This window comes from Bos mutus, chromosome 2 (assembly GCF_027580195.1).
Source record: "Bos mutus isolate GX-2022 chromosome 2, NWIPB_WYAK_1.1, whole genome shotgun sequence".
NCBI classification, from domain to species: Eukaryota; Metazoa; Chordata; class Mammalia; order Artiodactyla; family Bovidae; genus Bos; species Bos mutus.
In genome coordinates, this window is record NC_091618.1 from 128,640,989 (window position 1) to 128,701,936 (window position 60,948).

Here is a 60,948-nt window from a genome sequence, read left to right on the forward strand (position 1 = left end):
AACTGGTGGAGGTATTAAGTACATCACATACTGTCTTCAGAATTTTAGCAAGACTCGGATCTCTCTAAGCCTCACTTACCTCATCTGTAAAATGGTGATAATAATAGCTGCTTCACTGGGTTGTTCTGAGGATTGTATAAGATAGTCACATATGATAAAGCCAAATCAGCACTGCAGTACAACTATAAAAAGGTTAGATTTGTGTATGAAATTAATGATAATGTATAAGATAGTCACATATGATAAAGCCAAATCAGCACTGCAGTACAACTATAAAAAGGTTAGATTTGTGTATGAAATTAATGATAAAAGACCACTGTTTAGATATCCCTGGTGAAATATTTGTGGTTCAACAGTAAAGAAAATCAGAGACTTCTCTAAAAGGACAAAATAATGTGACCTACACATATAGAGTGCAGAAGGAAATGGCCACCCAATCCAGGATTCTTACCTGGAAAATCCCCTGGGCAGAAGAGCCTGGCAGGCTACAGTCCATAGTGTCACAAAGAGTCAGACGTGACTGAAACAGCTTAGCACACAACATGCACACAAATAGAAAAATAAGAATCATCTCATCTCTAAATATTAAATGTGGGAAGACACCTTCCTGATGTGTGCTGAGTTTTCAACTGAAAAGTTTAGGACCCAGGACATTTTTACTCATGCAATACAAACAATAGAAAGAACTCAAATATTCAAGTACCCAGAGTGCAGCCCACACAGTCTTCACCGGAAAAAAAAAAAAAAAAAAAAAAGTTATTCAAAACATACTCTATCCAAAGAAAGCAGCCAGTGTCATCCTCTTAAAATGTAGGTCAGATCATGTCACTGTTCTGTTCAAAACTCTGCGTCCCTGTCCATTCACCTTAGGGTGTGATGGCATTGGTCGAAAAGAAACTCTGGCAAGAAATTTTGGCCCCAGTTACTTTTCTTATCACATGTCTGACTCTCCTCAGTATTGGTCACTCAGCTCTGCTTGCAGTAACTCTCTTGCTAGTCCTCAAATAAGCACGCAGATCCCTAACCTCTGGGCCTTCGCAGAGCCAGTCCTCTCTGCCTGGAATGCAAGACTCCTTCTCTCATTTTCTTGCACAAATATCCCTTTTCCCTGTGGCCTCCTCTGACTAAATATTTACTTGATCAGCCTTCTCCTTATTCCATTTTCCCTGTTCTTGCCAACTACAGCATGTTCTAGAATGTGCTTCTCTGTGTCTCCCATATCTATTAATTTGTTTCCACCTTTTTTCTCTTCTTACTGAGGTCTGAGCCTTTTGCTCAACTTTTTCTAAAATAAGCTCTATATTATTTAAATTTTTTTGCATTAAAAAAATGTTAAGACTTCTTCTTGGTCTATGATTACTCCTATTCCTTAATAACTTCCTTTTCCTTTATGGATGATATAATCTCAAATGTCTCTAAGAATATGTATTAGAATTTTTAAATTCTCTACTATTTCTTGCACTATTTCTATACCTGGGATCTGTTGTTTGTCCATCTTCGTCTTCCTTTCCCAAGGTTTTTAAGTATTCTCCAAAGTTCTAATAACCTTTCATTAACAATTCATATTTATGAATAAAATTTGATTCGACTCAGTATAAATAAATTGCTATCCTTTACAGTATTATACATCAGACTATGTATGTAGGAAGTACTGACTAAGTATCCCCTTGTAAGTTGATAGTTCCCATTGAAACTAAACTTTCCTTTAAGCTACACACCTGAGAGTTGGAAGGCTAGCTCAAAAACTCCACAAATGTCAAGTAAGTCATACGCTACTTTGGAAGTAGACAACTTTCGTCAATACCCTTCTGACGGGCACTATCTCTTCCTATGTGTGGGCATGTTCAGTCATGCCTGACTCTTTGCAACTCCCAGGACTGTAACCCACCAGACTCCTCCACTCATGGGATTCTCTAGGCAAGAATAATGGTGTGGGTTGCCATTTCCTACTCTGTGGATCTTCCCAACCCAGGGATCAAACCCACATCTCTTGCATCTCCTGCACTGGCAAGTGGATTCTTTACCACTAGTGCCACCTGGGAAGTCCTTTTCCTGTAATATTGTGGGAAATGGTGTCCTTTCAGGTCCTTTGCCCTCATTATACAAGCACCACTGGGAAGCCCAGACTGTGACCAACCCTTCCCCAAATCTGTTACTCTATATAGAAGGCAAGTCTGGGATTTCCATCTGTGAACAAGTGTTCTAGAATGCTGTTCCCAAAACGCATAGGAGGATGAGGAGCCAAATTAGACCACATACATTTGACTCTTCCCAGTCCTGCTTTTTCATTGTCCCCCAGCTCCAAACTGAATTTCTCTGCAGCTCAGCTAGGAAGAGCTCCACAATATCTTCCCTCTGTTCTAATCTGTGTGTTTTTTCACCCATCTGCTTTATCTATTATAGAATCCCTTCCACTTTCAGAATTCTAAAAGCTTGTTAAATCTCTGGTTTCCTGGAGGAATCCTCTCTGGTTCGCAGTATTAAACGGAAGTCATTATGTTGACATTTTTACCACCATTTAGTGGGATCTGTGGATGGAAGAGAGGTTCATATGTGTGCCCAGTGTACCCCCATAGACTGAAAAACAGGGTGAAAGGGTTAATTATACAGTGGCAAGAAGCAAATTTCAGATGAATAAATTAGAATAGTAGGAGTAGGAATGTGAATCAAGGATTTTGCTAAAAGAAGTCTCCATGCCATTCCCTATTATCCACTTTTTAACCCCCAATAAAAGGAACTTTACTATGTCTTTATATCCTTACTTCTCATGAAAGGTAACAAAATGATCGGCTGGAGTGGACACCTAACGTTTTAGTCTGTACCTAGGAATTTCAGAGAGGGTACCTGTGGGAGTCAGCCAGAAGTCTGGACTCTGGTCTTAAGTCTTACAGCAAAGATGGCAATAAACTTCACTAAAGAAAAGGATGGCTCAGGCCCCAAACAATTTTTTTAAATATGACATTAGTTTTATAGAAAACAATCTATAAAATGTCATGGATGAAATATCTTTTAAACTTATTTTAATATATGCTCACTCTTACATCTTTTTGCTTTTCTTAATTTGGCCATTTGATTTATTCTTTATTCTCTTCATCTCTACCTCCTCTGTAAAATTCTGTAAGAAAATAATTCAAGATGATAGACAAGCAACATCTTAACTTCATTAGAGTTTTCCATCCCTTAACAATTATCATGACTAGAGAATGACAGAGGCAATTGGCCCAGGAGCCTAATACTAAAACTGAGTTTTTGAGAACAAAAAGTAATGATATCAAAGCCAGCAGGACAAAGGAGGGAGGCACAAATCCCCTACATTCTCTAATTTAAAACAAAGGAAGGAAAATCCTTGTTTTTATTTTAAATTGATGACTCAAATTTGGGCAAGAGACAGTGGGATATGATAGGATTGTCCTGTTTAATTCAAATGTTAATTTACCATTGTTCTCATATTTGCCTTAGTGACTGCTGAGATGTACAAATGTCTATGATGGCTGTCACTTATCATCTGAAGTTTCTTTAGATGGTGGAAAATCTCCCTTGGAAGGCTTTATATAATTAGCATAGCCAACCATCATCTGTTTTGTATGATTTTGGAGACAGAATTTTCAGGTCCTTTCCAGCTCTGAGCCTGTGTCTGGGTCTAAACAAAATGAAACATTTCCAAACAATTTTCCCAAATGCACACATCAGCACTTCCTGGTGCTGCCTTGTCTCAATTATTAGGGAGAATTTGCAACCGCTCACCATCCTTTGTCTCAATACCACTCACCCCGAAACACACTTCTGACTGTTCAAGTATGCTCCAGTCCCACCTTGTCACGTCTGCTTCCTCTTCGCTCCACTACTGCACTCTCTCTACACGAGTACACACACCTGCTTACTCTCTTTAGCTCATCAACTAATCCCTCATTTCCCCTCCAAGTCAAGCTGCCCAGCTGCAGAGAGCATCATCAAGTCAGAGTTTGTATGTTCTTCTTCCTGCTGCAATGTGAAGTAAATCACGGTTTCAAAAGGTGTTTTTTCTGGAAAGTTCCTTTCTGCTTTTGAAGAGCCAAGTTTCTACATAAATAAGATAATTAAAACTTTTGGCCTTTGTAGGTAAACAGGTGTCACATCTGCATGCAATGATCCATCACTCAGCAATATTACTTATCAAGGTCAAAATTACCCAATTTTGATTTGTTATAGTATTAATCCATCCCTGATATATATTACAAAACTTCTAAATAAAATTAGTGTATTTAACAAAACTACTTTAGAGTCAAAGTAGATTTATGAGTTCTATCTTTCCACTGCCTTCTATTATAAAAATAAAATCAGGAAAAAATAGAAATGATAACAATAGATAATGTTTCTTGACTTCTTATCATGTCCCATGCTCTATTCTCAGCATTCCCAATAGAAAAAATTTCTTTACTCCTCACAACATCCTTATAGAGTGCATGTTATTCCTATGCAGATTTTATGCATAATAAAATGAGATACAGAGACTTTCACATATCCCACACAAAATCACTGCTATCATAATGCAAAGTCAAGATTTAGTCCTAGTTCCATAATTCATGGTCTTAAGCAACATATTGAAATGCCACAATATAATGAAATAGTCCTATATACTAAGAAGGCCTTGAAAAATAATTTATGAAAAATAAAACTGATGGAGCACCAATGATGACATCAAACCTTTTAATAATAATGTAGCTACATGCTGGGAGATTTTAACAAAATATGTTAAAAGAAATAGTTGCTTACAGCCAAGAAAAGAAACCCAAAGCCTTTTCTGTAGAAGAGTTATACCATGCACACGCCACATTCACATACTCTACTCCACGATGGAGGGAAGGAAGAGTATGCCTGGAATAAAGGGGAACTCTTCAAGTGTCTATTGGGTCACTTGCTGAAAGCAAAGGGAATATAGATGAGTATCAAAAGGAGGTGGTTATAAACACTAGCTATGACATTGTGACAAGTTACAAAAATTAGAACTATAATTGTCATCAGCATTTCCTCTTCATTTTGCTATGAATGTGTATGTACAGAATATACATAAACACACACACATACATATATATGTATATCTTTTTATTTCCATATTTTCTTATGATATAACATAAGATACACTTACTGATTTTGTAACATGGTATTTAAGTATGGTTAATTCTACATCATATAATTTAATTTATAGGACATCAAGAAGAAGAGTAAGCATCGCTCAAGGACTTAACCTTCTCTTCCAGGGTCAGTTCAGTTCAGTTCAGTCACTCACAGTTCAGTAAGAATATACTTAGTCATCTAATATTATCCCTACATAATAGTTCAGTTCAGTTCAGTCTCTCGGTCATGTCCAACTCTTTGTAACCCCATGGATTGAAGCACACCAGGCTTCCCTGTCCATCACAAACTCCCAGAGCTTGCTCAAATTCATGTCCATTGAGTCAGTGATGCCATTCAACCATCTCATCGTCTGTTGTCCCACTCTCCTCTTGCCTTCAATCTTTTCCAGCATTAGGGTCTTTTCCAATGAGTCATTTCTTCACATCAGGTGGCCAAAGTATTGGTGTTTCAGCTTCAGCATCAGTCCTTCCAAAGAATATTCAGGATTAATTTCCTTCAGGGTTGATTGGTTTGATCTCCTTGCAGTCCAAGGGACTCTCAGGAGTGTTCTCCCACATCACAGTTCAAAAGCATCAATTCTTTGGCGCTTAGCTTTCTTTATAGTCCAACTTATACATCCATACATGACTATTGGAAAAACCAAAGGTTTGACCAGATGGATCTTTGCTGGCAAAGTAATGTCTCTGCTTTTGAATATGCTGTCTAGGTTGGTCATAGCTTTTCTTCCAAGGAGCAAGCACCTTTTAATTTCATGGCTGCAGTCACCATCTGCAATGATTTTGGAACCCAAGAAAATAAAATCTGTCACCATTTCCATTTTTTCCCTGTCTATTTTCCATGAAGTGATGAAACCAAATGCCATGATTTTTGTTTTCTGAATGTTGAGCTTTAAGCCAACTTTTTAACTCTCCTCTTTCACTTTCAAGAGGCTCTTTAGTTCCTCTTTGCTTTCTGCCATAAGGATGGTGTCATCTGCATATCTGAGGTTATTGATATTTCTCCTGGAAATCTTGATTCCAGCTTGTGCTTCACCCAGCCCAGAGTTTCTCATGATGTACTCTGCATATAAGTTAAATAAACAGGGTGACAATATACAGCCTTGACATACTCCTTTTCCTATTTGGAACCAGTCTGTTGTTCCATGTCCAGTTCTAACTGTTGCTTCTTGACCTGCACATAGATTTCTCAAGAGGCAGGTCAGGTGGCCTGGTATTCCTATCTCTTTCAGAATTTTCCACATTTTTTTGTGATCCACACAATTAAAGGCTTTGGTGTTGTCAATAAAGCAGAAATAGATGTTTTTCTGGAACTCTTTTGCTTTTTCGATGATCCAATGGATATTGGCAATTTGATCTCTGGTTCCTCTACCTTTTCTAAATCCAGCTTGACTGTCTGGGAGTTCATGGTTCATGTACTGTTGAAGCCTAGCTTGGAGAATTTTGAACATTACTTTACTTGTGTGAGATGAGTGCAATTGTGCAGTGTTGTTTGGCATTGCGTTTCTTTGGGATTGGAATGAAAACTAACCTTTTCCAGTCCTGTGGCCACTGCTGAGTTTTCCAAATTAGCTAGCATATTGAGTGCAGCACTTTCACAGCATCATCCTTTAGAATTTGAAAGAGTTCAACTAGAATTCCATCACCTTCCCTAGCTTCGTTCATAGTGATGCTTCCTACATTACTTAGAAAAGTATTACTTAGAAAAACGTTACTTAAAAAGAGAAAATATATCTGAGGAACTAAAGCACTCCTCCTAACTTATTCCTTTTACAGTTTGGGAAACTGCATATAAGTTTAATTATAGTCAAAATGAGATTCAAGAAACAAACAAAAAACCTCCTTTCATAACCTATTGGTTCTGATTCTCTGGAGAACTTCTAATACAGGTATTATTTTTAATCATGTAAACAAACTAAGCCAGCCGCTACTCAAGATTTTAAAAGAAAGAAAAAGAACAATGGCCTGATTTCTCACACTTTTTGTGAGTTGGTTCTGTTGTTGGTGTTTTGGTTGCCAGGAAACTGATGATTGCATGCTTTCTGCAGTACTATTGGTAGGCAACACTTTGTCAGGCATCTGGAGAATGATCTCGGCAGACATCTGGAGCTTGTCCTTCTGTAGCATTTTTATTTCTCATCTTAACTTTCTTTATCATAAAGTGATATCTATCTATTCAAGCCTAGGAGAATGCCAGTGCTAAGTATAATGTGAGAAGCATAATCTCACAGCCATCTCTTGGCTGTCTTGCCCACCTAGCAGCTGTTAGATATTACGAGAAAATGCAAATATCTATCACTCCATCTGAACAGAATCATCTATTAACTCCTTACAACCATATTTATCCATATATTTACTAGCATAATTAGTTACAAATTTAATTTGAATAACAACTGTGGTTGACACCCCAAATCTAGTTTACCGAGCACCGAGTAGCATGAATACAATCTTGTGACCAAGGTTTGACTCATTTTTTTAAGTACTCCTAATAATATCAGCCCCTTTGCCTGTGATTGTATTAAAGGATGAGTCCATTAATCAACTTGATCTGATAAGCATAAAAGAAGGTATGAAGTCCCGAAAACAAGTTCAGAAAAGTAAGTCCATCCCCCTTTCCTTTCTTACCACTGGATATAAATAAACATGTAGCCTTATTGCTACTGAAAAAATTATTCAATGAATTCCCTGGACTACTTGGGCCAGATAATTTTTATTGTAGGGAATTGTAGAATGTTTAGCAGCATCCCTGTCCTCTACAACTAGTTGATAGTAGAAGCCTTCCAGCTGTGACAAAAGTTTTAGATATTTTCACATGTCCCCTTGGGGGTAAAATCTCTCCTAGATGAGAAATGCTGACTTAGAAGCTGGAGAAATGGACGGCCATGGGGGCTGGGAGAAGAGACCAAAATAAACTAGATTCACAATTACATCATTGAGTTTCAAGGTCGGCTAATTCTGAAACCCTCTTAACATCTGGACTACTAGGCAAAATAACAAACTCTTTTATCTCCTAACCGTGTAAGTTGATCTATCATCTGTACTGTGCAGCTTAATGTAGTGAATGCAAGACCTGGAATGAATGGGATAGTGGTAGGAAGAGAGAGAATGATACAGCCTTTCATTTTAAACATTTTTTAGTAAATCCAATGCAATTTTTAAATCTTGTTTATTTATTTTTGATTCCGCCAGGTCTTTGTTGCTGCGTGGGCTTTCTCTAGTTGCCAAGAGCAAGGGCTACTCTGTAGTTGTTGCTGTGGCTTCTCTTGTTGCTGAGCACTCTCGGGAAATGCCCAGGCTTCAGGAGTTGCACCTCCTGGGCTCTAGCATACAGGCTCAATAGCTGTGTTGCACAGACTCTGTCGCTGTCTGGCATATGGGATCGTTCCGAATCAGGGATGGAACCCATGTCTCCTGTATTGGCAGGTGGCTTCTTTACCACTGAACCACCTGGGAAGCCCTAGAATGATACAATCTTAAAGCAAAGATTTGTGAAAGAAAGTGAGAAATATGGGGTATGAGGCACGTGATAGTTATTAATTCAGAGAAGGAAGTACCACCATTGGTTGTTGTAAAGAGAAAAGGAAAGGCCTAAGACAAAAGACAGAATTACTCTGTTAGAAGATATTTTATATGATGCTAGCTCTCATTTTTTATTCTCCTATGTACTTGTCTCAGCAGTAAGCCTAATATGCTTGCAGAGTGCCTTGGCTCTCCCACTCCCGTAAGTGATTACTTCACATATCCCATCTCCTCAAGCCAACATCTCCGCATCTTCATTGTTAGCCAGTGACATTGCTCCCTACTTCCACTATGAAAAATTTGAAAAGTGGAGAGTACACATCTTTTGCATAAGTAAAAATTACAGTAAGGTTATGTGTAAACATAAATTTATCTACACATACAATTAACATATGTGTCAGTATATATGTACCCATTTATTTTTCCACAAAGCTGGTGGTTAAACCTTTAGCATCACATCACTGAACTCTGGGAAAATCCCTTAAACTGTGAAAATTTTATAAACACAATTTCGCATCTCAAAATTAGATGTGACCAAGAATTATCTCCGGAGAAGGCAATGGCACCCCACTCCAGTACTCTTGCCTGGAAAATCCCATGGACATAGGAGCCTGGTGGGCTGCAGTCCATGGGGTCGCTAAGAGTTGGACACGACTTCACTTTCACTTTCACTTCTCACTTTCATGCATTGGAGAAGGAAATGGCAACCCATTCCAGTGTTCTTGCCTGGAGAATCCCAGGGACGGGGGAGCCTGGTGGGCTACCGTCTACGGGGTCGCACAGAGTCAAACACGACTGAAGCGACTTAGCAGCAGCAGCAAGAATTACCTCAGAGTTTCAGTGTAAGAATTAATGATATAACCTAAAAATTACTAATATTTTTTTTATTATGTTTAAGAAGGTTTCTTCTATTATTTCTTTATTTACCAAGACAAGATGCTGCTGATGTTTAGCAAATGCTTTTTTTGGAGGCTAGCATTTTCTGATATAATAGATTTTTCTCCTTTATTTATTTTATTTCTCTGAGTCTTTGTTGCCACCTGTGGGCTTTCACTAGCTGTGGTGAGCAGGGGCCACTCTCTATTGCAGTGTGCAGGCTTGTAGTAGCGATTCGCTGCAGAGCACAGGCCCTAGGTGTACCGGCTTCAGCAGTTGTGGCTCACAGGCTAAGTTGCCCCACAGCAAGTGGGATCTTCCTGGACCAGGGGCTGAACCCCTGTTTCTTGCATGGCAGGCAAATTCTTAATCACTGAACCACTGGGGAAGTTTGATTTTTCTCATTAAATGTTTTAATGACACAAGTTATTATGGTAAATTTCCCAGTATTGAATTACCTTTTCATTCCTGAGATAAGCCTGTTTAGGCAGTAGATAAAATGCCCTGATTTATTCACTTTGTTTTATACTTGGGTTTTCTTTAAGGACTAGAACATGTATAGCAAGTGCCTATTTGGCCAATGTGCATAATGGAGTGGTCATAAGATGTCAACTCTCAGGGAACGGGAATCAAATTCTGACTTCATAGCTTACTAACTATGACTTAGGCAAATTAAAATCACTGAGTCTTAATTTTGTCATCTTTCCTCAGAAGTACTGTTAAGTTGCTGCACTGAAACTCTTAAAGGATAAAATGTGAAAAGATATGTAAAAACCCTAGCCAGGACCTTTGCTCTCAGTAAACATCAATTACCTGTCCTGTGAGCTAACAAGGCAACAGCATAGCACATATATATATATTTTCATGTGGATCAGGGTGGCCTTCTTCCTGAATTACACTGGAAAAGTCCAACTGTGTATCCATAAATAGTAAGGGCAATATAAATACCACACTAAGTAAAATATTTTTGGCTATTACTGCTTTAATAAGAACAGTCACTAGTGAGTGAATCTCCTGGCTGGGGTTACCTTTCCAGCAATCTGTCTTTTGCATAATAGGACTGTTTGATCCAAACATGTGTTCATGTTGAACCTTTCGCAGTACTCCTTATTTATAACTACACCGTAGCCAGTGTAGTTCTTCTTACATATAATCTCTAAAACATATTTGCCATTGAATAATTACTGCCATTTCCTTCTCTGAATTTCTTTCTAGGACACATGGAAAGGAGGAAAGCCACTGTTTGCACAGCCAAACATCTTCTGTGTCCAGAAATTTCCTTTGGCAGTCAATGCAGTAGGTTTCTAAGTATGATGAGAATACACACTGCATTGTGAATTGTGAAAGCAGCTACCAGTGCTGTGCCTGGCATAAACCAGGTTTTAAATAAATATTAAATGAATGAATAATCGAAAGGATAAGAATCCAATTTTTTAAGTCATTTTTTTGGAGAAATATCTTAGGACCTTAGAGAATTGGGAAAATGTTTCAGTAGAAAATATAACTTATCCATCTACCCACTCATTCATTCAATAAATATTGACTGAGAGCTTGCTATTTTCCAGGCAATCACTGTGAATATTGTGCTCAGTACTCATGCTGGTCCACTTAGAAAGACTGCAGTCTGCTGAGGAGATGAATATTGAATATAATTCTAAAAGACTGACTGATGGAAATGTCCTATTATGCAAATATATAATAGAGAATAAAAATAGAAATATTTCATGTTTTATCTAAAAATTACAGGATTCAGTGCATTAAACCTCCTTTAATCTACATTTGTGCTGTTATTATTCAAGAATAACAATTGAATATATCATGATCAAGTTCTAAATACTGAATAATTCAAGCTGTAGTTCAAGGTCTAATGTTAAATAAGCTAATTATAAACTCATATTCACTATTGGAGGCTGGGCCAGTCTTCTTCCTGTGCTAAACATTTCTGTCCTGACTGTTAGCAAAACAACAGTGAAAAATACTTCTACCTAAAAACAAATAGCTAAATCTTTGAGTACACATCTAGTATAAAACATAAAATCTTGACTAGACAGAAGTAACAAAAATGAGAGAGCAAAATATGTCCAATAATCAAACTAAAAATTTACTGTGAAAAAAGCAGATGAAAAATAACAGATGAACTTCACAAAAGATGAAGAAAGGTCCTATTAGATAATTAAGAATGCTTTCAGACAAATCTGAATCTACAAGCTGAACACGGGTAACTTTTGCTTATGGCGAGATAAAACAGCAAGCCAACAATTAACAATGGCAACCCACCCCAGTACTCTTGCCTGGAGAATCCCAGGGACAGTGGAGCCTGGTGGGCTGCCGTCTATGGGGTCGCACAGAGTCGGACACGGCTGAAGCGACTTAGCAGCAGTAGCAAACAATTAGCATGCAGTATGCTTATCCTTGACAATAATTGCCAAATCATTTGTTGGCTCATTCCCATAATTTTCTGGCAACAGTCATAGAACTCTCAAGATGTCAGCTCCTACCCACACAAACTCCACTATAAATGCTTGAGGAGCTCTTGATAAGACCCCTAAAAGCTATGAAAGCCTTTCTCACCCTCCTCCCACTTGATATAGTAGGTAGAGCCCCTCCCATCAACTTTCTACCCCTATAAAATGATCCTCTCAAGGAGCTTTAGGGAAAACAATATTCTAAAAGGCAGAATTAACTTTCCCCTGGGGAAAGGGACTGCCAAGGCCTGGCTATCTCCTTATAAGGGGAAATGGAAAAGTACAGTGAACACCAGATTGAACTCCTGAGCTCCCTGTGCTATACAGCACCTGACTTAGAGGGATGGAATGGAAGGGGTAAGAAGGAGGCTCAAGAGGAAGAGGATATATGTACACATATGGCATGGCAACCCACTCCAATACACTTGCTTGGAGAATCCCAGGGACAGAGGAGCCTGGAGGGCCCCAGTCCATAAAGTAGCAAAGTGTCAGACAAGACTGAAGCGGATCAGCACACACATGGCTGATTCCCGTTGTTGTACAGCAGAAACTAGCCCAACATTGTAAAGCAATTATATTCCAGTTAAAAATGCACTGTGAACACAAAATAGATACATAGAAATATTCTAATATAGTTGACACACTTTCTCACTTGGATCCCTCTCACTAGAATGTAAAATCCTTAAGTATACTCCACCAACCTAAAAAACACAAATAAAACTATCCTCACCCCCAAGGACATCTACATTGTTAAATTGATCAGTCAGACTTTCTTTTCCAGACTTCTGAGTTATTGGGCAGATTTTATATTGAAATAATCTTAAAAAAAAATCATTATCACTGTAACCTCTCAAATGTGTCAACATCTTTTAGTCAGCTCCTCCTTCAAGCATTCTCTTTCCTTTGCCTATAACAGTACCCTTTTGGTTATACTCCCAACTCAGATCAACTCTCAGCCTCCTCAACCCATTATTCGAGTTCTTCATGCCTAGACTGTAAGACTTCTTATTCTACACTCTCATCTAAATCTACAGATTCAATTATTGATCTAGTCAACTGGTGATTAGATACACAGGTCTTCCAAACCTATGTTAGTACCTACTTTTGCTAACCAAAAGAAATCAAAAAGGATTTTTACTTTTACTTAAAAAAAGGTGAAAAGTGAAAACAGTGTTCAGCATTGATATTATAGCAAGCCAGTTACAAAGGCAGCCTACACTCTGAGCAATGAGAGTGGCACTGCCAACCTCCTTCCCGATCTACACTCAGCATCTCAGCATTAAGACACCACAACTCTGAACTGAGCTTGGGAGCATCTGTGCTTTATCTCAATTTGTTGTGTGCATCCATTAGCAAGACGTGTCCTAAGGTAATTGTGTCTTTGCTTTATGCCATTTCAGCTTACAAAAGCTTTCATAGGAATGTTCCACTTTCAGACAGCAGAGGGAAAGTATACAGTATAGAACTACAATGAAAAACCATACAGCTCCTCATACCCTAGATGCACCTCAAACTCAACATGCTGCTGCTGCTAAGTCGCTTCAGTCATGGCCGATGCTGTGCAACCCCATAGACGGCAGCCCACCAGGCTCCCCCGTCCCTGGGATTCTCCAGGCAAGAACACTGGAATGGGTTGTCATTTCCTTCTCCAATGCATGAGAGTGAAAAATGAAAGTGAAGTCGTGTCCAACTCTTAGTGATCCCATGGACTGCAGCCTACCAGGTTCCTTCATCCATGGGATTTTCCAAGCAAGAGTACTGGAGTGGGGTGCCATTGCCTTCTCCCAAATTCAACATAGCCAAAGCCAAATCCCCAATTTCTCCCTATCAAAACAAAACTATACAAATGAATGAATAACAAAGTAAATTCCCCTCTACAAAAACAACTACCTGATTGTCTTCTGGTGTTTTCTATCTCAATTCAATTGATAATCCATATCCTAGTCATATAAATTTGAAACTTAATGTAGTTCTTTTCCTTACTTCCATATTCAATGAATTATTTAGTTTCAGTCTTTAAATATATCTTAAGTGGATTCATACTTCTTTAACCTGCCTTTCACCACCTTGGTATAGGTCTCCATTTGCCCAAGACAATTTCTGAATTGCCTAATGATTGGTATCTTCACATTTACTCTTATTCCAATCCAATTCTTTCTTCAAACTACCATCAAAGTATGTTTTCAAAGTTAAAATTTCATCACTGTTCTCTTCTTTGCTTAGAAACTCCTCAATGGCTTTTCAGCCCATGGAGAACAGACTTACAGCCTTCATGTAGCACACAATACCTTACATGGTTTCACCATCACCTACATCTGCAGCTTCATCTTACACCATCCACCCTTGATTTTTGTTCCAGCTTCACTAGCATTTTCTCTCTTTCTAAAAATGCCATGCTCTCCAACTGCAGGGCCTTTGCTAGAACTCTTCTCTCTGCCTAGGGTATTGTCTCGGCTTTGAAGAATAGGCATTCAGGTCAAATTTTACTTTTGGAGTAAGAATTCTCAACCACCACAGAGCAGGTCAAGACCCTCATATTATGTGCTCTGGTAGCTGAATATGCAATTTCTACATACCACTTATCATTGTTATATATTAAATAAAAATTGGTGCCATAGTCCAAAGAACATCTGTCTTTCCCCAATGCGTCATGGTAACAGCAGGCACCATGGCCACCTTTCTCACTATTGTACACCTAGAGGCAATCACTGGGCCTGCCGTATAATTAATGTCTAGTGAATTTTCATGGGATAAAAAACCAAGTGAACTGATTCTGTAAAGAAGAAAATTGATTAATTTGATACAGTGAAATAATTAAATGCCTTTTTTTTTTCAGTTTTATACCTTTGATCTACATGAGTACATCTTGATCAAGTAAAATTTGGCTCCAAAAATGCCAATTTTCTCACCCATGTACATATTAATGTTTTTGAATGACTAGATGGCAGCCAAGTAAGAATGATGTAGAACGTCTAGCTCTTTTTATTGATCATTAATTGAAACATATTGTTGATATATATATTTATAAATATATTTTTTTACCATAAACATAAAAATGAAATATTTAAGGGAGCTGAACTCTCCCCATCTCTAACAGTGAAGCTGAGATTTAGGGTGATCTTTTTTAAATTCAGGAAAAGTTATTTTTGACATCTTCTTGATACTAGTAAGCCCCACAGCGATAGAACATTATACTTAGTATGACTGGAGAGAAGTAGTAGGAATTCTCTGGGCAATGCTTTACTACTCTCTTAAGAAAGCATCTGATTTTAATTTTGAATGGTAAAACTTTAGTATAGTTGGCTAAATTACCCCTCAAAGAAAGAAAAGGCATCATTTTAAGTGGTTTATACAATCTGTGATGATTACTGTCAACTTTGAGCTAAAAAAATTAGAGGCCACTGACTGAGAATATATATTCACAAACTATATAGTTAATATCCAACCATAATCAAGTTTTTGGAAATCAATATATAAATCCAATACATATATAATATTAAAAAGCCAATATGAATTAAACTATCACAAAAATATCAAATTTTATTTTTATTGTATTAGGTATTCATTGAATTTAAGATTATCTATTGGTCTTAAAATATTCAGTTCAATGTGTCCTATAATTCAATAAAGACATATTACTAATTTTAATTACTAATTTTACTGCTAATATCATTGGATCTGACTTTGTATAAGTCTCCAACTTTTTTCTAGAAAGCTATAAATATGATTACATAGGAAGAAACACTAAAACCAGATTCTGAGCACTTTCAAATGAGAAAAATGGCAAATGCACATTGAGCTTACAAACTGAAGATATCTCCTCATTCATTCAACAAATAAATCTGCCAGATGCTATACTAACAGTTAAGAATGTTTCTAACTTCAGAGAACTTAATCTAGTACCTTTTCCAAGAATTTTAATTTTGGTAAATCCCCATCATGCACAGATTTATTCTTTAAACTCAAGCTTGTATGTGAAGTTGATGTGTAATAGTTCATATTGTACATGCATGCTTGGTCGTGTCTGATGCTGGGTCCCCATGGACTACAACCCAACAGGCTCCTCAGTCCATGGAATTTTTCTGGCAAGAATACTGGAGTGGGTTGCCATGGCTTCTTCCAGGGGATCTTCCCAACCCAAGGATTGAACTGGTATTTCCTGCCTCTCCTGCATTGCAGGCAGATTCTTTACTGCTGAGCCACCAGGGAAGCCCCAATAGCTCCTATAATATACACCAAAAAGAGAAAATAAAATTTTCATTTATTGTGTTATTTTTTCAAATATTTTTTAAACTTTGCTTCTTATGTATATACAATATAATAAAATAAAATAAATAGATTCTGTGCTTCAAAGTGAAATTGTTTCTTTGATTCCTTTCAGTAGCATAGACTTCATATTTTAAATTACTCTAAGTCATTTATGAAAACAAGGTTTTTCATCTGTTTCTCATAACTATTTATACACCTTCTAGATCCACCCCAAAGGCTGGCAGGAATCTGCCTGGTTATGTTGTTGGAGAGAAGTATTCAAGCTGCTGGAGGGAAGCATGAATGAATGGGGTGTGTTCAGGAATCGGCAGAAGTGTTTTTCTTGAACTGCATTGACTGTTCTTTAATGCCAGTTGACTCATCGACTCATACAAATTCACACACGCTTCCAGCATGATGAGGGAGAAAGGTGTCTATTCTCCATCCGTGTTATTTGAGTGAATTTGGAAAACCAGCCGTCCTATCCAAGGACTGTTTTAATTGTTCATCACAAAATGATATCCTGCATTCAGATGAACTGTGTCGCAATAGAATGTTCCATGCACAACTATTACTATAAATAAATAATGTCAGTGGGCAAAATCAGCCATGCAGGCCTCATCTTGACACTTTTCCCCGTGTCTTATAATCTTCAGTAACATGATTCCCTCCTCATCTGACCCTACCAGGACAGGAAACTCCTTAAGGACAGGGAATATGTGTTATTTGTATTTATATTACCAGTATTTAGCAAATACTTAGATTTTCAGTAGACTAAAGTGTTTGTAAAAGTAGGCGCAAAACAAACAAACAAAAAAAAGTAAAAGCAAAATGTGCCAATTCTCCTTTTAACATTCTAATCAATTAATAAAGGAACTCACAACAGACAGAACAAAGACATCCGAATTGTATCACTGGAGAGCCTAGATTCTTGCTACCAACCCTGTCTACTTTGTTGATCTTGCAGTGGTTCAATTTTAGCTAGAATCACTTAGGGAACCTTTTAAAAGATCCCTCCTCGATCGCAACTCAGAATAAATAAATCAAAATCTCTGAAAGTGAGAAGCAAGCATCTGTCTTTCTTGAGGCTCCCATGATGATTTCAATGTGCAATTGAATCTGAAAAACACTTTTGTAGAGAAACCTGAAGAATACAGTTATTTTATAGATATATACATTTTAAAACAGCTAAGCTAATTTCTAGATTGATAATAATGAAAATAATTTAAACAGAATTTCTTGGGGTAGAATGATTTTAATATTTCAGTTCCTCAATCCTAAAATACAGGTTATTTTCAGATCCACAAATGAAAGTATATGTACTTGAAATTTTGCATGATGTGATAAAAAATACATTAAACCTGGGGGAGGTTTCCTGGATTTTCAAGACTCTCATCCATAAATTAATCTGTTGTTCTTAGTTTCCTCACCTGTAAAAGGATCAGTTTACGATAAATGATCTCCAAGATTCTCCCCAGCCCAAGATTGTAGAGCTGGTTTGAGGAGCATTCTGAATAATTGTTTTAATGTTTCTAAAAGTAAAGCTTTTCTTTTAAGGGAGTATCCTTTATAACTATGATGAAATAGGCCTTTTGTGGCAATGAATATTCTTTGTGTTATACTTGAAAGCTCTATTAAATAAAAAAAAATAATAAATATAGAGTCCTTTGATTTTGATGAAGGGTTTTCCTTGGCTTGGATTTTTTAAGCTTGAGTCCAGATACCAAAATCCCTGCCCACAGTCCACATGAATAATTCCAACACTGCTGGCTATCATCTGCAAATCAGAGTCAATGTAGTAAGGTTGATTCTGAGCAAGAAAGTATTTTGCCAACTAAAGAGAACTCTGAGGATGAATTCTAGTTGTCACCAATGTGTGGAGAAACAACAGGAAGTATATTATGATAAATACCTCAGAGTTAGGCATAAAATTAAGCCTATTGTTAAAAGTTTTATTCTGAAGCTTAATATCATATTTAATCTTTCATCTTTCCTTCATACTTTCATAATTGTCCATGGGGTTAAGTGCCAGTATCTGTGTCCAAAGTTAGTCCATGGCAGAGCCAAAGGCTTGTATTCTGTGCTCTTGACTCAAGTCCTGGATGTTTCTTGTTATGCCCAGCCATCATAACCAGACACATTGTTAGTCGTGCTGTTCTTTTTATTTTTATGTTAAATAGACTCAGTTTTTAATTTGGTTTACAGTGGCTACTTCAATTTTTTTCAAGGCAGAAGGAGGGACTAAACAGATTCTCACTCTTGTACTTGGAGTCCAAATGGGGAAATGGCATAAGAGACAATGAGGGTGTCAGTTCTCATAAGGGTAGCAGAAGAAACAAACTTCTGAGATCAGAGATAGAAACTGTAGTCTCAGTTCTGCCATCAAATGACTGTATCATCTTGGGAAAATCACAGTCTTTCTGGATCACAATTTCCTTAACAGTTAAATAAGAATGTATAGATTGAGAATTTCTTGTACTTTCTTCTTGAATCCGTAAGTAAAAATCATTAGTTGATCACCATGTCTGACTGTTTGCAACCATATGGCCCATATGGTTGCAATATAGCCCACCAGGCTCCTCAATCCATGGGATTTTCCAGACAAGAGTACTGGAGTGGGTTGCCATTTCCTTCTACAGGGGATACTCCCAACCCACAATCAAACGTCTCCGGCTTTCGGGCTGATTCTTTATGACTGAGCCACCTAGACTTTAATAGAGATTATTGAGGTAAGCTTGATCTAATCACAAGGATCTTTTACAAGCCTAGAATTTTCCAGGGATTGTGTGCCAGTCCAATGGTTAGAACTCTGTGATTTCTCTGCTGAGGGAGAGGGTCCAGTCCATCACTGGGAAACTAAGATCCCACAAGCTGTGTGGTGTGGCCAAGTTAAAAAAAATAATAAATAACAATTTTCTGAAGCTAATTACAGAAGAGGAAGTCAGAGATCCAAAATCCAAGAATGATCTGCACACCACTGTTTGTCTGAAGATGGAAGAGGCCACTTGAAAAAGAATGTGAGTGACCTCTAGGACTGAGAGTATTTCTCTGTTGATGGCAAGGGAATGAAGACATCAACACCTCCAATTGCAAGGGCCAAGAATGAACTGGAAGTAATATTTCCACTGAGCCTCCAGGTAAGAACTCAACCAGCCAACATCTTGATGTCAGCATTGTGACAATCTGCTACCAGACACACCAGATCGAACTGTATCTGAAAAACCTGAACTAATAAATGCACATTGTTTTAAGTCATTAAGTTAGTGACAATTTATTACATGAAACAGCCAACTAATACATTCCAGCTTGACCTCAATTTTCTTTAGGTAAAGTAAACAATTATAGATGCATGCTATGTATAAAGCTATCATTCAAAAATAAACCAAACATATTTTTTGTGGGTGAGCTTTGCTATGGCATTTATTTATACTTTCCTTAGCAAACATAAATCTCCCATATGATAAACCATTTTATTTCTAAGCCATTGCAAAAAGTCTAATACATTCTGTGCTAAATAATTCGTCATTATGAAATTTGTTCTTGGTCTTCATTTCCTCCAGATAGCAAAAACTAGTGTAACTGGTTCACACTATCTGCTGTCCATACCGAGGCATAGTATCCCTTACACAATGATTTATACATACTGTTGTCAAAAAATAAACTCCTTGAAGTTGTTAGAGACGCAAAGGGAAGGACTCTACTAGGATTCAGAATGGTGTTAAGGACACAGGGAATCTTGGCAACAACTTGTTTCTCTCATGAGCTACAGATTTTTCTCTGAATGCATTTCTCACCACCAGTTTGCTCTGATTTCTCATCATTTTAGTTTCATCTTTGTATGTGCTCTGCCCACATGCATAGCATTTTTTCAAGTTTAGCCCCTTTTCTTAGTTGGTAAATCATTTCCATAGTCTGATTTAGAGTTTTAAGAGGGAACCTGATTGGATTAGTACACTTACACTATGTCAGTAGTCCATGGTTAAGGTTAGTAGCCAGCCTAAGGATGGCTGCTTCTGGATCCCTGAGGCAGGAGAGGGTTGGGATCACAAATTGTAGCATGGTTGCTTAAATAGACAGCAGAGGTATCAATGTGTAAGAAGAGATTTTGCCCAAAGATTACCAACTCTAGTAGAAGCCTCACTTTTCTTCCTCTGACTTTCAGGTGGTGATAGTGATAAAGAACCCACCTGCCAATGCAGGAGACATAAAAGATGCAGCGTTGATCCCTGGAACAGGAAGATGCCCTGGAAGAGGAAATGGTAACCCACTCCAGTATTCTTGCCTGGGAAATCCCATGGACACAGAAGCCTGGTGGGCTACAGTCCATAGGGTCGCAAAGAATTGGACATGACTGAAGCAACTTACCGTGTGTGTACAAAATAAAATGGATGAAAATTTACCTTATCTCCTCTTACTGGGATAAAAGGAAACCATATTTATCTGGTAGGTGGAAAGTATAAGTACAAAAGAACAATCTTTTGAGAAATTACTTTGCAACTAGTTTTCCCATAGAATATGTTACTCAAAAAAAAAAAAATCTTGAATGTTACCGTAGCTATACTATGATTATATATCTATGGAAGAAGATGAGAAAGAATACTAAGACAAAGTCAATTTTGAAACCAGCAGATAATCAGAACTGAGCAGGGAATAAAGTTACTAAATTGTGCCCACAATCCTTCAAAAGATATTTGCCAACAGACAAGAATTTTGATTTTTACACAGTTGATATTAAAGTCACCAATTTGGCCTGACAGATGCTCTAATCAGACCATTCTAAATTTGAAGAATATAGTCAATACCCTATAAACTCAAAGGAAGATATCACCGCTTTCTAAGATTCTTGGATGCATGCAAATAGGTGAAAAATGCATTGCCGAATGGATCATAGTTTGAGTAAAAGGATGACAATTAAGAGAATAACAATGCCAATTGACATAATATCAAGACCTGAATGGGCTTCTCTGGCTCATGGTAAAGAATCTACTTGCCAAGGCAGGAGACATGGGTTCAATCCCTAATCCAGAAAGATCTCACATGCCATAGAGCAACTAAGACTATGCACCAGAAATATTGGATCCATGCTCTAGAGCCCAGGATCTGCAACTACTGAGCCCACGTGCCACAACTATTGAAGCCTGCATGCCCCAGAGCCCCTGTTCCCCGACAAGAGAAGACACCACAATGAGAAGCCCAGGCACCACACTAGAGAGCAGCCCCCTTGCTGCAACTAGAGAGAAGGCCCAGCACAGCCATAGATTAATTAATTAGTATCAAAAGAAAAAGGCCTGGAGAGAAAGCATTCCTAAAGTGTTTTAGAAGTTGATTTGTTGTGGGCGGCCCTAAGATGGTAGAGGAATAGAACGGGGAGACCACTTTCTCCCCCACAAATTCATCAAAAGAACGTTTAAACGCTGAGTAAAACCCACAAAACAACTTCTGAATGCTGGCAGAGAACATCAGGTACCCAGAAAAGGAGCCCATTGTCTTCCAAAGGAGGTAGGAAAAAATATAAAAGACAGAAAAAGAGACAAAAGAGGTAGGGACAGAGCTCCATCCAGGGAAGGGAGTCTTAAAAAAAAAGAGAGAAGTTTTCAAACAACAGGAAACACTCTCACTGCAGAGTTTGTGGCGAGCCTTGCAAGCACTGCTACTGCTAAGTCACCTCAGTCATGTCCGACTCTGTGCAACCCCGTAGACAGCAGCCCACCAGGCTCCCCCGTCCCTGGCATTCTCCAGGCAAGAACACTGGAGTGGGTTGCCATTTCCTTCTCCAATGCATGAAAGTGAAAAGTGAAAGTGAAGTCGCTCAGTCATGTCTGACCCTCAGCAACCCCATGAACTGCAGCTCTCCAGGCTCCTCCATCCACAGGACTCTCCAGGCAGGAGTACCGGAGTAGGGTGCGAGGGCAACATAACAGGGAGGAAAAATAAATAAATAATTAAAACCCACAGATTACAAGCCCAACGGTAACTGCCCTAGTGGAGAAGCAGCGCAGATGCCTGCACCCACCACTAGCAAGTGGGGGCTGGGCAGGGAGATGCGGGCTGCATTGCTTAAGAGTAGGACCGGGCCTGAATGCCCCGAGGGCAATCTGAGGGAACTAATGTGGGCTAGCAAACCAGACTGCAGGATACCATGCAAAAAGCCCTAACCTAAGAAACTGCCAGGCCTGCGCACAGACCAAAGGACTGAACAAAACCAGCCAGCTGCAGAACATCCCCCTCCTGTGACAGGCAGCAGAGCCAGAGGGGGCAATCGCTGCCCTAGAGAGACATTATCTACCAAACTGCAAGCAGGCTTCTTTGCTAACTAAGACTTCTTGGGCTTCTGGACAGTCAACATCTGCCTGAGAATGTGCACTGGGTGTACACCCAGAAAACCGAGCGGCAGGGACAGGGGAGGCAATAAGTTGCAGCAACCGCGCTCACCAAACACCTCATCACCTACACTGAGCTGCTCGGACCTGGGAAGGGCATAAAACTCAGGCCCAACCGAGTCTGCGCCTCTGAGGACTACCCGAGTGCCTGAACCTGAATGGCTTAGACCTGGGAGGTGCATGCAGCCCAGGGCAGGCCTCCGACGGTTCCTGGCAGAGCAAACTAGAGCCTGAGCAGTGTGGGAAGGGAGGGCACACGAGCCGTGAGCGGGGCAGGCCCAGTGTGGCTGAGACACTATGAGCACACGCCAGTGTTATTTGTTTGCAGCGTCCCTCCCTCCCCGCAGCGCGACTGAACAAGTGAGCCTAAAAAAGTGTCCACCACCGCCCCCTTGTGTCAGGGCAAAAATCAGACACTGAAGAGACCAGCAAACAGAAGAAGTTAAAATAGCAAACAGAAGTTAAAACGGAACCGCCTTGGAAGTGACAGGTGCAATAGATTAAAACCCTGTCGTTATTACCGACTACATAGGAAGGGGCCTATAGATCTTGAGATATATAAGCTGGACCAAGGAACTATCTGAAAATGAACTGACCTCACACTGCCCACAATAGCACCAGAGAAAGCCCTAGATATAATTTTATTGTTTTTACTATCATTCTTTACTTTTTAATTAAAAAAAATTTTAAGTCCTCTATTACTCCTCTAATTTTCGTTTTTATAACATACTATTACTTTGCAAAAAAAAAAAAAGACCCTATTTTTTAAGGCAAACTTCATATACATATTTTTTTTATAATTTTTGTGACTTTGTTTTTTCTTCTTCTTCTCCTTCTTTTCTTTAATATTGTATTTTTGAAAATCCAACCTCTACTCTAGATTTTTAATCTTCACTTTTTGGTACTTGTCATCAATTTTGTACCTTTAAGAACCCAATCTTCAGTACCCATTGTTACTTGGGAACGAGATTACTGGCTTGATTCCTCTGCCCCCTTTGGACTCTACCTTTTCTCCTCCAGGTCGCCTCTGTCTCTTCTCTCCCCCTTCTCTACCCTACCCAACTCTGTGAATCTCTGTGTGTTCCAGACCGTGGAGAACACTTAGGGAACTGATTACTGGCTGGATCTGTCTCTCCTTTTCATTCACCCCTTTTATCCTCCTGGCCACCTCTGTCTCTTTCCTCCCTCTTCTCTTCTCTGTATAACTCCGTGAACATCTCTGAGCGGTTCAGACTGTGGAGCGCACATAAGGAAGTGATAACTGGCTAACTTCCTCTCTCCTCTTTTGATTCCACCTCATCTCGTTCGGGTCACCTTTAACTCCCTCCTCCCTCTTTTCTTCTCCACATAACTCTGTGAACCTCTCTGGGTGTCCCTCACTGTGGAGAAACTTTTCATCTTTAGCCTAGAGGTTTTATCAATGGTGCTGTATAGAAAGAGAAGTCTTGAGACTACTGTAAAAATAAGACTGAAAACCAGAAGCGGGAGGCCTAAGTCCAAATCCTGAGAACACCAGAGAACTCCTGACTCCAGGGAACATTAATCGACAGCAGCTCATCAAACGCCTCCATACCTACACTGAAACCAAGCACCACACAAGGGCCAATAAGTTCCAGAGCAAGATATACCATGCAAATTCTCCAGCAACACAGGAACACAGCTCTGAGCTTCAATATACAGGCTGCCCTAAGTTACTCCAAACCCATTGACATCTCATAACTCATTACTGGACACTTCATTGCACTCCAGAGAGAAAGAATCCAGCTACACCCACCAGAACACCGACACAAGCTTCCCTAATGAAGAAACTTTGACAAGGCCTCCGTACAACCTCACCAACAGTGAGGAAATTCCACAATAAAGAAAATTCCACAAACTGCCACAATACAGAAAGGCCACCCCAAACTCAGCAATATAAACAAGATGAAGAGACAGAGGAATACCCAGCAGGTAAAGGAACAGGATAAATGCCCACCAAACCAAAGAGGAAGAGTTAGGGAATCTACCTGAAAAAGAATTCTGAATAATGATAGTGAAAATGATCCAAAACCTTGAAATCAAAATGGAATCACAGATAAATAGCCTGGAGACAAGGATTGAGAAGATGCAAGAAAGGTTTAACAAGGGCCTAGAAGAAATAAAAAAGTCAATATATAATGAATAATGGAATAAATGAGATCAAAAACACTTTGGAGGCAACAAATAGTAGAATAACAGAAGCAGAAGATAGGATTAGTGAAATAGAAGATAGAATGGTAGAAATTAATGAATCAGAGGGGAAAAAAGAAAAACGAATTAAAAGAAATGAGGACAATCTCAGAGACATCCAGGACAACATTAAAGGCCACAATATTCAAATGATAGGAGTCCCAGATGAAGAAGAAAAAAAGAAAGACCATGAGAAAATACTTGAGGAGATAATAGTTGAAAACTTCCCTAAAATGGGGAAGGAAATAATCAACCAAGTCCAAGAAACCCAGAGAGTCCCTAACAGGATAAACCCAAGGTGAAACACCCCAAGACACATATTCATCAAATTAACAAAGATCAAACCCAAAGAACAAATATTAAAAGCAGCAAGGGAAGAACAACAAATAACACACAAGGGGATTCCCATAAGGATAACAGCTGATCTTTCAACAGAAACTCTTCAGGCCAGGAGGGAATGGCAAGACATACTGAAAGTGATGAAAGAAAATAACCTACAGCCTAGATTACTGTACACAGCAAGGATCTCATTCAAATATGAAGGAGAAATCAAAAGCTTCACAGACAAGCAAAAGCTAAGAGAATTCAGCACCACCAAACCAGCTCTCCAATAAATGCTAAAGGATATTCTCTAGACAGGAGACACAAAAACAGTGTATAAACTCGAAATAAATAAAGTATATGGTAAACAATAAAGTAAATGGCAACGGGATCATACTTATCAATAATTACCTTAAATGTAAATGGGTTGAATGCCCCAACCAAAAGACATAGACTGGTTGAATGGATACAAAAACAAGACCCCTACATATGTTGTCTACAAGAGACCCACCTCAAAACAGGGACACAACCAGACTGAAAGTGAAAGGCTGGAAAAAGATATTCCATGCAAATAGAGACCAAAAGAAAGCAAGAGTAGCAATACTCATATCAGATAAAATAGACTTTAAAACAAAGGCTGTGAAAAGAGACAAAGAAGGACACTACATAATGATCAAAGGATCACTCCCAGAAGAAGAGATAACAATTATAAATATATATGCACCCAACATAGGAGCACCACATTATGTAACACAAATGCTAAAAAGTATGAGAGAGGAAATTAACAATAACACAATAATAGTAGGAGACATTACTACCCCACTCACACCTATGGATAGATCAACTAAACAGAAAATTAACAAGGAAACACAAACTTTAAATGAGAAAATAGACCAGTTAGACCTAATTGATATCAATAAGACAATTCAACCCAAAACAATGAACTTCACCTTTTTCTCAAGCGCACACAGAACCTTCTCCAGGATAGATTATATCCTGGGCCATAAATCTAGCCTTGGTAAATTCAAAAAAATTGAAATCATTCCAAGCATCTTTTCTGACCACAATGCAGTAAGATTAGATCTCAATTACAGGAGAAGAACTATTAAAAATTCCAACATACGGAGGCTGAACAACACGCTGCTGAATAACCAACAAATCACAGGAGAAATCAAAAAAGAAATCAACATATGCATAGAAACGAATGAAAATGAAAACACAACAACCCCAAACCTGTGGGATACTGTAAAAGCTGTCCTAAGGGGAAGGTTCATAGCAATACAGGCATACCTCAAGAAACAAGAAAAAAGTCAAATAAATAACCTAACTCTACACCTAAAGCAACTAGAAAAGGAAGAAATGAAGAACCCCAGGGTTAGTAGAAGGAAAGAAATCTTGAAAATTAGGGCAGAAATAAATGCAAAAGAAACAAAAGAGACCATAGCAAAAATCAACAAAGCCAAAAGCTGGTTCTTTGAAAGGATAAATAAAATTGACAAGCCATTAGCCAGACTCATCAAAAAACAAAGGGAGAAAAATCAAGTCAATAAAATTAGAAATGAAAATGGAGATATCACAACAGACAACACAGAAATACAAAGGATCATAAGAGACTACTATCAGCAACGATATGGCAATAAAATGGACAACGTGGAAGAAATTGTCAAATACTTAGAAAAGTACAACTTTCCAAAACTGAACCAGGAAGAAATAGAAAATCTTAACAGACCCATCACAAGCACGGAAATTGAAACTGTAATCAGAAATCTTCCAGCAAACAAAAGCCCAGGTCCAGACGGCTTCACAGCTGAATTCTACCAAAAATTTAGAGAAGAGCTAACACCTATCCTACTCAAACTCTTCCAGAAAATTACAGAGGAGGGTAAACTTCCAAACTCATTCTATGAGGCCACGTCACCCTAATACCAAAACCTGACAAAGATGCCACACAAAAAAAGAAAACTACAGACCAATATCACTGAAGAACATAGATGCAAAAATCCTTAACAAAATTCTAGCAATCAGAATCCAACAACACATTCAAAAGACCATGCACTATGAACAAGTGGGCTTTATCCCAGGAATGCAAAGATTCTTCAATATCCGAAAATCAATCAATGTAATATACCACATTAACAAATTGAAAATAAAAAAGCCATATGATTATCTCAATAGATGCAGAGAAAGCCTTTGACAAAATTCAATATCCATTTATGATAAAAATTCTTCAGAAAGCAGGAATAGAAGGAACATACCTCAACATAATAAAAGCTATATATGACAAACCCACAGCAAACATTATCCTCAATGGTGGAAAATCGAAAGCATTTCCCCTAAAATCAGGAACAAGACAAGGGTGTCCACTTTCACCACTACTATTCAACATAGCTTTGGCAGTTTTGGCCACAGCAATCAGAGCAGAGAAAGAAATAAAAGGAATCCAAATTGGAAAAGAAGGAGTAAAACTCTCACTGTTTGCAGATGACATGATTCTCTACATAGAAAACCCTAAAGACTCCACCAGAAAATTACTAGAGCTAATCAATGAATATAGTAAAGTTTCAGGATGTAAAATCAACACACAGAAATCCCTTGCATTCCTATACACTAATAATGAGAAAATAGAAAGAGAAATTAAGGAAACAATTCCATTCACCGTTGCAATGAAAATAATAAAATACTTAGGAATAGATCTACCTAAAGAAACTAAAGACCTATATATAGAAAGCTATAAAACACTGGTTTCACCAGAGGACACTAATAGATGGAGAAATATACCATCTTCATGGATCGGAAGAATCAATATAGTGAAAATGAGTATATTACCCAAAGTAATCTATAGATTCAATGCAATCCTTATCAAGCTACCAATGGTATTTTTCACAGAGCTAGAACAAATAATTTCACAATTTGTATAGAAATACCAAAAGCCTCGAATAGCCAAAGCAATCTTGAGAAAGAAGAATGGAACTGGAGGAATCAACCTGTGTGACTTCAGGCTCTACTACAAAGCCACAGTCATCAGGACAGTATGGTACTGGCACAAAGACAGAAATATAGATCAATGGAACAAAATAGAAAGCCCAGACATAAATCCATACACCTATGGACACCTTATCTTTGACAAAGGAAGCAAGAATATACAATGGAGAAAAGGCAATCTCTTTAACAAGTTGTGCTTGGAAAACTGGTCAACCACTTGTAAAAGAATGAAACTAGAACATTTTCTAACACCATACACGAAAATAAACTCAAAATGGATTAAAGATCTAAACGTAAGACCAGAAAGTATAAAACTGCTAGAGAAGAACATAGGCAAAACAGTCTCCGACATAAATCACAGCAGGATCTTCTATGACCCACCTCCCAGAATATTAGAAATAAAAGCAAAAATAAACAACTGGGACCTAATTAAAATTAAAAGCTTCTGCACAACAAAGGAAACTATAAGCAAGGTGAAAGGACAGTCTTCAGAATGGGAGAAAATAATAGCAAATGAAACAACTGACAAAGAACTAATCTCAAAAATATACAAGCAACTCCTGCAGCTCAATTCCAGAAAAACAAACGACCCAATCAAAAAGTGGGCCAAAGAACTAAATAGACACTTCTCCAGATGGCTAACAAACACATGAAAAGATGCTCAACATCACTCATTATCAGAAAAATGCAAATCAAAACCACTATGAGGTACCATTTCACGTCAGTCAGAATGGCTGCGATCCAAAAGTCTACAAGGAATAAATGCTGGAGAGGGTGTGGAGCAAAGGGAACCCTCTTACACTGTTGGTGGGAATGCAAATAAGTACAGCCACTATGGAGAACAGTGTGGAGATTCCTTAAAAAACTGGAAATAGAACTGCCATACGACCCAGCAATCCCACTGCTGGGCATACACACTGAGGAAACCAGAATTGAAAGAGTCACGTGTATCCCAATGTTTATTGCAGCACTGTTTATAATAGCCAGGACATGGAAGCAACCTAGATGTCCATCAGCAGATGAATGGATAAGAAAGCAGTGGTACATATACACAATGGAGTATTACTCAGCCATTAAAAAGAATACATTTGAATCACTTCTAATGAGGTGGATGAAACTGGAGCTTATTATACAGAGTGAAGTAAGCCAGAAAGAAAAACACCAATACAGTATACTAATGCATATATGTGGAATTTAGAAAGATGGTAACGATAACCTTGTATGCGAGACAGCAAAAGAGACACAGATGTATAGAACACTCTTTTGGACTCTGTGGGAGAGGGACTCTGTTTTATTGACTATGCCAAAGCCTTTGACTGTATGGATCACAACAAACTGTGGAAAATTCTGAAAGAGATGGAAATACCAGACCACCTGACCTGCCTCATGAGAAACCTGTACACAGGTCAGGAAGCAACAGTTAGAACTGGACATGGAACAACAGACTGGTTCCAAATAGGAGAAGGAGTCCGTCAAGGCTGTATACTGTCACCCTGCTTATCTAACTTATATACAGAGTAGATCATGAGAAATACTGGGCTGGAAGAAGCACAGGCTGGAATCAATATTGCCAGGAGAAATATCAATAACCTCAGATATGCAGATGACACCACCCTTATGGCAGAAAGTGAAGAAGAACTAAAAAGCCTCTTGATGAAAGTGAAAGAGGAGAGTGAAAAAGTTGGCTTAAAGCTCAACATTCAGAAAACTAAGATCATGGCATCGAATCCTGTCACATCATGGCAAATAGATGGGGAAACAGTGGAGACAGCGGCTGACTTTATTTTGGAGGGCTCCAAAATCACTGCCGATGGTGATTGCAGCCATGAAATTAAAAGACGCTTACTCCTTTGAAGGAAAGTTACGACCAACCTAAACAGCATATTAATAAGCAGAGACATTATTTTGTCAACTAAGGTCTGTCTAGTCAAGGCTATTGTTTTTCCAATAGTCATGTATGGATATGAGAGTTGGGCTGTGAAGAAAGCTGATAGCTGAAGCATTGATGCTTTTGAACTGTGTTGTTGGAGAAGGCTCTTGAGAGTCCCTTGGACTGCAAGGAGATCCAACCAGTCCATCCTAAAAGAGATCAGTCCTGGATGTCCATTGGAAGGGCTGATATTGAAGCTGAAACTCCAATACTTTGGCCACCTGATGAGAAGAGCTGACTCATTTGAAAAGACCCTGATGCTGGGAAAGATTGAGGGCTGGAGGAGAAGGGGATGACAGAGGATGAGATGGCTGGATGGCATCACCGATGCAATGGACATGAGTTTGGGTAAACTCCGGGAGTTGATGATGGATAGGGAAACCTGGCGTGCTGTGGTTCATGGGGTTGCAAAGAGTTGGACACAACTGAGGGTCTGAACTGAACTGAACTGAACTGAATATATTTTCTTCCAATGATAGGTTTATACTCTTTGTTGAAAGAGAAAAGTTTTCATTATCTACTTCTATACTGAATTTAACTGAAATTTGGAAAGATCTCAAAGAAGTAAGACCAACAAAGCTTGCATAAATATTTAGAGGTACTGACCTATTTAAATGACAGTGGTTTTTGATAGTAGATTAATTTTTTATTTTAAAAAATCTATGGAAATGAGTGAATTGTATTTAATTTTTATTTCTCAAATGAAGCTCTTTGAACATAAGAACTTCTATAACTTGTTTGAATATGATGGTTTTCCTTTGATTCAGGAAGCCCCTCATGTGGTCTTATGTTTGCATTGTCTTTAAGTTCACTAGAGAGGTCTAATTGAACCAAAGAATTCAGCAAACTTGGAGGAAACCACCAAGGTTTACATGGCTTTATTAGACATTCCTCTGAAGTTGTTTCGTTTCTAATGACCCTTTCTGTATAAGCTCACTTTCAAAAGGCTTATTTGTTTTCTTTCATCTTTCTCTGTCTTCTTAAAGGTTTTAGTTTGCTAAGACGTATACCTAGAGAATAAATTACAATCCAACACTTTAAAATGAAAGTTTTAATGCTTTAGACTTTCAATTTCCTGCAAAGATTGGAAGTAACTAGTTCCTTATACAATTAAATATCTAATTTTACTTACACAGTGTTCAGTAAATATCATCTAAATGACCTCTCAACTATCTGTGTGAATGTCAGTAACTCAATTTGGAATATTTACTAGCATTCAACAACATTTCCAGTTGTTGTTTTTTTTTTTTTTCCTGGAAGTTTTCTTCTGAGGGCACATCTCAGGTCATGTTATTTTCTTTAATCCATGAAAGACTGGCATTCCAATTACTAGTGAGAACACTTAAAAGTTGTCTGATTCTTCATATTCTTTTCAGTTGACAGGGGGAAACTTGTCACTTATCTCTGCTTTATATAACAGCAGAGGCTCCATCAGTCTGATTCCAAGAGTGACCATGGTTAGCAAACCCCCTATCAATCCCCATTGACATGTAGCATAAGTATGAAACAAATTTGTTGCTTTTTGAGTTCTTTGTCTACTCTGGATTCAAGTCTTTTATTGAATATGTGATTTGCAAATATTTTCTCTCAGCCTGTGGCTTGTCTCTTTACATCCTTAACAGTATCTTTCATAGAGAAAAGTTTTTAGTTTTAAGAACTTATTTTTAAGTGTTTTTTTTTTTCCATGAATAGTATTTTTGGTGTTGTATCTGAAAATTCATCACCAAATAAAAAGGTCATGCAGATTTTCTCCTACTTTTTCTTCCAGAAGTTTTATAGCATTGTATTTTACATTATGGGCTTCCCTGGTAGCTCAGTTGGTAAAGAATCTGCCTGCAGTCCAGGGGACCTGGGTTCTATCCCTGGGTCAGGAAGATCCCCTGGAGAAGGAATAGGCAAACCACACCAGTGTCCTTGTCTGGAATATCCCATGGACAGAGGAGCCTAGGGGGAGGCTATGATCCATGAGGTCACAAAGAGTCGGGCATGACTGAGTGACTAAGCTCATATTTTTGCATAAAAGCATCCAATTATTTCAACACTATTTGTTGGAAAGACCATCATATCTCCACTGAAATGCCTTTGAATTTTTGTCAAAAATCAGTTAACTATCTGTATGGGTCTACTTTTGGCTTTTCTATTCTCTACCACTAGTCAATGTGTCTATTTTTTGTCAATACCAGGCTGTTTTGATTCTGGTTGCTTTATAATAAATCTGGTTTTCAGAGTATTCCAACTTTATTCTTCTATTTTAGAACTGTGTAAGCTCTTCTAATCCTTTTGCCTTTCAACATAAATTTAAGAATATTTTTTTATGCCTACAAAAAAGTTTGTAGGGATTTTGATTGGGATTATGCTTAATCTTTAGATCAGACTGGGAAGAACTGACATCTTAACTTTGTTGAATTTTCCAATTCATGGACACGGGAATATCTTTCTTTTCCATTTACTCAATATTATTGGTTTCTTTCATCAATAACCTGAAATATCCCACATGTATATTGTAGACATATAATTGCTTCATTTTTCTTTTTGGTGCTGTTGTAAACACATTTTTTCTTTAATTTCAAATTCTAGTTGTTAATTGCTGGTCTATAGAAAAGCAACTGCTCCTTGCTTCTGTTGCTTTGAACCATTGAAATTTTGGGGTTATTTGTCACCAATTAATCATCATGATGAATATTAAAGTTGCACCTAAAGCATGCTAGTTCCCTAATGAAAACCTAAAATGTGTATTACTGGCCTTAGGAATCCAATAGCCGGTGGGGAGAAGAAGTACTGGAAATTGAAAAGATGGAGATTTGTGCTCCACAGCATGGTGAAACATTTGCTTAGACCTATAATAACATGAAAGGTAGATCATGTTCCCAATGCACTTGCAGCTCTAGGGGACTATATTGGAAAGCAAAATGTTGGTTGTGTGTTTTGGTTACCACTGGACGGTTTGGCAATAAATTGTAAGAAACAAATGAACTCAGAAAAGGACTAGCCAGTTTCCAAAACATAGAGAAAAGGGAATAAAATGAGTCCAGAAACTACTTTTCCTTCCCAAACTATGAAAGGTAAGGTTGAGAAATACTTTGTGAGATCAAAATCCATTAAAACCTTTCAGTTGATTAAATTACCTCTGGGCCAGTAGCAAATTAGGAGTATCAAGTTCATAAGTCTTTTTAGTTAGGAAAAAAAGTTTTATTAGATTCCAAGGTCTCACAGCACTTGACACCAAAAAGAGAGAGAGAAAAAGAGCATGGAAGAGAAAACAAAATAATGTAGCATTCTGGGAACTATGTCTTAAAAAATGCCATTGGTCTGGTTACTGGCCCAAGGAGCTGACTAAAGATGATAATCTTACTGAGTTTCTAAGGAGTCTGTTCCTCTTCTAGACTTTAAATGCTCTTTGGGCAACCAACCATATATAGACAGGAAATTATTTAAGAAAACAGAAATGCATATTCCCCAGTGTCCACTTCAGATGTGGCCAAGAAATATATTGGAAAAGGAATACTCTCCCAGAGGGTGTAGCTAGTGACTTGAAAAACAGTGAACAAAGAAGTTCTTCCCAAGGAACAGAATCAGGGCATAAACAGGGAACATTCCATACCCCCAGGGAAGGGAGCCTCATAATATCTTCCTATCGGAATTTTAGAATTGCTGTGAGCCAGAGTCTGTAGAAAGTCCCTCATTCCTCCTCTTTCTGAATGGGAGTTGTTTTTTTCTATCATTGCATATTGTGTGTGTATCTGGTTAGGAAGGTGGTGCATTTTAGCTCCTTTTAGCTCACTATTCTCCAGATCAAGGGAAGCCACCTTATGACCTGATGAACATATTAATACACATTATTCAGAGATCTGGATTTTAAGCTTCATACCATGACTGGAATAGATTTTTGGATTTCCTTTTTTGAGGTGATCATGTGTAAGTTCTACAAGTGGGAAGGAGAGTGAACATAATACTTGCCGATCAAAAAAAAAAAAGTTAACTCTGATAAATACTACTATTATTCCCAGAGATTTCTGGTTCTTCTCTCCTTCCATAAAGATTCACTCTAAATTATGCATTGCTGTGGGACTTGTTTTGGCCAATGGAATGTAAATGAAAGTGATGTGTAATTCCTGAGAGGAAGCACTTAAGAAGTTCAATTATACACATTCTTTGATCCTACAATGACTGAAATCTTACATTCATATGACAATGCCTTGATCAAGGTAGTCTTCTGAGAAACTTCAATAAGCCTGTTTTCCATTGCCAACCTGGATAACACATGCAACATGAAAAAGAAATAGATGCTGGTCTTTTAAACCACTAAAGTGTGGTGACTTTTTGTTTTGCAACCTAAGGTAATCTATCCTGATCATTGCATCAAGTAAATTGCTTAATAACATTTGACACTTTGATGGATTAAAACTCAACAACTTTGTAGATAAGCTAAACCGTCCAGATTCTGCATGACTTTCTCAGGAAAAAAAAAAAAAAAATTCATGATTTTTAGTTAAGTTTCTGTATCCCTCCAAAATGCAGTAGCCATAAGTACATAAAAAGAACAAGATGTACAGATCTGAAACAAGGCAACCTTGTGAAATTTGTTTTGTGAATCCTTCTGCTTTCCTTCTTTATGGCTATTCAGTCTCCGGAGTTCTTAGCTCTACCAACCGACTCCAACCTCTAAATATGTAATTGTACACAACTTAGAGCACAATAATGTAAAAGTGGTGCCATTTGGAGTTAGTGCAAATTATCTCTATTATTTTGTTTGGAAAGCTTGGAGAAAATGATATGGGACATGAAAAATAATGAACAGGTTTATATACATCTCCAGCAGAAGCAGTATTCAACTGTACTAGGTCCACCTTATTTTCTTACCCTCTTTTCTCCTCCTTTTTTCTTTTTTTCTATCTTTCTCCTCTCCTTTTACTATGCCCAAAAAAGATAATTTTAAAATAAAAATCAATAGCTGATTTGATATCAGGAAAATATGTGTTGATGTGTTCACCTACGGTTATTTTTCACAGAAACATACATTTTAAGACATCTCCATTTTATATAAGAATCAGAATAAATTCTATTTTAGAATTTGAAAATTGACAGAGAAGTTCTTTTGTCTGGAGTTTGGTGGTAACGGGGAACTGAAGGTACTCTAACTGGTGGAAACAAATGCAACTCAATAGGAATGTAGGATCTCAAATTTTATAAGCATGAAGTATGCTACTCATTATACAGAGCATTTTCACTAAATGTTAAAGGAAATAAATATTAGCATTTTATTCTGAAATGAAGGCAGATATTTTAAGACATGCATCCCAGTTCTCCTATTTCCCAAGATCTATTACTACCCACGAAAACATTTCTTGCAAGTTTTTTAATACCTAGATACAGTCTAAAGTTCCCCATGTCCTTTGGGAATAAGAAATTCAATGCATAATGTGCAAATTTTCAGTGACAAGAAATTAGCAGACACCTGTTTGTGAACAGTATTTTTTTCAACAACATATCAACATTAAATGGAGTACATATTGATTTCAAGAAAATAATTTTAAAAGTATGAATTTAAAGAGCCATAAAGTGTCAACTCAAAATACACAAAATAAAGTAAGACTTTTAGTGTAGAAGGCGTTTTGAGTCTCTCAGGACTTTGTTCCCAGGACCAGACTATTGACTGAGGGCTTTTTTCCATGGCTGTGATGAGACTCAGCTGGGCTGTTAACAATCCCCTCCAGGAAGCTGGCAAGTCCAGAGGAGATTGCGGCAACTGGCTCCCCTGCCCCCACCCTTACCCTGCTGCCCTCAGTGAAACTGACTGTCTGGGAAGACAAAAGTGTACAGACAGGGAATTCGACATCAAGTTTAAAGCAGTGCCAAAACCCACTTTATTTAATGTAGACAGTGGCTTTCCACCCACAGCTTCCATCTCTTTAAATGTTCCAGTCCTGTCGGCTCATGAACAATCTTTTCCTGTGGACCACTGCCAGTTTCTTGATTATTATATTTTCCTTTCTAACTTTGAATTGAATTATCTGTCACCGGTTGGAACTCTTTCTGAATTGTCCCTCAATAAAAGTGAACACATTTCTTTTAATCTTTCTTCTTGTGTATGGTAAATGTAAGAATATGAGGCTAGCTAGCAGTAAGTGAAGTTAGGGTTAGAAAACTATAAATCTATATAATTTTATTGACACTGGGAACAGATGGGTTGATGAAAGAAAAGTGATGCATATTTTATTTATATATATATATATATATATATTTCTTTTTTTATTGTAGACCTCAAACTCTGATACTATACTTTTTTTCTGACTTTTTGGAAAGTTGCTTTTAATTTATTCTCATATTCACTAGTACAGCCCCAGAGAAGCTGGTTTTCTCTAATCTATTTTTTTCTTAGTATTTCTCATTATAGTTCATTGAACTTGACTAGAAGTTAGTATATGTGACTTTATACATAAAAATACAATATGGCTATGAGAATAGAATAGGATAAAAAAGTTTAACCAAACTCAATAACATCTTGACAATAAAGGACATGGAGTGGTAATGAGAGACTTCAAACACTGGATATATTATCAAATCAAGACAATACACACAAATGTTCTTGAATTCTCAACCTTTATGAAAAAGTACTATAAAACTAATTGCCAGTTCTAGTATACGTAGACCAAGTGGTTTTCTATAAAGAGAAAATTACAAAATTTTAAACTATATATCATTAGAAAAGTATTGTTTGAGGTGCATTTCTCAGGAGGGGTTAGTAAATTGTTGTTTTTGGGGGGGTATGGGTATAAAAATTGATCCATATAAAAATATATCCAACTCATTTGAAAGGTAGTCTCACTATGTCCTAGTATTTATGTGGAAAAAATTTAAAAGATAATTCTGCAATAGCAAAGGGTATGCTTTTTTTGGGATAAGCAACATTTCCCCCTCCAAAAAAGCACTCTCTGGCTGTCACAACCTAATGACACACACCATTTTTTGTTCCCTTGTAAATGCTTCCACTTCATTTGAGGACAGGTGCCATATGAGGTCAAGAGTACAGTGGTCAGAACACGTATTACACATTGGCAGTGGTAGTCATGACTTCTGGGTAAAAGAATGAAAAGTTAATATATTTCCATTCATAGTGTCAGTCTTAGGTGATGACGACCAATGGGTGGGGAGGACCTTGTATGGTTTTCTTTGTCTTGCAATGATTTTAGAATGTTTCAAAAATATGTGCACTGTTCCAAAATAAATCACTTACTTTTAAATAAGTTAATTGGAGAACTTTACAACCTTTAGTGGTGCTATTGACTTTGATATTAAAAAAAAAACTCAAAGGAAAAAAGCACAACTTTCTATGGGTAATTGAGGCATTAAAGTGGTAGTAGTGGTAATAATAATCATAATAATGTTATATTTGGCAAACAGAAGCATCATGAAAATTCTAAACAAATTGCAAGTGCCACAGTAGCATATCTCTGTCCAGTTGGGAGGTAACAGCAAGATTTATTTTTCATTAAAAGTTAAGCCTTCTCTCCATGTTTACTAAAGCCCCTTTGCCAAAATCCACCATACTATTAAGCAAGACCATTAAGGGTAGCACTCCTGTTAGTTAATAAATTAAAGGATTTCTGAAGTGATATTGATTACTTGCCATTTTTGTCTCTTCTTTCTCTTAGCTCATACATTTTAATTTGAAGTAACTGATTTAATCTTTACAGGTATAGAGAATATTTAGTTTATTTTGTGACTTAGAGAAAATTGTCATTCCATCCACTAATTCTTGTAACATCAAAACCCAGGATGATAATGTCCTGGTAGGCAAAGCCACAGTCTTTTATACTGATGGAAAGCTATGGCAAAACTAGACCACAGATAGCAGAGACATCACATTGTCGACAAAGGTCCATATAGCCAAAACTATGGTTTTTCAGTAGTCATGTACAGATGTGAGAGTTGGACCATAGAGTAGGCTGAGCACTGAAAAACTGATGCTTTTTAATTGTAGTGCAGGAGAAGACTCTTGAGAGTCCCTTGGACAGCAAGGAGATCAAACCAGTCAGTTCTAAAGGAAATCAATCCTGATTATTCAATGGAAGGATTGATGCCAAAGCTGAAGCTCCAGTACTTTGGCCACCTGATGCCAAGAATCAGTTCATTGAAAAAGACCCTGATGCTGGGAAAGATTGATGGCAAAAAAGAGAAAGGGGCAGCAGAGCAGGAGATGGTTAGATAGCATCACCAACTCAATGGACATGAATCTGATTAAACTCTGGGAGATAGGGAAGGATAGGGAAGGCTGACAGTCCATGGGATCACAAAGAGTCAGACACAACTTGTCTACTGAACAACAACGTGGAGATTGTATTAGGTTTGTATTGCTGCTGTAACAAATGACCACAAACTTAATGACTTAAAAAAACATGCATTTATTAGGTTGCAGTTCTGGAGATTAGGAGTTGAAAATGGATCTCACAGGCTAAAATCAAGAACAGCTTGCATTCATCTCAGGAGTCTCTAGAGGAAAAATTTCCTTGCCCTTTCCAGTTTCTAGAGGTTGCCTGCATTACTTGATTTGTGGTTTCCTTTCATCTTCAAAGCCAGCAGTAGCTGGTGGAGTTTCTTCATATGGTATCACTGTGACGCTAAATCTTTCACTTCCCTTTTTTGCATTTCAGAACCCATGTGATTACCTTGGGCCCACACAGATAATCCAGGATAATCATCCTATTTTAGAGTCAACTGATTAGCAGCCTGAATTCCATCTGCATGTTTAATTCCTTTGTCATGGAAACCAACATATCAACAGGTTCTGGATACTAGTATATGACATCTCTGGTAGTCTATTTTGCTGCCTGCTACAGAGCTATTCTATACACATTTGTGAAAAAGAATATCTTAAGAAGGTGATTTTCAATGTGAAAATTGTGCTCATTAATATAGTTTCATGAACTTTCCCAGGAATAAAAACCATCTGCTTCTTTTCTGAAGGCCACATTTTCATTATATCTAACATATTCTTTCTTTGGATAAAATAGTTATTTCTAAAAAAATTTATTTTCATCAAATGAGTTACTTGTTAGAAATATATTCAAGCCTAAAATTAACTGAAAGCTATGTGGAAAACATTATGAAATTTCCATATTTTTTAAATGGCATGTATCTCAGCAATAGTTTCAATAGAGTGAGTGATTTTTTTTTTTTTTTTTTTGGCCATACTACATTGTCAGATCTTAATTCTCCAACCAGGCCTCTTGCAATGGAAGCTGGAAATTCTAACTACTGGAGCACCAGGGAATTCCAGAGTCTTTAATAATGACTGATTCATAAGGAACCCTCAAATCTACAGTACTCTCCTTGAAAAATTTGCCTAATGTACTAAAATACATTTTCACAGAGAGCTTTCCAGCCCAGGGATTCTGACAACTTATGGTGAACGGTGCTTCAAACCGTGGCATTTGTTAACCTGGTAAAATCTGATAGGAAAAATTCTTTTCAAAATACAAACAAGATTAGATTACATAATCATAAGGCTGAATTTCTGAATGTTCAGTAAAAATGAATTTATTAAGCTCAGTCACTTGGCATTATTTCTATAAATTTGCTTATTATTATTGTGTGACTTAAATCTGTTGTGAACCACTGTATTTAAATATATATGTATCTTATCTCCTTATATTCATAATTGGTATGAGTTGCAGTACAAACACAGTAAAAATAACACTGATTTAAAATTTAACTTCATGTTTAAAAAGACATAACTAATGTTAACACGTTATACAAAATAGCCTTAGGAAAACTGAATATTAAGGAGTTCTTCTGAAAACCTCAGATATGCAGATGACATCACCCTTATGGCAGAAAGTGAAGAGGAACTAAAAAGCCTCTTGATGAAAGTGAAAGAGGAGAGTGAAAAAGTTGGCTTAAAGCTCAACATTCAGAAAACGAAGATCATGGCATCCGGTCCCATCACTTCATGGGAAATAGATGGGGAAAGAGTGGAAACAGTGTCAGACTTTATTTTTCTGGGCTCCAAAATCACTACAGATGGTGACTGCAGCCATGAAATTAAAAGACGCTTACTCCTTGGAAGGAAAGTTATGACCAACCTAGATAGCCTATTCAAGCAGAGACATTACCTTGCCAACAAAGGTCCATCTAGTCAAGGCTATGGTTTTTCCTGTGGTCATGTATGGATGTGAGAGTTGGACTGTGAAGAAGGCTGAGCGCCAAAGAATTGATGCTTTTGAACTGTGGTGTTGGAGAAGACTCTTGAGAGTCCCTTGGACTGCAAGGAGATCCAACCAGTCCATTCTGAAGGAGATCAGCCCTGGGATTTCTTTGGAAGGAATGATGCTAAAGCTGAAACTCCAGTACTTTGGTCACCTCATGCGAAGAGTTGACTCATTGGAAAAGACTGATGCTGGGAGGGATTAGGGGCAAGAGGAGAAGGGGACGACAGAGGATGAGATGGCTGGATGGCATCACTGACTCGATGGATGTGAGTCTGAGTGAACTCCGGGAGTTGGTGATGGACAGGGAGGCCTGGAGTGCTTCGATTCATGGGGTCGCGAAGAGTCGGACACGACTGAGTGACTGATCTCTGATCTCTGGTCTCTGAAAACATTGGTAGAAATCAGTGAACTGAACTGCAAAGTCACAGATACTAATTTTTTGTCCAATGGAGATATTTATTTTGAATTTCAAAAATTTTGCCTAAGCTCAAAATTAAATTTTAAGTCACTTATGTTTACTTGCTTTTTCTCTGTAACTGTACAATTTTCTTTTGTATATCTAAGAAAAAAAAACCTGCCAAAGTTGCTGTTCACATTTTATCCATGTCCTAATATTTCTAGAAGTTATGAAAAATAATCATGACCTCTTCTCAATTTCTGTAATCCTCTTCCCTTCTGTTTTTGTTCTAATTTCCTCAAGAACTGGAAAATTCAGTTTTCTCATATAAAGAACATTATTCACCTATAATGCTTTTGTAGCACTCTTTCCATATATCATGGGCTTCCCTGGTGGCTTAGGCGGTAAAGAATCCACCTGCAATGCAGGAGACCCAGGTTCGATCCCTGGGTTAGGAAGATCCCATGGAGAAGGAAATGGCAACCCAACCCAGTATTCTTACCTGGAGAATCCCATGGACAGAGGATCCTGGCAGGCTGCAGCCCATGGGGTCACAAAGAGTCGGAGACGGCTAAATGACTAACACTTTCACTTTCACCTCCATATATCATATACAACTAATATCAGTCAAAGAGATATGTCTTGGTGGATATATTACTTCTCTTGAACTCATATTACCAACCAGCTGTCACACACAAAATCAAATCTATGTCTTCATGTGTACTCATTTGCTTCTAATACCTATTATATAGGGTATGCATACCCTCACACTTTTAATAACGTGAAGACTTAATTATAAAACCAAAACAAAATGTAAGAAATAAATAGTCTAACTTCAAATTAAAGTAAAACTAAACCTGCACTGGAATTTAGCATAGGCACCATAAGGATCTATTCTAAAGATTAACGAAGAAATCTGAAAGAGGGAGAGATTGTGATTTTGTCCAGAATATTTAATTATCCACCACTGCAGTTTTACTTTTTCACTCTTCATTGATTTCCCATCCCTTCAAGAGTAATGTGTGTATCACAACAATGAGATATTTCACTAAGATTAGTCAAAAGTCTCCCTCACCTCTGTTTATTTGCTAGAGAGTGTACAAAATTAAAAACTAGAACACTGGGATGAGAAATAGAGGCCAAAAGAAACTAAGAAGAATCTAGGATGAGATTCAAAAGAACTGTTTTCAGAGTGCGAGAGGCTCATTTAAATTACTGATTTAAATTGTCATGTGCATTTAGACGTCAATGTGATAGACGTAATCTCCTTATTCTATCAGTTGCTCAAAATCACATATATTAAAATTTTGATCCATGACTTTCTAGTGAGCATTATATATTTCTCAGTTTCTAAACTGCCTTCATATTTTTGACATAATAATAATAAAGCGCCCTTTCAACTGGTAGTTTTTCAACAAAATTGTCGTGTTTTCTTGAAAACATATCTCCTGGAGGCCTCTAAGTTGTTTTGCATACAGACACACATACACACAGATCTCAACTGTTCTGCATAATAGCCCCACAAATCACTCTGCTCTTTGTATCTTCAGACACTAAGTCTCCTTAGGGCATTTCTTGGACAGTTATGTTCTCATCTCTACCAGCACCCTCAATTCTGTCACTTGCGGAGCCCTAAGCATGAAACTTCCCTGGTAGCTCAGACAGTCAAGTGTCTGCTTACAATGAAGGAGACCCGGATTCAATCCCTGGGTTGGAAAGATCTCCTGGAAAAGGAAATGGCAACCTGCTCCAGTATTTTTCCTAGAAAATCCCATAGACGGAGGAGCCTGGTAGGCTGCTTTCCATAGGGTTGCAAAGAGTAGGACACAACTGAGCAATTTCAATAAGCATGAGAATGGGGCTTCCCCAGTGGCTCAGCAGTAAAGAATCCGCCTGCAGTGCAGGAGACTTAAGAGCTCCGAGTTTGATCCCTGGGTTGGGAAGATCCCTTGGAGGAGGGCATGGCAGCCTACCCAAGTATCCCATGGACAGAAAAACCTGGTGGGCTATAGTCCACAGGGTCAGAGAGAATTGGACACAAACTGAAGTGACTGAGCACAGCACAGCACAGCAAACATGAGAATAAACAGAGGTCCATGAAGCATATGGCTAAATATTTAAAGATTATAAACCAAGTAACAAACTGCAAATAAATTATGACTTATCCCTGTGCCTAACAAATATACATTCATAAAAATATATTTAAAGAAATACGTGTAAAGCTATGGTTTGGGGATTCCCTGGTGGCTCAGTGGTAAAGAAACAACCTGCCAATGCAGGAGATGCAAGAGACACAGATTCTATCCCTGGGTTGGAAAGATCCTCTGGAAAAGGAAATGGCAATTCACTCCAGTATTCTTGCCTGAGAAATACCGGAGAGTTACAGTCCATGGGGTCATAAAGAGTCAGGCACAACTGAGCATGCATGCACAATGATTTGTATATTCAATTCAGTTCAGTTCAGTCGCTCAGTCATGTCCAACTCTTTGTGATTGCATGGACTGCAGCATGCCAGGCTTCCCTGTCCATCACCAACTTCCGGAGCTTACTCAAACTCATGTCCATCAAGTCAGTGATGCCATCCAACAATCTCATCCTCTGTCATCCCCTTCTCCTCCCGCCTTCAATGTTTCCCAGCATCAGAGTCTTTTCCAATGAGTCAGTTCTTCTCATCAGGTGGCCAAAGTATTCGAGTTTTAGCTTCAGCATCAGTCCTTCCAATGAATATTCAAGACTGATTTCCTTTAGGATGGACTGGTTGGATCTCCTTGCAGTTCAAGGGACTCTCAAGAGTCTTCTTCAACCCCACAGTTCAAAAGCATCAATTCTTCAGTGTTCAGCTTTCTTTTTTTTATTTTTATATTACTTTATTTGTATATTATATTGCTTTATTTGTATATTATATTATTTGTATATTACTGAAAGTCAAAATAATATCAACGGTGACTGGAATTGATTATTACTCTGCATGTAGGCATTCTGCTTATGACCTGAAATTTTTGGAGAAAAAATAAAATAAAAATATAATAAATGTTCATACATTTAGTCCAGAGCATTTGCTTTTACTTATTTTCATTTTGGCATAATGTTATTATATGGTAATCTTAAAAATATATAAAAATGAAACTATTAAAAAGCAAATATAAAACATCAAAATGACTAAATTATACTTACATATTTTTCCAAAAAGTTATTTTTCTAAATTATTTTAAATTGTCTATTAGAAATTAGAGGCAAATACACTTAGAGTCAGGAAATATAAAAAATTTGAATCAAAATTATTTACGTCAAGCTAAATTTGTCATAAAACTTTGTAAATTAAATACTGTTATACTACTTAATGTCCATCTAGTTGCCAATTCAAAGAACTAATACATTTCTATTATGGTTTGGCTAGGTCCTAGAAAGGGGCTTCTTATGTGGCTCTAGTGATAAAGAACCTGCTAGTTGATGCAGGAGACATTGAGACGCCAGTTTGATCCCTGGGTAGGGAAGATCCCCTGGAGAAAGCAATGGCATCCCACTCCAATATTCTTGCCTTGAAAATCCCATGGACAGAGGAGCCTGGAGGGCTACAGTCCATAGGGTGGCAAGAGTTGGACACAACTGAAGTGATTTAGCATGCATGCAGGTCCCAGAAAAAAGTAAAAATGATATGTTTAATATTGCAAAAAAATGATATGTTAGTTGTTTAAAATTGCACAGTATCCTTCATTGTCATGAGCAATACCAATGAACATCATGCTAATTTGCGAGTGTCTCCAAAACCACAGAATGGAGCAAAAAGAAAAGCAAAATAAAATATATATTAGCACAACTGGGAAAGTATACCTCATTAGGCAAGAATCTATGGTAATGATGCTCTTTTAATGGAATCATATGATGCATTAATTTGTCTTTTCTCTTGCGTAAGCAGTTCTATCACTCAAATCCTCTGGGCACTTGTAAGCATTGTCAGTTCCCAACTTTAGTCTAACACAAACTAAAATTTTCACAGGATTAAGACTGGATTGACTTTAGTTTCTGAACATTGGGAAAGGGAAGCAGAAGAGTTTCCTAGGAGTCAGAATGGCTTTAGTTCACAGACTGTGGGTGCTCAGACTAAGCTTTGTTTGGGTTGCTTTGCTGGGGTGCCAAGTGCTGAATCCTGAGTGACAGAAGTCCATGCATTCTTCACTGTAGTGAAGAATTAACTTTATCCAAAGGAGGTCTGGTCTTCATCCTTAGCTACTGGGAAATGATTCCAAGCTACAAGAATGCATTGCTGATAAGCACATCTTTGTTATCAGAGGCTTTGGTCACCAGACAGCCCAACAATGTAATTCATGAAGGGGCTTTAAACCACACCATATTAGTTTGGACTTTCAAGAGAAAACTGGACATTAAGATATTGGCTAAACCTCTGGAATGAAGGCTGCCCTGGAGTCTAAAGGATCACCGATATGGGTAGTATGTGAGCTTCAGTTAAAATTCTGTACACGAAAGACTAGAGTGAACTTTTCTGATTGAAACACTCTGAGCAGCATCACTCTACAACGCCATCATGCCATCACACTGTCCATGAGGACAGTGGGAACTTCATGTTCAACACCCTCTCAGATTTGACCTGTGTGTCTCTTTTTCAGTTAGTTCTAATTTATACACTTTCACGTAAAAAAATAGTATAATTGTAGGTATAGTGCTTGCTCACATTCTGTGAGCTATCTAGCACATTCTCAAACCTCAGTGGGGTTCTGGGAACACCTGAACCTATAGTCAAGTTGGTCCAAAGTGAAGGTGGCCTTGGGGTCTCCAGACTTGTGGCTGGTGCCTAAAGTGAGGACGGTGTTTGGGGTATCATTCCTGGAGACTGTGCAGGTTGCCTAAACTGCATTAAAGTCTTTTTTTTTTTTAAGTCATTAAGTTTTTATATTAATTAGAATTTTAAGATGAATTATTTCAATAAAAATTGTTAGGGAAGGGTCTAACTTCTTCTTAGGCTTTCATATTATAAACATATACATTTGGTTTTTGTGTATTTGCTTATGTGAGCCCTCCAAAGCAGAGTGCCCATGGGAGGGGTCTCTCTCCCTAGTCAATGCATGATCCTGTCCCCAGGGCACCTGTGTACTTAACTTTGATCAATGTATGAATAACTGTATGCAGGTCAGGCAGCAACAGTTAGAACTGGACATGGAACAACAGACTGGTTCCAAATAGGAAAAGGAGTACATCAAGGCTGTATATTGTCAACATGCTTCTTTAACTTATATGCAGAGTACATTATGAGAAACGCTGGGCTGGAAGAAGCACAATATTGCCAGGAGAAATATCAATAACTTCAGATATGCAGATGACACCACCCTTACGGAAAAAAGTGAAGGACTAATGAGCCTCTTAATGAAAGTGAAAGAGGAGAGTGAAAAATTTGGTTTAAAGCTCAACATTCAGAAAACTAAGATCATGGCATCCGGTCCCATCACTTCATGGCAAATAGATGGGGAAACAGCAGAAACCGTGGTTGACTTTATTTTTGGGGGCTCCAAAATCACTGCCAATGGAGATTGCAGCCATGAAATTAAAAGATGCTTACTCCTTGGAAGGAAAGTTATGACCAACCTAGACAGTATATTAAAAAACAGAAACATTACTTTGTCAACAAAGGTCCATCTAGTCAAGGCTATGGTTTTTCCAGTAGTCATGGATGGATGTGAGAGTTAGACTATAAAGAAAGCTGAACACAAAGAATTGATGCTTTTGACCTGTGGTGTCACAGAAGACTCTTGAGAGTCCCTTGGACTGCAAGGAGATCCAACCAGTCCATCCTAAAGGAGATCAGCCCTGGGTGTTCATTGGAAGGACTGATGTTGAAGATGAAACTCCAATACTTTGGCCACCTGATGCGAAGGGCTGACTCATTGGAAAAGATCCTGATGCTGGGAGGAACTGGGGGCAGGAGGAGAAGGGGACGACAGAGGATGAGATGGTTGGATGGCATCACTGACTCGACGGACATGAGTTTGGGTAATCTCCGGGAGTTGGTGATGGACAGGGAGGCCTGGCGTGCTGAATTCATGGGGTCGCAAAGAGTCGGACATTACTGAGCAACTGAACTGATCTGAATCTTATCCACATTCTCTCTTGTAAGAAATCCATTGTCTCTTGATCACTCCCACCAGCCCCTGCCATTTTCTACACCTGTGTGTAATCATCTTTCCTTTTTTTATTTTTATCTGCTTTAATTAGGAATAATAGATATACAATAAAATGCTTATGATTAAAGTTTTAAATTGATAAGAATTGATATATGTATATACTTATGAAACTATTATCAAAATCAAGATAATAAGCAATCACCCCCAAAATTTCTTTAGGTCTCTTTGTAACTCCTCTCTCTGCTCTTCCCCACCCCCTCCTAGAAAATAATTTATTTACTCTATGTCACTGTTGATGAATTTGCATTTTATAGAATGTAATATAAGTGAAATTATGTATTATAGAGTTTTTTAATCTGGCTTCTTTTACCCAGTATGATTATTTTGATATGCATCAAGACTGCTACGTGGCTCAATAATTCACTGCTTTTTATTACTGAGTAGTATTCCATTATATGCCAAATTCTATAATTTGTTATCAGTTGATCTGTTGTTAGAAATATGGATTGTTTCTAGTTTGGGGTTATTAAAAATAACATTCATGAACAAGTATAAACATATGCTTTTATTTACATTGAGTAAATAGCTAAGAATGAAATAACTATGATATGTTTAATTTAAAAAACTGAAATATTAAAAAAAAAACCTGAAATATTGTTTCTCAAGGCAGTTGTATTATTTTACATTTGTGCCAACCGTGTATAAGAGCTTTGGTTGTTATACATTATCAACACTTTAACGTCTCATCTACACTTTAATTTTTGACTTTCTAATACATGTGCAGACTTATTTCATTGATCTAATTTCTGTTTCCCAGTGACAAATGATGTTAAGCATCTTTTCATGTGTTTGTTGCAATCCTTTGATAAAGTGTTCAAATCTTTTGCTTTTTTAACTTGGTTGTTGTTTATTATTGACCTTTGAGAGTTCTAGATATGTTCTAGATACGAGATTCTTACTAGATGCATGGTTTACAAATATTTTCTCCCCATGTGTGATTTTTCAACTTCTCATCAGTGTTGTTCAAAGACCCAAAGTTCTTAATTTTAATGATATTTCATTTATCAGTTATTTCTTTGATACAAAAGAAACCTGTACCCAACACAGGATCAAAAAATTGTATCTCATTTTCTTCGAGTGAATTTATGATCTTTGATGTTACATTTAGCTCTATGCACCATTTGAGTTTATTTCTGTATACAAAGAATGATATATATTTTATATAGAGAGAAAGATAAAGAAATTGGTGAAGGAGATTAAGAAGTACAAACTTCCAATTGCAAAATAAGTGAGTTACAGCTGTGAAATGCATAGCGTGGAGAATACAGCCAGTAATTATGTAATATCTTTGTATGGTGAAAGTGAAAGTGAAAGTGAAGTCGCTCAGTTGTGTCCGACTTGTTGCTACCCCGTGGACTGTAGCCCACCAGGCTCCTCCATCCATGGGATTCTCCAGGCAAGAATACTGGAGTGGGTTGCCATTTGTATGGTGATGGATGGCAAATAGACTAATGTGGTGACCATTCTGAAATGTACAACAATCTCTATGTTTTATAACAAGAACTAACGTAGTATAGGTCAATTATACTTCAAGAGCAAACAAACTTAGAAAACAATGAGATCAGATTTGTAGTTAGCAGAGATGGGTTGTGGTGGAGCACAGCAGGAGGTATTACATGCTTCCAGTTATAAGATAAATAAGTACAAGGATGTAACATACAAGATAATAAATATAATCAACACTGTTATAAGTTATATATGAAAGTCAACAAGAGAGTAATCCTAAATGTTCTTATCAGAAAGAAAAAAAAGTGTTCTATTTCTTTACTTTTCTATCTATATGAGATGACAGATGTTCACTGAACCTACTTTGATGATCATTTTGTGATGTACGTAGTCAAATCTATATGTTGTATGCATTAAATTCATATAGTCCTGTGGATCAGTTTTATCTCAATAAACCTTGAAGGAAGGAAAAAGAAAAGATCTTGAGTCTAGTGAAGGAACTTACAGATAAATATTAATTTATTAATTAAAGGAATCAGTATGGTATCTGAGGGAACTTCCCTTTAGCATCAGTATGCATCAGCAAGTTCTTACTTAATCCTAGTACTTGAATAATATGGATCAAAGTTTGTTTTCTTTATAAATGGCTATTCAGTTATTTCTGCACAGTATAAGAATTGTATTCTTTCTTTATGAAATTGATTTTATACCTTTGATGAACATCAGTTGACTATTTACATGTATGTCTATTTCTGTAATTGTGATTCTATTTCATCAATCTGCTTATCCTCACACCATCACCATACTATATTACCTACTATAATTTATAATAAGTTCTAAAGTCATATCCCTGGTCATTCAAGTTTAATCTTTTTTCAAGTTGTTTTATCAGTTCTAGATCATTTGTACTTTTGTACGAAACTTCAAATGACATTGCCAGTTTCCATGACAGAAAATCTGCTATAATTTGACTGAAACCGCATTAAATCTATAGCTCAGTTTTGGGAGAACTGGAATCATAACATTACCATATGATCCAATTTGTAAACAAGGCATATATCTTCATTGATTTAGATTTTCTTAGAAATCTTTTATCAGTTTTGTTATGCTGAGTGTACATAGGCCTTATACATGTTTTTAGATTTGCTCTTAAGTATTTTATATTTTCCTGGAGAAGGAAATGGCAATCCACTCCAGTATTCTTACCTGGAGAATCCCATGGACAGAGAAGGCTGGCAGAGAAGAACTATAGTCCACAGGCTTACAAAGAGTTGGACATGACTTAGTGACTAAACCATCACCACCAGTATATATTTTAGTGCCATTATATATTGTATTTGTTTACATTGAAATTTTCAATTAATCTTGCTAGCATACAGAATAAAATTAATTTTAGTATATTTATCTGATATTCTGGCACTGTGCTAAACTCAGTAGTTACAGTTTTTATTTTCCAAACTATATGCTTTTAATTTAGCTTTCCTACCTTACTTTGGACTTCCCTGGTGGCTCAGATGGTAAAGCGTCTGCCTACAGTGCGGGAAACCTGGGTTCGATCCCTGGGTCAGGAAGATCCTCTGGAGAAGGAAATGGCAACCCACTCCAGTACTCTTGCCTGGAAAATCCCATGGACAGAGAAGCGTAATAGGCTACAGTCCATGGGGTCGCAAAGAGTCCGACGTGACTGAGCAACTTCACTTCACTTCACTTTACCTTACTGCACTGTCTAGAACCTTCCACACAATGCTGAATAGAAGCGATGAGACGGAACTGTGTTTCTCTCTTGCTTATCTTAGGGGCAATGTAATCAGTCTTTCTTCACCAAGTGTAAGTTTACCTGTAGGTTTCCCATAGAAGCTGTTCATCAGGTTGAGAAAGTTCTCTTCTATTTCAACCAAACTAAAAATGTTTAGTCAGGACTGGATTTGGATATTGCCATATGCTTTTTCTACATCTGTTGTAATGATTATGTGTTTTTCTTTTTTTCTACTGTGTTAATATTGTTAGCTCTACTGATTGATTTTCAAACTCTAAAATTTTTCATTCCTTGGTTAAAACCCAGGTGGTCAGTATATTATACAGTTCAAAGTATTGTCAGATTCAATTTGCAATCATTTTGTTAAAATTTTTTGCACCTATACACAAGGTATATGTTTGTTATTTTTCACTTGTGTATTATCTTGATCTGGTTTTAGGACCATAGTAACACTAGCTTCATAGAATGAGTTGGGAAATATTTCATCCTGTGTGTTTTTCTCAATGAAATAGAGTAGCATAAATATTACTTTCCTCTTTACTATTAGAATTCACCTCTTTTCTAGAAATAAACTTTAACTGCAAAAATTTCTGTAATAATTTTAACTGCAACTAAATATTTTTAAATAAACATGACATTTAGGTTATCTGTTTTTGTCTTGAATAAACATTGCAATTTGTGCTTTTCATGTTATTTGCTTAATATAAATTTTCAAATTTGCTGACATAAATTTTTCATAGTATCACCTTCTTATCTTTTTAATAATTGTCAACATCTATAGTACAATCACCTATCTCATTCTTAATATGAGCAGTTGGGTTTTTTTCAGTATCTTTTTTTCTTTTCTTAATTATCCTGACTAGAGTTTATTATTAATTTTATTGATTACATCACAAGCAACCTTTTGTTTCATATTTTTTAAAATTTTGTATGGTGTTCTTATTTCCTAATACACTTATTATGAAAGCTTATTTATTATCTCCTATATTTTGAGTTTCAAATAGGCAACTGGTTGAGTTTGTTTATTTATCCCTATAGTGTGGTTATGATATTCAATTGAAATACGATTAGGTCCTTTTGATTCAGTGTCTTCAAGTTTTTGAGTTACTTATTTCCTTTCCCATTGATATTAATTTACATTTAAAATTTGTAGAAATTTAAAACTAAGCTTAACATTAATAGCTTTAAATACAAATGGCCTATATATTGAACTAAAATTAGAGCTTTCAAATGTCAAAATTATATAAAAGCATACACTCAAGAAAGTGTTATTCTCTCTCCCTTATAACTTCTAATTCATTCTTTGCTCAAGTTTTCCCATCACCTTGTCTTTTCACACTAGTGTGAAAGTTCGATTCATAAATCAAAACATGATGGTTTTGATGCAAATGAACTTGAGGAAAATGCAACAGTTGTTTACTAATTATTAATTTGACTCCTGCTCTTTTCACTGTTCTCTTAGCTTAACTCAGTTAGAATACTTTTATTTGTTATCCAAAAGCTGTGACCATAAGGACAAGGACTGTTGTTTGGCACCACTTGAAACACACTCATTATAAAGGATTACTTATTAACTGAAGAATGAGAAGAGATTCAATAATAATAATCAAATTAGTGATATAAAATAGGGTTTGCCTTTTTATTTTGTGTGCATGCTCACTCACTCAGTTATGTCTGACTGTTTTGTGACCCCATGGGTTGTAGCGGACCAGGCTCCTCTGTCCATGCAATTCCCCAGGCAATAATACTGGAGTGGGGTGCCATTTCCTCCTCAGGAAATCTTCCCAACACAGGGACAGAACCTGTGTCTTCCGCATCTCTTGCATTGACAGATATATTCTTTACCCCTGAGCCACCTGGGAAGCCTATTTATTATTTCAACTACCCATTTTCTTAACAACTCTTTCTCCTTTCTTTTATTTCACTCCTAAGCGAGCCAGGACTCATGGTGCCTACATAACAAACTTGCTCAATACTTTTTCCATCTCAAAATCTTACTTCAATCAATTCCTTTTCCAAGTTGTGCCATATTTTAATTTCACATTCATTTGTCTCACTTCTCAGATCTCACTTTAACATACCAAGACTTGTTCATTTCGTATTTCTAAGAATCACCATTGCAGTAAACTGACAATTCTGTGGTGAATTAACATCTAACCTATTATTGAATCATTTTAATTGTTGTAGTTAAAGCAGAAAATCGGGACGATCCCCTGGGGGTATGGCAACTCACTCCAGTATTCTTGTCTGGAGAATCCCATAGACAGAGGGATCTGATGAGATACAGTCTGTGAGGTTCCAAAGAGTCAGACATGCCTGAAGTGACTTACCACACAAACAGAATTAATAACCAATATCTGGCTTTAAATCATATTTGACAAGCTCTCATTTTCTTAGGTTAATACTTATTAAGTCCTCTCTCCCACATTTTACTCCTTTATTCAGTTAGGGAATGGTTGTTATAGTTATAGATAGCTTATGTAAGCAGAATGACAAGTAAAGCATTACACTAAAATGGGAGTTGAGCATTTGTTGTTGTTGCTCAGTCATGCAGTTGTGTCCATTTTTTGTGACCCCATGGACTGCAGCACACCAGGCTTCCCTGTCCTTCACTATCTCCTGGAGTTCGCTCAAACTCATGTCCACTTAGTGTATGATGCCATATTTGACCAAAAAAACAAACACAATGAAATAAACAAGGAAGAAAATGTTCATATGTAAATTTTTTCCCTGTGATTTTTAAATTTTGTTGTTATTATTGCCTGGTTTTTTAGTGTGTGTTTAATTTTGCCAACATGGTATGAAAGAGAAAGTTTTACTTAAGTTCTACTTAATAGGAGTTCCTCTTTAGCATTCTTGTCTTAAGCATGAAGATGGAGTTTAGTTCTGCAAAGAAACCAGATGGTGGACTATCCTGCAGCATTAGCTCATGGTCTGAGGAGAATGATAACACGTGGTAAACTCAGCAAAGAGATGGATTCCAAATCCTTGGCAGAGCTCTGAAAGATGGTAATAATACCTTGGCAAGGAAAAATCAGTACACATGATGTTTGCAGCAGTTTCAAGCTCAGATTGGTTCCACCCTTTTTCTTCACCTACATTTCCAGTTTTGTTTCAGAGTGATTATTGTTGCAGATTTGAGATGAATGGACAGAGAATCCTTTTATTGGGCTGTGAATGTATGAGGGTCCACCTGGCCCTCTCTACAGCACAACTTCTAGGTACAAGCAGATTGAATTTGATAATTGTCTCAGTACGCTTAAAAGGCAAGAGCAGAAAAACTTGATCAAAGTTAAGAGAAATGACAGGGAAGTTAATCATTTGGTGGTTTGGGTGGTTCAAGAAGTCTGGAAAGATTAGAAGTATTAGGCAACTTGGAAACTTTTGAATAGGTAGTGTTACAACAACTGAACATTTAATACTTCTCTGATAATTTGTGGAACTTGATTGCCTGAGGGTTGATGTTGTCTGAAGATGGAACGATTTAATAGCTATTTTGAGGAATATGTCCATAATAAATTATGGTTAGTTTAGAAGTACTTGATTAAAAATCTATCACATAAAAATGACTACTGAGAGGTCTCCCATTCCATTCATTCCATGGACTCACCATTATTTTCATAGTGAACTGGGCTGGGTGAACCAGGTCCTAGCCTGGAAAACATTTTAAATGCTCTCACTAAAATAGAGTAAAAATTTACTAAACAAACATTCTGTGCATATTCACACAGATTACGTCTTATCTGGCTGAAAAAAGAATAGTCTTGTGTGTTATTTGTTGTTGTTGTTGTTCAGTTCCTAAGTTGGACCCAACTATTTGCGACCCAAAGGACTACAGCACACCAAGCTTCCCTGTCCTTCAGTATCTCCCTGAATTTGCTCAAACCCATATCCATTGAGTTGGTGGTATTATCCAATTATCTCATCCCCTGTCACCTCCTTCTCCTGCCACCAATCTTTTCCAGTATCAGGGTCTTTTCCAGTGAGCTGGCTCTTCACATAAGGTGGCCAAAGCATTGGAGCTGTAGCACCAATGTTCTTCCAATGAATATTCAGGACCAATTTCCTTTAGGAGTGACTGGTTGGATCTCCTTGCAGTCCAAGGGACTCTCAAGAGTCTTCTCCAACACCACAGTTCAAAAGCATCCATTCTTCAGCGCTCAGCCTTCTTTATGGTGCAACTCTCACATTCATACATGATTACTGGAAAAACCATAGCTTTGACTAGATAGATGTTTGTCAGCAAAGTGATGTCTCTGCTTTTTAATATACTGTCTAGGCTTGTCATAGCTTTTCTTCCAAGGAGCAAGCCTCTTTTAATTTCGTGGCTGCAGTCACTGTCCAGTGATTTTGGAGCCCAAGAAAATAAAATCTGCCGCTGATTCCATTTTTTCCCCATCAATTTGCCATGAAGTGATAGGACTGGATACCATGCTTTTTGAATATTGAGTTTTAAGCCAGCTTTTTCACTCTCCTCTTTCACATTCATCAAGAGGATCTTTAGTTCCTCTTCACTTTCTGCCATTAGGATGGTGTCATCTGCATATCTGAGGTTGTTTATATTTCTCCCAGCAATCTTGATTCCAGTTTGGGCTTCATCCAGCCCAGCATTTTGCATGATGTACTCTGCATATAAGTTAAATAAGCAGGGTGACAATATACAGCTTCGACGTACTCCTTTCCCAATTTTGAACCATAATTGGGAAGTGTGTTATTTACTAGATATTTATTTACAAAATGTTATGGCCTGGGGAGCATACTGGGTTAAATAAAATGAGAGAATGATTTAAAGGTAACACTGATACATTTTCTGCTGGATCCTAAATGTGTTTTTATTATCCAATTAAAATTTTTAAGAACATTTATCTCCATGGGCAATCTAAGCTAGTTTCTTTTTAAATACAGAGTAAAGTCTAGTTCCCCCACCTCCTCCCTTTCCACACTTTTTTAATTCATTCTTTCTCTCTGTTACTTGCAACAAATAACAAATGCACACCATAAGCTAAGCACCATGCTAAGCTCTAGGGATCTGGATGTGAAAGAAACAAATGAGATGACCATCTGCATGGCACTGAGACCCCAACAGAGGGTACAGAGGAATAAGCAGTTTAAGTAACATGTGACAACTGCCTTGAGAAAATGCCAGTACTCAGGAAGTGCTTATCAGGAACAACTGGCTTTTTTGTCCTTCAAGGAAAGTTTCCCAGGGCAAGAGCATCTGACCCTGAAGTCTACATGAGAGTTAGGCTAATAGTGTGGATTGTGAGAAGAGTGTGTCAAGCAGAATATAGGTGAAGATCTGGAGGTACAAAAGAAACTGATGAGTTAGAAGTCTAAGTAGTTTAGGATGGTCAGAGTGAAGACTTGGGAGTGTTAGACCTGAGATAGCAAAGTGAGATGAGGAAAGCTAATCTGATTCTTCTTAAAATGTAGGTTTTTCTTCTAAAGTGGTAAAGTCCATTGGAAAACCATAAATTGGTGAGTGACAGGGTAACATGTGGACTTTAAAATAATTTCTCAAGAGATAGTATACAGAATAAATGTAAAAAGAAGAAAGCCTAGAAGGCAAGAAACTAGAAGGGTGTTACCTGATCCAGGCAAGAGGTGGGCTATAGTGCTGATTTCCAGAGTAAAAAGGTGCGGCACTCAAGAAAGAGGTCAGAGTAAAGTAAATGTTTATGGTTTATTTATTCATTCATTTATTTTTACAAATATTCATTGCATATCTACTATGTCTAATACTTGGTACTTGAGTATTAGGTGCTGGAGTTACAGGAAAGAACAAAAGAGACAAAAGTCTTGTCTTCATAGGATTTATAATCCAGTTGAAAAGACAACATCAGAAAAGTAAGTGAAATACATAGTCTATCAGAGGATCATAAATGGTGAGAAGAAAAATAAAGCAGGAAGGAGATAGCAGGAGGCTGGTAAGGATATGAGATTTTAAATGAGATAGTCAAAGAAGTACTCATTGATATTGGAGCAAAGATCTGCAGAAATCAAGGAAGCAAACCATGTAGATGTTGGGAAGGAGGGATCCAGAATGAGGAGGAGAAGACAAGGAAGAAAAATAAAAGATATTTTATTTTATTCTTTTCAGTTTTATTTATTTATTTTTAATTTACAATATTGTATTGGTTTTGCCATACATTGACATGAATCCGCCATGGGGGTACATGTGTAACGCATCCTGAACCTCCCTCCCCATCCCATCCCTCTGGGTCATCCCAGTGCACCAGCCCCAAGCACCCCGTATCATGCAACAAACCTGGACCAGCGATTCGTTTCACATATGATAATATACATGTTTCAATGCCATTTTCCTATATCGTCCCACCCTCGCCCTCTCCCACAGAGTCCAAAAAACTGTACTATACATCTGTGTCTCTTTTGCTGTCTCGCATACAGGGTTATCGTTACCATCTTTCTAAATTCCATATATATGTGTTAGTATACTGTACTGGTGTTTTTCTTTCTGGCTTATTTCACTCTGTATAATAGGCTCCAGTTTCATCCACCTCATTAGAACTGATTCAAATGTATTCTTTTTAATGGCTGAGTAATACTCCATTGTGTATATGTACCACTGCTTTCTTATCCATTCATCTGCTGATGGACATCTAGGTTGCTTCCATGTCCTGGCTATTATAAACAGTGCTGTGGTGAACATTAGGGTACACGTGTCTCTTTCAATTCTGGTTTCCTCGGTGTGTATGCCCAGTAGTGGGATTGCTGGATCATAAGGCAGATCTATTTCCAGTTTTTTAAGGAATCTCCACACTGTTCTCCATAGTGGCTGTACTAGTTTGCATTCCCACCAACAGTGTAAGAGGGTTCCCTTTTCTCCACACCCTCTCCAGCATTTATTGCTTGTAGACTTTTGGATAGCAGCCATTCTGACTGGCATGAAATGGTACCTCATTGTGGTTTTGATTTGCATTTCTCTGATAATGAGTGCAAAAGATATTTTAAAATAAATCACCAACTCAATGGACATGAGTTTGAGTAAACTCCGGGAGTTGGTGATGGACAGGGAGGCCTGGTGTCCTGCAGTCCATGGGGTTACAAAGAGTCAGACACTACTGAGCGACTGAACTGATAACTGAACTGAACTGATACAAAGAATATTCTAAAAATAGACGTTTAGCTACAATTCTTTCTCCACTGTTTGGGAGGGCCTTGACCAGAGCCCTCCCCTCTCCCCTGTTAAACTCAGGGTTTTTAAGAGATCAGGCCTTGCTCTTTTGTGGCATCCTAAGCCAACTTTCCTGTTTGGAAGTGTCCCAATGCAGAAGAACAATAAAGAATCCTCCTGGGATTCAGGAGCCACAGGAGACTCGGGTTCTATCCCAGGGTCAGGAAGATCCCCTGGAGAAGGGCATGGTAACCCACTCCAGTATTCTTGCTGGAGAATTCCATGGACAGAGGAGCCTGGCAGGCTACAGTCCAAAGGGTCACAGAGAGTCAGACGCGAGTGAAGCAACTTAGCACGCAGGATGTAGAAGTATGAAAAGTGTTCTCTGAGCGTTTTTGCACCTTCCCTCTTCCCCACCCCAAGGCAAGGTCTCTGTGCTCGCACATTGATAGACTGTTCTGGAGCCTCTTTGATGCTTCCAGTCTTGGCAAAAGACCCCTCCTGCCTGGAGTCCACCAAGATCTTTCTCTGACACCTTTCTAACTGTGCCACTCCTCTGCTTTGAATGTGACAGCTGCTCCTGAAGATGGAGCTAATGCCCAAAGCACAGAACTGATTTTCAGAATGGCTGCAGCCCCCAAGTGCCAGGGAGTGGCTCCAGGCTGAAGAAGAGACCTTTACCTGTGAAGGCAAGGCTGAATAACCCAGGGCAGCATCGGCTGGGGTGCCTTAGCCAGGGAGGATATGAATTTCATACTGCAGACCCGGGAGGACAGAATTAAATCTCTCCAGCTTCAGAAGGTTGTGGACAGGAAGAGAAAGAAAAAGCAGACATCTTTGGGAAAATAAAGAGATAGGATTCGCATGGATGTGGACCCTGATGAGGAGCAGAAGGAGGAAAAGATGGAAGGTGACCCTCAGGCGTCAGGATGGACTCCCACCGACTTCAGGAAGCAGCAACCCCATCGGCATCCGCGAGGTCACCAGAGCGCCGGAGGGGAACAAGCTGTTCTTGGCCTTGGTGTGTCTGTCGGCCAAGCCAGCCATCGTCACTGCACACGTGAGGCAGCTGAGCCATCCGCGGAAGTACCGCCATCTGCCGGATGCCCCAGCCCAGCCAGAGGCTCGCACCCACCCTGGGCTTAAAATGACTCCTGAGCTGAAAATACGTCCTGGCCTTGGGATTCAAAAGAAACACCAATGCCTTTAGGGAACAACTGAGGGCCATCACGCCCAGAGACCCCCAGTCTAAATGTACAGTGACCCGGAGAGTACCTGGAGACAGAATCTTCGGAAAGCCTGAGACAAAGAGATTTTGGACACTTCCATTAAAGAATTATCTAAACCACAAAGAAAGTTCACTGAGGGTCAGCAAACTGTAATGTTACACCCCTGAAAATAAACTGATTCCAAGCCCCAAAAAAGATAAGGAAACCACTCAAAATCAAAAAAAAAAAAAAAAACAAAAAAAACAAACAAACAAAAACATCTTCAAAGTAATCTTGGATAAACCTGTCACTTCATACAGTTGTAACATGACACTTCATAAAGAAGTCTTGGGGATGCCTGGATGGTACAGTGATGAGGAATCTACCTGCCAATGCAGGAGACACGGATTCGATCCCTGTGTGGGGAAGAACCCCTAAAGTAGGAAATGGCAACCCATTCCAGTATTCTTCCTGGGAAATCCCATGGACAGAAGAGCCTAGTAGGCTACAGTCCATGGGTTACTAAGAGTTGAACACCACTGAGCACATGCATGAGCATTTTCTCAAATGTGTTATAAAATTGCCTAATTCTTTTAATAGAATATAGAATGTAAACTTTCTCTTACTGGTAAGAGCTGCTGTAATAGTTCAGATGGTAAAGAATCTGCCTGCAATGCAGGAGACTCAGATTGAATCCCTGTGTTGGGAAAATCCCCTGGAGAAGGGAATGGCAACCCACTCCACTATTCTTGCCTGGAGAATCCCATGGACAGAGGAGTCTGGTAGGTTGCAGAGTTGGACACAATTGAGCAGCTGACACTTACTGGTAAATATGATTGACAATAGTATGGAATAGGGCTTGTTCGGGAGCTAATGGATTTTATAGATATGTTTGCTCCAATCTGGAAATAAAGGGTAACTAATCTGCCTTTTAGATTTATCTATCTTCTTTCCTACTTTCTTTCCTAAAAAAAAAGCTACTGGGATGCACAACCTGAATGCAAGTCCGTTTCTTATCAAGGAGAGGGAAGGCATATTACAAAAGCCCTTTGCTTGTCAGAATCTTTCATTGCCCAATTTCACATTTGTAAGAATTTTCTGGATGGTTAAGGAAGTTAGAAACAACACCATGTTCAATCTTTCCCTGATACTGTAGAGGAAGGGAAAGATAGCAAGACTGTTATAGACCAGGCCAAGGTTAGGATTTAGATGTAACTTGGATGAGCCTCTTTGTGTGAGGTTGGTGGAAAATAGAAGCAATGTCGTTTTGAAAATCATTTGCTCTGGAAAACTCATCTTGACAGCTATAGATAGGATCAGGTGGCCTTCACAAGTTTCTGTACCATCTTTTTCATAGTATTTATCACTCTGAGTTGAAAATGCTTCTTGTCAGCATTTCAGACTAGACTGTAGATTTATTAAAGATATATATCAGGTCTCTTTCATCACTAAGTAATATGCTAGGCACAACACTTAGCACACAATAGGTATACATTTAATATACATTTAATACACATAAGTATACATAAACGTATACATTTAATTCATAAATGAGGGCATAGACCAATTTAACAGCCATATTTCCCTCCTAAGATTGACTAAAACCTACCAACTATTTTTTTCACATCAACTACTAATACACAACTACTCAGCTCTGTATATTCATTGGAAGGACTGATGCTAAAGCTGAAACTCCAGTATTTTGGTCACCCAATGCAAACAACCGACTCATTGAAAAAGATACCTTGATGCTGGGAAAGATTGGGGGCAGGAGGAGAAGGGGACGACAGAGAATGAGACGGTTGGGTGACATCACCAACTCAATGGAAATGAGTTTGAACAAATTCCGGGAGATGGTGAAGGACAGGGAAGCCTGGTGTGCTGCAGTCCGTGGGGCTGCAAAGAGTCGGACACAACTGAGAGTGAAATACAATGACAGCTACGACTAGTACACAGCCATGTCTCTTCACCGTATTCTTGGGCAACTGATTTTTAATAGATGCTTTAATTTTTAATAGCATGCAATAAATTTTAATAGCATGTTACAAATGCTATTACATTTATCTCTTACATAGCTTTGTTATGTTGATATCAGCCCACTATGTAATTAGCCCCAAATATGTAGAATTGTCCAATGGGAAGGTAGTAATATTGAGATTTTTGTCCTATCATTTTAAAGCATATTCACTCTTCTGTGCACAAACAAGGGTAACATTATTGTCAGTACTTTTCTGAATCAGAGTGAAGCTTTTGATTAGAATGCCAAAAGAATGCATGCTTGCAAGACCTTGAGCTTTCTATAGGACAGTATGAATCTGACTCAATTGCTATGACTGACGAAACAATGTGATGGCCAGACGAAGACTATGCTTGCCGTAACTCAACAAAGCAGTCACAAAAAGGCTAACCACCCTATCTCTCGATCGTGGATATTAACAGTTCCAATATTTATTATTTTTAAAACTGCTACATATTTTCATGTGAATTTCTCTGATATCTTGCTATAAGAAACACTTTAGTTGGATTGAGAAGGTAAGTTTCTTTTTTCCTTTTTCTAGGTTTAT

The 60,948-nt window shown here is 37.8% G+C and overlaps 1 pseudogene; it reads left to right on the forward strand.

Moving 5' to 3' along the window:
• Positions 1–24,851: 24,851 nt before the first annotated feature.
• On the forward strand, positions 24,852–58,572 carry LOC102282520 (ribonuclease P protein subunit p38-like; annotated as a pseudogene).
• Positions 58,573–60,948: the final 2,376 nt, after the last annotated feature.